Source organism: Solanum verrucosum, unplaced genomic scaffold (genome assembly GCF_900185275.1).
Source record: "Solanum verrucosum unplaced genomic scaffold, falcon-dt-bn FXZP01000217.1, whole genome shotgun sequence".
NCBI classification, from domain to species: Eukaryota; Viridiplantae; Streptophyta; class Magnoliopsida; order Solanales; family Solanaceae; genus Solanum; species Solanum verrucosum.
The window spans coordinates 122,776-194,864 of record NW_026020032.1 but is presented as its reverse complement, the minus strand read 5'-3'; the positions used below and the strand labels follow the sequence as shown (position 1 = coordinate 194,864).

At 30.8% G+C, this 72,089-nt stretch overlaps 6 protein-coding genes and 2 pseudogenes across 6 annotated transcripts; 4 read left to right on the top strand and 4 right to left on the bottom strand.

The window, feature by feature from the left end:
- Positions 1–3,926: 3,926 nt before the first annotated feature.
- Positions 3,927–4,901, top strand: LOC125821514 (zinc-finger homeodomain protein 10-like). The gene has a single exon (XM_049500933.1). The coding sequence runs from the start codon at positions 3,929–3,931 to the stop codon at positions 4,802–4,804; it is 876 nt and encodes a 291-aa protein (XP_049356890.1). The 5' UTR covers positions 3,927–3,928; the 3' UTR covers positions 4,805–4,901.
- Positions 4,902–15,706: 10,805 nt separating this feature from the next.
- On the top strand, positions 15,707–20,174 carry LOC125821498 (uncharacterized). The gene is made up of 5 exons (XM_049500918.1): positions 15,707–15,999; positions 16,087–17,528; positions 18,623–19,036; positions 19,113–19,333; positions 19,474–20,174. The coding sequence occupies exons 1-5, from the start codon at positions 15,860–15,862 to the stop codon at positions 19,723–19,725; spliced, it is 2,469 nt and encodes an 822-aa protein (XP_049356875.1). The 5' UTR covers positions 15,707–15,859; the 3' UTR covers positions 19,726–20,174.
- Positions 20,175–23,110: 2,936 nt separating this feature from the next.
- LOC125821519 (60S ribosomal protein L34-like) lies at positions 23,111–25,838 on the top strand. Its single transcript, XM_049500937.1, has 4 exons — positions 23,111–23,298; positions 23,479–23,558; positions 25,324–25,433; positions 25,518–25,838. Exons 1-4 carry the CDS (start codon positions 23,220–23,222, stop codon positions 25,609–25,611), a joined length of 363 nt encoding a protein of 120 aa, XP_049356894.1. The 5' UTR covers positions 23,111–23,219; the 3' UTR covers positions 25,612–25,838.
- Positions 25,839–28,410: 2,572 nt separating this feature from the next.
- Positions 28,411–30,930, bottom strand: LOC125821507 (putative NAC domain-containing protein 94). The gene is made up of 3 exons (XM_049500927.1): positions 30,747–30,930; positions 29,833–30,137; positions 28,411–29,127 (listed from the first exon to the last, which is right to left on the bottom strand). Exons 1-3 carry the CDS (start codon positions 30,928–30,930, stop codon positions 28,411–28,413), a joined length of 1,206 nt encoding a protein of 401 aa, XP_049356884.1.
- Positions 30,931–40,245: 9,315 nt separating this feature from the next.
- LOC125821513 (uncharacterized) lies at positions 40,246–41,160 on the bottom strand (annotated as a pseudogene).
- Positions 41,161–41,910: 750 nt separating this feature from the next.
- Positions 41,911–43,925, top strand: LOC125821512 (F-box/kelch-repeat protein At3g23880-like). The gene is made up of 4 exons (XM_049500932.1): positions 41,911–42,043; positions 42,347–43,078; positions 43,609–43,711; positions 43,801–43,925. The coding sequence occupies exons 1-4, from the start codon at positions 41,984–41,986 to the stop codon at positions 43,923–43,925; spliced, it is 1,020 nt and encodes a 339-aa protein (XP_049356889.1). The 5' UTR covers positions 41,911–41,983.
- A 5,044-nt stretch (positions 43,926–48,969) lies between these two features.
- LOC125821418 (F-box/kelch-repeat protein At3g23880-like) lies at positions 48,970–51,347 on the bottom strand (annotated as a pseudogene).
- Positions 51,348–52,900: 1,553 nt separating this feature from the next.
- Positions 52,901–64,219, bottom strand: LOC125821496 (probable RNA-dependent RNA polymerase 1). Its single transcript, XM_049500916.1, has 5 exons — positions 64,070–64,219; positions 62,094–62,666; positions 58,534–60,398; positions 57,739–57,889; positions 52,901–53,912 (listed from the first exon to the last, which is right to left on the bottom strand). Exons 2-5 carry the CDS (start codon positions 62,598–62,600, stop codon positions 53,091–53,093), a joined length of 3,345 nt encoding a protein of 1,114 aa, XP_049356873.1. The 5' UTR covers positions 62,601–62,666; positions 64,070–64,219; the 3' UTR covers positions 52,901–53,090.
- Positions 64,220–72,089: the final 7,870 nt, after the last annotated feature.

The window sequence follows — 72,089 nt, the reverse complement described above, 5'->3', positions numbered from 1 at the left end:
AATTAATTGAAACTCGTGCTAAAATACATTATAGATATTTACGCAATACGTAATTATACATAATAATTTCTCTTGCTGATGACTCAAGGATTTAAAATTCTCTCTTATCCAATTAATTAGTAAAAGATTTAATGTTAAATGCGTCTATATATTTGCACCTAATCTTAACTACTTTTTTCCTATCACTATTAACCTTCTTACAACATATTCTCATCATTTAATTAAATAGGATTTTGAATTTTCCTTTTTTGTTCCTTTCATACCTAGATTCGTTCCCAATAAGGGCTAAGCGTTCATCAGAACAAGACAAATAAAAATATTTTATGACATTAATTTATATCACGTTTTATATATAAAATAACTAATTTCATCATTTCTAATCACAGAAACATCTAGCAAAGAAATTCAAAAACTCAAGTAAACAAAAAATATCAATTTTGGAAACAAAAAAAGACAAGAAAACACTACAAGTTGTGGCACACAATTTGCGAAAATGTCTTTGATCTTTGATCTTTGATTTATAAGTCTACAACTTTTTAATAACTAGTTGTTGACAAATTTGGATTCCATTTGATAATCTCTACCATATCGTGAGTTGTCAATTTAATATCCAGCTAATTATTTTTGGCATCAATTAATAGATATTAAGACCACCATAATGATAAATCTTTGCTTGGACTAATTAATGCTGGTCAAGAAAATTATCTAATTAATTAGTCCTCTAGCTATATTGATTAATTTGCATGGCCCCTTGCCTCCAAAAATTGAGGAAATTGTCAAAAGATGGACAATTCAAAATAAAATAAAATTGGTATCCACATGAAAACCTGATTGAATTTGGATTTGTGCCGAAAAGTCCCGAAGTGAGTGTTCCCTAACAAAGGTTATTCTGTATCCAGAGGGACTGAAACTCAAAACTTCTAATTAAGAATGTGGGGTACTTACTACTCCATCAGAACCCTCGTTGGTAAAAAAAAATTAATCCAAAACCATAACATAATTATCAATTGTACATGCAATAAAAGAAGCCACCTACTTGCAGCTCATATTAGGGTCTTAATTAAGCCCTTCATAAAGAACAAATTAATTTGACTTTTCAACCCTTTGACGAAAACTATAATCTATTTGAACAATTTTTAGGAATGTTAAAAATATTTATTTTTAAAAAGTGAGGTGTTTAGTTAAGAAGTAGAAAAAAAAATGCTTTTAAAGAGTAGTAAGGGTTGTTTTTTTAAAGCTGAGGCATGAAAATGTATATTTTTCTCTTAACTTACTTTTTTGAAAAGTTACACTTAAAAATATCTTTTAAAAATTTGATGAATTATTAATTATTCGTACTAAAAGTGTTTTTCAAGTTACTTAGTCAAATACAAATTATTTCTTATAAAAATATTTTTATTATGAATATATTTTCAAAATAAACTGATTTTGACTATATGACCAAGCATGCGAGACTATTACTTAATTATTATCTTCCAAATTCTAGCTTATAACAGAATTTTAGAAGCTCAAAAATACATTTTCGAAACAATCGAAATATATCTGCAAAATTCATGACCAAATGTTTACGATTTTTATTTTTTTTGCTTTTGTATACATTCGTTCATGATTTTTTTAAAAAATTCTTTTTATAAGCAAAAATACTTTTGCATTTACTATACAAAAGAGGTGTGAACTTTTCTCATTTGTTTCAATATTTCAATATGTTTTATGGAGAATGTTTACGCTTGACTTTATTTCTTATAATACAGAATCTTTGATTAGCTTATAGAGATGCTATTTTTATTTTATTTTTAAAAAAAAAAAACTTATGGAGATGCTGAATATTATTCAGAATCCTTGATTATGTATTTAATTGTGTCTTACACTTGAGAGACTATGAGTTCTAATAATTAAATTTGAAAAATCAAATAAAATAGGACATCAATTATTCTTTTTGTGTTGACTAATTTTTACTATTAATCCAGTGATAGATTCAGGACTTTCATTTTGGGAGTTTGAAAAATATAAGTACAAACGCGTGAATAAGTCAACAAAACACAATTTCAAGAAGTAGTAGTATATAGTTTATAGGTACAAAAAGTTAGTTCCGTTATAAAAGATTTTTAGCAATTTGGATCTTCTTTCACGTTTGAATTTTTTTTGGGTTTAAATCTACTCTTTTAGCACGTTTTTTTTAAATAAATAAAAAATGTGAAAGATTGGTCTTGAAACTAAATGAAAAGAAACTAAAAAAATAAAATGTTCACAATGGATTTTTTTTTGGGTTTAAATCTACTCTTTTGGCATGTTTTCTTTTTTTAAAAAAAAACGTAAAAGATTGGTTCTGAAATTAAATGAAGAGAAGCTAAAAAGTAAAAAAAAATTCACAATGAGGTTTGAACCTGGACATGAGGGTTAATTCAAAAAGAGATCTACCACTATGCGACAATTTACTTCTTGTTCACGAAAGAGTTAAAAATTAATATATTTACATAATTACAAAAATTTTACCTTATGGCGAAGGTAAATAGTTAAAAAAGTTCCCCGTAGAATGCAAGCATTGAGGCTTTCATCGAAACAAAGAGAGAGGAGCAGAAAGCCACTTGACTGTAAGGAAAGGAGCATGTATCCTTTTTTTGTAAAGAAAGAGGGCTACTTCACGATCTTGTAACTTTTTATTAAGAGAGTTCGAGTGAACCCTCTGATACCCATGTGGATCCGCCCCTATACTAATCGTACTGATATATTTTAATCTTAATACAAACAAATGAAATCGATATATATATATATATATATATATATATATATATATATATATATATATAATAAACTCTAAAAAGAAATCAAAACAATAATAAAACTCAATAATATACCTCAACCATTAGTGGTGGTCAACTAATCTAATTTCCTTATGCATGAGACACGTGTAAAAACCATGACAGAGATTCACATGATGTTCATCAAAGATGATAAGCTTGAATTTTGACCATGTCTAATCTTTGGGTTAATTAGCCACTTCTCAAAAATAAAACTATTGTGACCAGGACCCTCCCCCTTCCACTTTCATGGTCGAAGCTAGTAAGGATTCAAAAATCTATTCAATGAAAAGTTATTATTATATATATATATATATAATATGTATTAATTTTCTTTTGATTTTCATATTTCATGAAAAAATTGATTTTATTATTGTGGGTATTCCCTTTAATAAAGAGAGAAATATTGAAAATATTGTTAAACTTTAACGTAAATTGTTAGTTTCATTCTTAAACTATTAACAACCTTAAAACATTTTTTATTTGACAAATTGAATTTAAATACACACGTAGTATGTCACATACATAACAAGTGGTTTTAAACGTTTGTAAGAGTGTGAGACTCTTAATAAAAAATCAAAGAAAGTGTTGAAAACATCCTTATATTTGACAAGAATTTAAGGATATTTAAGTTTAGTTAGTCCAGTAAATTTTTTTTACTAAAGTATCAATTGTTCAGAAATAAAATTAACGATTCACGTCAAATTTAAGAATATTTTTTTTTCTTTAATAAAAAATTTCCTCACAACTACCCCTCATGGTGTCTTGCATGTAATTATCACATTCTTATCTTCCTACCTTTTTAAGTTTTCATTAATTTTCCAACCTCCTCCCTTCAATATTTATACTAACCCCTCTTTCCTTCATCCACCTTATGGTACTTGATTCATTTTGCCATAGAAGTTTTTGTCTTATTGTAATGTTTCTATATATTCTTCAATCACCATCATCAATACATAGAAGAGAAAAACTCAACCAACCAAAACAAAATACCAAAACCCCCATTTACAATAAACCTTCAAAATTTTCCAATTCATAATCACCATATCCATTAATTATCATATTTTCTTGCCCTTCTTGTTTATTTGTAGTCATTTTATTTCATAGAACACATATTTAAACAAACAAAAATGGAGTTAACTTGTAGTACTAACCCCACCCCCACCTCCACCAAAACCCCAGATTCAGAAGTTGATACCCCACCTTTAATTAAGCCTTTATCTTTCAGCAACGGCAATAATCACCACAACCATCACCACCAACCGCCGCCGTGCTCGGCAGTGATTTACAAAGAATGTTTGAAGAATCATGCAGCAAGTTTAGGCGGACACGCCGTAGACGGTTGCGGTGAGTTTATGCCTTCGCCGGAATCCACCCCATCAGATCCCATTTCACTAAAATGCGCCGCTTGTGGTTGCCACCGCAACTTCCACCGCCGTGAACCGTCGGATGATTCATCACCGCCGGCCCACTTCATCGATTTCCGCCACCATATTTTCCCCCAAATTAAGCGATTTTCTCCCTCTCCGTCACCGTCTCTGTCCCTTTCTCCGCCGCCGCTGCCGTCACTGTTCCAGCCCCAACCCGTTACTCCTACAGGTTTAAAATCAGAGAACCCAAATGGTAGAAAGCGATTTAGGACCAAATTTACAGCAGAACAGAAAGAGAAAATGCGTTCGTTTTCGGAGAAATTGGGTTGGAAATTGCAGAAATGTGATGAAACTGCTGTTGATGAATTTTGCAATGAAATTGGAGTTGGAAAAAGTGTTCTTAGAGTTTGGATGCACAATAACAAAAACACTATTGGTAAAAAAGATTACCAAATTTCGAATAACAGTAGTAGAGATCATAGCTTCGAGAACAAAAATGGATTCAATATCAATGGCACCGCAAGCAGCAATGAAGAAGAAGATCATCACAAAAGTAATAACAATGATAATAGTACTACTAGTAATTGTGAGCTTCATCTTCATATTTCCACTAATGGGTCTTCTTCTTCATCCTAATTTTAGTCATTTTATAATTTGTTCTCTCTAGCAACAACAATGAAATAATAAGGATATATTAGAAGGTAAATGTAACTCTCTTTTCTAAATTTTATTATTACTAGATATGTTGTTATAATTGATTATTACATTAAGCATTCTTAGTTATGTTTTTTTCTAGTTTCTTAGTTATGTTTTTGTAGTAGAAAAGTTTCTTTTCTAAATTTTCCTGTAAGATCTCTTTTCTAAATTTTATTACTATTGTGTTGGGTGAGGGTTTGATTTTCACGTTGTAATTCTTAATTTCTAGTTTTTCTAAATAAATAAATAAATTTTACTAGTACTAGATATGTTATTATCTTTTGATTATTACATTGAGCATGCTCAGTTATGTTTTTTTTTTTTTGGAATAATAGTACTTTGGATTCTTTTTTCTTAATTTTAGGAATAATAGTACTTTGGATTCTTCAATTATTGATGACTTCTCTATTGGTCAGATAATATATGATTTAAGTATAGTTAATTACTTAATTTTCATTTCATTAACTAGTTTGTCTTTTTAATACATGTAATAAGTAACATTTAGATGATTTTTAGAATTGTGTTTTAAACATATTTAGTTATAGATATTATAAGGAATAAAATAAGAATTCTCTCAATATTAAAGGTGATAAAACAGTAATTTTTTAAATTTATTTTTTGGTTTTAGGCAATTTGTATTTTGTTGTGAAATAAATATGAATAAAAGTAGTGGAGTATATGATTCTTGAAATTATGAGGATACCTTTAGAAATTTTGGATAATGACACATGTAAATACTTTTAATTTGCTTCATATATAGCCCGCCCATACTTTAGTGTCCTAAAATGGATCGTTTAGGTAGTAGTGTTCGTTTTGAATACAATTTTTTGTTATTAAGATGCAAATTAATGTTGTCTGCTAATTTGTCTTTTTATAATTTAAAATATTGCCATTAATTTCTACTTTTGAAGAGGTTATGTACACTTGTCCTTAATGGGAGCTAATGGCAAATAAAATGGGGTGGTTGGGTAGCAAGAATTTGAATCATAGAAGCTTTACTCATGTCCTTAAGGTCCCAAACCCTAATTTTATTTTATTTTTATGTGTGATCTTCGATCAGCTAGCTCGCAGATATCTCAATTAATGCGAGCTATCTCAATTAATTTTATAGGATATTTATTATATTTTTTATGTTTAGCGACCCCCCCCCCCCCCCCAACCCCTCCCATGGGTCCCCTTCTCACTCATGAAACAACTCTAGCATCAGAGTGATCTAATAGTAAAAGAAGAGTTTAGAATTGCCTACTACGACACCACCAATACAAATATAGGATATTTTGTCTATCAAAATTTAGAAATCATCTAATATTTTTATTTTTTTAGAAATTTATAATGGAGAATTCATAACTTTTAGCCACTTTATTATTTTTTATAATAAGTGTCTGTTATCTTCCCCATATAGAGAGTGAATAATTTTATCTTTCAACATTAGATGAAAAGAAATTATAAAGTATTTTTATTTTTTATTTTTGTTAAAATCTAAAATTATATTCACATAATTCATAGTTATTTTATTAAACATTAATCACATATTTTTACTTGTCATGAAACCTAACTCAACCCCTAATTAAGCATTTTTATTAAATTAATACATACATAATACGGTATAGCCTTCTACACAAAATTTTACCACTTAATATATTTTTATTTATTACATTACTTAACTATAATTAATTATTAAACCTTCAATATGAATAAAAACCTATAATTGTATCAACTTTTTATCCTAATCATTGTCTAAATATTTTAACTCCACCAAAAGATTTAGGGCAACCTTCATTTGACTACCAAGTCAATTATAAAGACAAATATATCCTTTTTAGCATTTATATTTTTTTCTTTTGATAAGGGGTATTTCAGTAAGTTTAACTAGTATCATGGAGGAAGAGATGCATTGTCTAATTAATTATATTATATTATATATAAAAAAAACAATAGATTCAGACTCATGAGCAGCTAAATTATAAAATATATTATCATAGTAATCTGACCTTTTAAGGCAAGTTTTTGTTGGATGTTAAAACAAAAGTTTTGGAAGTTGTAGCTTGACACTTTTCCATTTTTGGTTGGATCTTAAGGTGGTAACATTTGTTTATTCTAACTTAATCATACATTTAGAATCACGATAAGTACCTTTTAATCACCTAATGAATATAATAATCCATCGTAATCAATAAAATAACAACAGAGAGAGATGATAAGAGTAGTTTTTTTTTTATATAAAAAAAATTAAGATAAAAAAGTTCAATAATCAGTCCTCTTGATTGTGACAGTGAAAACCTTAATTCTAACCTAATTTAAATAAATAGTACTTAAATAAATAAAACTCCATTTGTCCTTAAATAGTTATCGCTTTAACAAAAAAATTATCTTAGTATTTTAAAAAAGTTTAAGATAAAAATAATAGTAAATGTTTTTAATTATATTCTCTTTTGCCCAATATAAATAAATTATTAGGAGGACATATCCTTAAGAAACATATTTAGACATTAGTCAAAGGACTTTTCAAATATTATCATTTTGATTCTTCTCAAAAGTAAAGATAATCATCATTATTTGAGATATAAAAATAATTGAAAAATCCAGCAAAAAGAATGGTCATTCAAGAAAAAAAGTTATACATTAATCTTAAAGCTTTCAAAAATTCATTCATTTTGGGATAAAAAAAATGTCAAATAATTTTATATCGAATTAGAGAAAGTAAGGAAGAACTACTTCTTAATAAGTGCACAATTTTTAAAAATATCTAAGAAATACGAATAACTTAATATACTATATCTTAAATTCATGAGCGTCAAGTGAGTTAACACAACAACGACCACAACAGGGTTAGAAAGAGCTTTTGAAGGAAATTGGGTATGAATTATCCATGTGAGTCAATTCGGATCATGTCAAAATAATAGATTAATGATATATAATTATATAGTTAGAATTAAATAAAAAAAATTGAGAAGGGGCACAATATTATTAATAGGACTCTTTTTAACCATTACATCGATAATATTGTTCGATAAAAAGAGTTCCCTCACAGAATTTCCGTGAAGTTCTTTTCCTTCACAATCAATAGAAAATTTCTATCCTTCTTCTCTCAATGAGGTTCAAAAAAAGTTATATATAAAAAATAAAAATAATATTTTTAAACACGATGAACATTATGTAATAGGATATAATTTTAGATTGTAATTTTATATAATTAATATAATTTATTTTTATATGTAATTATACTGTTTAGCTAGTGAAACGAACTCAATAATGCTTTTTGTAGTGTAAAAAGTGATGTTTTCTTTATTTTATCATTGCACCAAATAAACAATTCTTGGATAACTTTAGGGATGGCAATGGGACGGGATGGATGTGGGACGGGGCGGGGCGGGTGGGATGTGGGGCGGGTTGAAGTGGGCTTTTTAAAAATTAATGCGGAACGGAGCGGATTGTGGGTATATGTGATTTTATGTGAGTTCAAATTTAATTTTAAGTTTTTACATGTTATAAGAGTGATAGAGAATTATTTATTAAGATAATTTCTGTAAATCTACTAAAATATTCAAGATAGTAAATGAAAATGGTTCAATAAAATATAATACAATTTCTTACATGTTTTCCATCTCTAAAAAATAAAATTTTAAGTCACTATCCTATTAAATTAATACAACTTAATAAAAAAAAGAATTTATTTTTATGAATTTTAATTTTAGTATCAAATTTAACTAGAAAAAGAAAATATTAAAAAAGTTATGCGGGGCAGATTCATTCGGGGTGGGTTTATGTGGAGCGGGTGGGACGGGTTGAAAATGAAAAAAAAGTAATTATACGGGGCAGGACAAATTAAAAATTTTACGAATTAAGCTCTACCCGCACCGCTCGGCATAACTTTTTTTAACGCTGACATACTAAATGTCGTGACATGACATCATCCTATATGAAAGAAATATAATATTAATATTAATCAAGATTCGAACTGATTTTTATTTTAAATAATTAATTAGGTGCACTTATTATTAAAGTTTTGACGAAGGCAATTAAATTGATTGACACATTTTCAACAAAAGATTTGCGGCTACTTTTTTTCAGAATATATAGTACTACATATTTTATCAAGTATAGTCATGGTCTCGTGGATTTCTTTTATATACTAAATCTATGGAGCACTTCTCTCCGGGGCTCTACACAACGTAAATCGGAATATATTCGAGTTTTAATAGAAATATCGGACACCAGGTGAAAAATCAAATAAATAAAATGAAGGACCACAATTTGATAAGATTGCATATCTTTTGGACCACAATATGTAGTATGAGCTGTTAATCAATATAGAAAATGATTCAGAAGGCCTCTTCAATTTTAGTATGGGCTATTCTTTATTGCTTCATCTTTCAATAATGGGCTGCAAAAAGAATAGCAAGTGCAAACAAACTCTTCACAAATAAGGCCCATTACACCCTAACACTCCTAGAAGTTCCAATCTTTTTGCTTCATTTGGTGACTCGAACGTACTATTTTAGAGTTTAAAACGAGAAGTAGTTACCCTCCGAGCAACTCTCTGAAGTCATTACTCAATTGGGGTGAATGAGAGTACACTAAATATACAAAGAATATACACTAGTATATATAATATGTATAAATTAGAGGTCACTCCAATCGAGTTTAGGGGTTCAAAGTAATTTTACAACTTCTTTTTTGGGGTTAGGGGATGGGTACATTAACACATATATATCATTACCAAAAATGATTTGCAGGATTTAAGCTATGTAAAGTAAAAATTGTCCTAGAATAATAATAGATAATAATTACTCTGACTTAATTCCAAATAAGTTAGAGATCGATTATACAAATTCTTACTTCATTTAAAATAAAAAGGATTGTTACTGTATACTGTATAGCATATCACTAAAATAATAGCCGATAAAAATATTATTTTTTTAATATAAGAATTATTAAACATATTTTAAATTAAATCTTCTTGTTCATCATGAAGATCGATTGTCCTTGCGTGGTCACGAGTTTATAATGATATATCATGACTTGTCCCAAGCTGTTACTCTCACCAATGACAGTAATAGCTTCAATGGAAGTTTGTGCAATTTGGTACTTTCTCCGTTTTAATTGATGTGATATGATTTGACTTGAAATAAAATTTAATATATATATTTTTTAAAATTTATGATCTAAAATGAGTCATATATGTCTGTATGAATATAAGTCATCTTATTAAGAATAAAATAAATATTTTAAAATTAAATTATTATTAAATATATAAATATGTCATTTTTTTAGATGGAGAGAATGGTATTTTTTACTAAATAGGTGTCAATTTGATGCAAGCATTAGTTGTGTAGCCTTAATTAACTTCATTCTAACTTCAACTTTCGTGCTTCTCCTTCACCTACCTATTGTGTAGCCTTAATTAACTTCATTCTAACATTTGTTTTGACACTCTAGAGTCTAGACATAGGAGATATAGACATGGAGTAGCTCATAACTAAATTATTGGTCTATTTACAATTAGATTAGAAGTATTTGATAGATGATTTGAAGATGAGTTATACATGTATTAAGTCTTGCATATCATGTTTAATAATCAATTAGACTGTAAGTTATTTATGTACGTATATATATAATAATGCATAAATCCTCTCATAATTAATTCATGTATGATTAATACATACATAACTCTAACTAGTTATCAGGCGACCTTCATCAACCAAAAGAAAGAAAGAAAGAAAAAAGGGTGTAAAATGTAAATGGTGTATGGGGACACTGCTATGGCTAGGGGTGGCAAATTTAATTTGGACGAGTTAATAACTCGCTCATTTCAACCCATATAAGATGAAGGGTTAAGAGTTAAAAAAAATAAAAATTGAATTTTATATTTTTAAATTAAAAATATATTAAATGTGTCAAAATGTTCTTTAAATTAGACCAATTTGATACGTTAAGATTACTGGATTAAAGAAATTTTTCGTATACTTGACATATTATTTATTAACTTTTATGACAAATTAAAATTAGACAAATAAATTAAAACGACGGATGTATTAGTTTTGTTTGGTAATTGAACATCAACATATGGAAATACTTGTTGTTTCTATTCATGCCTTTTTTGGTTATAAATTATAATTCATGCATATCACAAGCATGCTAACGGTTGTTTATTTGTGACAAAGATGGGTCACGGGGGCGGTTATTGCACCACTCAATGGCATGACTCATGTTTCATTTGGTTTCGTATTTGATGTTCGATATTATTTTTGAATTGAATTAATTTAAACTTGATTATTCATAGTTATGTTGAAAAATTCATCTTAGAGGTGAACAACTAATTTAGACCCGCGTAAAAAAGTCCCATATGAAGGACAGGGGTAGAGTCAGAGTATTGATTATGTGTTCAATGATTCTAGTAGTTTTGGTTCAACTTTGTATTTATGTAGAAACTATATTGAAATATATATATATACATATAGTATTAATTTAGAATTCAATAATTTTAAAAAATCAGAATTCAAAACTCATAAATTTTAAATTCTGACTCTGCTTTTATTAGAGGATAAACGTTTAAATCAGTCTCACACCGAAAAGTTCCACCTTGAGGGTGTAAAATACTTCCCGCTAAAGATAATTTCATTTTTGGAACTCAAATTTGAGATCTCTAATTAAGAATATAAAGTATTTATTCCCACTCACGCATAAAATTAAGTTAAAATATTAGATATCCCCCATCAAAATCTTAAATTAATTAGTCTGATACTAAATAATATACTTTTAATCACTGTGGTTTAATTGAGTTTTCCTTCTCACATGTTAACTTGTATAAGGAATTTATTCGGTAATGTCACAAATAGCAAATATATTAAAAAGGAAAAAAAATAAACTGATGTCTCAGTAAGGTACTGTTTGGTTGACATGAAAGAAAGAGAAGTGTGTAAAATTGGTAAACCAAAATTGTAAGATGTTTTACCATAGTTTTCTATATAAGTCCAGCAATAGATAGAATCTTGAAAGAAAGAAAAAAATTATATTCATATTTGAAAAAAAAAAGAACTCCATATAATTTAAGATCAACTCAAAGAGTTCTGGTGGAATAGATAAGATTTCTGCATCTTTAATAAGAGGTCTAGATTTCACATTTTTTGAGTATAGAAAAGATTAGATTAAGAAATATTTCTCCTTTAATGGACCTTACGCAACACGAATTCAAATTAATCAAATGTCTGACATGAAATCATAATATATGGTTCACAAAAGAACTTCGATTGAATTATTTCTCTCCACTTATTATCAATGGATTAGGACTTTTTCCAATAAAAATTATATGGAGGAGTTAGTGTTGAACTAACAAATTAAACTAAGTCATTTTTATGTTTTAGTAAACACAACGACCCAAATTAATGTGAATAGCCAAACAAATTGGTTCAGTTGCACCAAATACTCATATTGGTTATTAAGTGGATGTCATAATTTCAAAAAAAAATAATTATTATTTTTTGAATTTTTTTGTGGAGTTGGAATCTAATTCTACCTTATCTGGAGAAATTCAATCCATTGATTTTATGACTTTTGATATTTTATGCCAAAATCTTTTTGCCAAATTCTATAGCCTTTTTCTACCTGTTTTTGTTTGGCAAAATTAGTTGTCAATTAATAAGCATGTAAAAACAGAAAAGGATCGTAATATATTCCTCATTAATTTATCGACTCATAAAAGTCTTCACTTTCACAGTTATTTTTTGTTCGAAATATTTCAAATTATTACATTTGATGCTAAATATATACTATAATTTAGATGTGAAAGGAAAATATATAGTCCATATAGCTAATTCATTTCCAAGATTTAATTCTTATTAAGTTACCCTCTAATTTTTCTATATGTAGTCCCCCTATTATATTTATATTATATCAACATATATAAATGACTTACCCCTAATCTCAACATAAGTGACTTACCTTTTATTGGATCTTAGTGAAATTTAATGTATAAATTATAGGAACCACATATTATATGTACTAAATAATATCCTATCCTTTCTAGTTTTCTATTTACCAAAAATCCCTTAAAAATGATGTTTGCGGGATATATAGCGTTGTGCACGGGATACATTAGGTTTGATGCATTCCACATAGCGGGATACATAGCGTTGTGCACGGGATACATTAGGTTTGATACATTCCACATAGAGGGATACATAGCGCTGTGCACAGGATACATGCGGGATACATAGCGTTGTGCACGGAATACATAGCGTTTGATACATTCCACATAGCGGGATACATAGGTAAATAAGAGATTTTTGAAATTTTTGAAATAAGTAGGGATAAATGGATATTAAGGTAAGTAAAGGAGTGTAGTTAAGTAATTTGTATAAATTATAGGAACCACATATTATAAGTACTAAATAACATTCTATCCCTTCTAGTTTTCTATTTACCAAAAATTCCTTAAAAATGATGTTTGCGGGATACATAGTGTTGTGCACGGGATACATTAGGTTTGATGCATTCCACATAGCGGAATACATAGCGTTGTGCACGGGATACATTAGGTTTGATACATTCCACATAGCGGGATACATAGCGTTGTGCACGGGATACATAGCGTTTGATACATTCCACATAGCGGGATACATAGCGTTGTGCACGGGATACATAGCGTTTGATACATTCCACATAGCGGGATACATAGATAAATAAGGGATTTTTGGAATTTTGAAAATAAGTAGGGATAAATGGATATTAAGATAAGTAAAAGAGTGTAGTTAAGTAATTTGTCCAAATTTAATTGGATACATATATGATATAACCTCAACCATTATTAGAAAAAAAGTAAAGAGAAAAAACTTTGGATTCTTGCAATTTCAACCTCTAATTTACTTATTTAGTAACTATATTCACGTGAATTTTCTTACTAGAAAATTAATGCAAACAATATATTACATTTAATTTATTGTTTCTAGTCCTTTTTTCCCTTTTAGTACTAAAAAATGAGTCTTCACGTCTTTTGACTAGGTCCAAAGCACAAAAAGGCAAAAAGAATTGCCACCCAAAAGAAGTGTAATGCAACGTTCCAAAAAGCAAACAATCAAACACGACTTTATGACCAAATGAGACGCAAACAAATAGTTGAATTAATGACGGATTCAAAATTTAAATTTTATTGAATTTTTTTAAATGTTCAATGTACATAATGAATTCATATATACTATTTAATGTAAGTTTATATTAAGTTTTACATATAAATTTGTGTTTCACATGAAAAATACTAAATTTAGACAACTTCAGTATCGTATTGAAGTTCTTCTATTTTTAATTAGATATCTTAAATTAATTATTTTTTTCAACTAAGGAACTTATTGGCAAAAACATTTTTATCCTTTTAGTAAGTCTACTTGCCATGCCATGAATTAGTTATGTTATTTTCATAGTATGCCTATTTGACGCAATTTGACTTAGTTATTCTCATAGTAAGTTAAATTTAATGCGTTCTAAACTAATCGAGTCAATAATTTTGAAAATTGAATACATGTTAGATTTGAAGAAGGAAAAAAAGAAAAAAAAATGTCACAACTCACAACTTTCTTCATTGTTAACTAAATTTGACTCTTTCTGCTTCACCTAAGAAATGCATAATATACAAACATGGCACCTACATGACACTCTACATGACAATTTTGTATCCTACGTGTATTATACAATGTAGAATATGTATGTTTACTTGTTCAATTTTATACAAATTTAAGTACATACTTGTCCATACTCAAAATTGAAAGGCATAGTTATTCGTTGAAACCAAGTTTAGGATTATGCCGTGTGAAATATTAAGTGAAAACAAACCGAAAAAAGAAAGACCCACCAAAACCATCCAAAATCTTTAACCGATGCAAACTTCTCAAGAAGAATCTAAATTACATACATAGTGTAATCAGACCGGAACTAAAGTATCATACGTGGTTCGGACAAATTTAATAATTTTATATTTATATATTTGTATAAAAAAATATTTAATATCTAACAGCAATTACTAAGACGCGCTATAAGTTTAATGACAAGTTCAGAATTAGTAAATTTAAAATTTTAATTTTATGTCAGTCTGAAATTTTTTAATATCATCAAATCGTCTAAAGAATATTTATAAATAATTTTTGAAAAAAAATATGATATTTATAATATCAATATCAAAGTAAATTAGTTGTACCTCTTATAATAGGCAGAATAGGTTCTATTGTGTATATATAACTTATGGTGTGTTTGGTAAGTTGAATTATTATTTTTTTATCGTTATGCAAATAAGTAGAAAAATATTATTTTAAGAGTACTTATATATATTTAGCAAAATATTATGTAGATGAGATAAGTGGAGAGTGTGGTGCGGGAGTGGATGATCAAGAGGTGGGAATTGGAGACGTTTTGATGAGTAATGAGAAAATAATGAACTTGTAACATTATCTGTAATACTTGTTTTTCATATTATCATTAGAAAAGTCATTTTTTCTGAGATGTTTGACTAATTAAAAATAAAAATATGTGTTCTCGGTACCAAACACACCCTCAAAGGATCGTTTAATGAAAAAATGGAATAAGTAAATATATCTCATGAATCACTTTCTATCTGAGATAGTAATATGAGACAAAGTAATCTCAAAATTAATTATCATCTTAAATCAAATATAAAATAAAATTAATACCAAATATTTCCTCCAATTTACTATCCTTATCTCACTTATCAAACGAAGACCTGAAAAATATCAATGTCCCATTTAGCACACCTCAGCATACAAATTTGTATTTCATTTATATACACTTTTGAACTTTCACTCTCATGACTTCTCTTCTCAATTTCTCCCTCAATCTTTGCCAACATGTTAGGCTTCCCAAAAAATTAAAAAACCAATTCTTGATTTAACAGATGCTTAGGATTTAGTGGTCTCTTCACTTTCTCCTATGAAAATTTAAGATTACTATATTTGTCTTCTCTTTATCTTTAATTGTATACATGGGAAAATCATGGGTTTTTGCTCAAAAGCCACTTTAATAAAAATGTTTTTGAATCAATTTATGTACACAAGAATGACTTGGTTTTTCACTTCACTTTGGGGTTTCTTCTGTTGGTTTGTTTTCAAGATTTACTTTTTCTTGGAGAACAGGTATGGTTATATGAAGCTTTTTTTTTTTTTTTGAGAAATTTTAGGTTTTTATTTGCTTAAAGTTTGTATCTTTTTTTATTTTTGTAGGAGGGTTGTTGATGAAAATGATGAAATGGACTGTAAAAATCAGAAAAGATTAGATTTTGATGAGAAGGGTGTGGAAAAAGAGAGTTCTTTTTTGGTTCAGAGTAAGTATGAGTTTATATCTGGGAAAGATTCTTTTGGTTTTATGGAGAAACCAGAAGTTAAAAGTTTTTCAGTTGAAGAAATGTTTGTGAATGTTTATGAAGGAGATGAAGAAGAAAAAGAGATTGATAAGAGTTCTGATGATAAATTGTTTTATTTCTCTTTTTTCAAAAATGGAAGTGTTTATCAAGAAAAATCAGAGTTTTTTGGTGAAAAAAATGTTAATGATCAAGAAAAGTTGGAATTTTTTGATGAAAAGGGGGAGGAACATGTTGATAATCATTGTTTTGAAGAGATTTTGAAGAAAAATGATGAATTTTCTAGTGATGAGGAAACACAGGATTCAGAAGATATATGTTATGAAATTCAATTGCTTCCTGAGAATGAGTCTTTAATTCGAAATTCGATTCGAGGGTCTGAGGGTATTGGAGATGAATTATGTTCTGATAGGCATCTTAATGGATTCTTGAAGAGTGATCAGTTTATGGGAGGTGATAGAGAAGAAAATGATGATATGGGGTTTATTGAATTGGAAACTTCTTTGCATAGTTCAAGTTCTTCTATTGGTAAAGGTGATTTTGCTGCTAAAAATATTGATGGAGTTGAAGTAACAGATGTGAAGTGTGAGGAAATGAAGTTAATGAATGATTTTCAAGAATCTGTAGACCATAATTCGAGTCGAAAATCATGGGATATAAATGTTTTTGCTTCTCAAAATGTTGACAGAGTTGAGGAAACAGATGTGAATTGTGAGGAAATGAAGTTAATGGATGATATTCTAGAATCACCAGATCATAATTCGAGTCGAAACTCATTGGATATGGATGGTCTTGCTTCTCAAAATGTTGACAGAGTTGAAGAAACAAATGTGAACTATGAGGACATGAAGATAGTGGATGATTTTCAAGAATCTCCAAATCATAATTCGAGTCGAAAATCATGGGATACAGATGGTTTTGCTTCTCAAAATGTTGACAGAATTGAGGAAACAGATGTGAACTATGAGGATATGAATGATTTTCAAGATTCTCCAGATCATAATTCGAGTCGAAAATTATGGGATACTGATTCAGATTCGGATGACGATGATGATATCTTATTAGAACATCAGAATTTAGTCAGGCAAATGAAAATGGAAATGAAAAATTCAAGAATTACAGGTCTGCCTACTATATCAGAAGATTATGAATCTCCTAAGGTAGTAGAAGATTTGAAGCCATTGAAAATTGATGAAAAGATTGGATACAAATATTGTATCGAAGAAATTCAGAAATTTTACAAGAGCTATGCTGAAAAAATGAGAAAATTGGACATCTTGAATTACCAGACATTGAATGCTATCAGTAAGTCTCTAAAACCATCACTACATTCGATTATCTTTACCATATTTTCTATAGTTTCTGTTTTGATATGCGTTTCCTCGAGTCGAGTGTCTATCGGAAACAACCTCTCTACATAGTCTACGTATACGTTATCCCCCTTCCATCTTTAATTGTTACATTTTGGTTTGGTGTATAACAATTATGTGTCTTGTGTTCTGTCCATTTCAGTACTACTAAATAATCTTGTAATGTCATTTTTAGCTAACTCAATAAATAAATTCATTAATGATGATTCTGAACCACCAAATTTATGTTTATGAAGATTGAACTTAATATCATATGTTTATTGTCTTGTCTACTAAGTACTAATTTATAATATTTTTGACCATTTGATCCTTTGAAAAGACCAGTGTGACATAATCACCACTTCTTGAAAGTAGCCATTATCAATGCCTAAAGGGGTGCTTTTGTTGTCCCTTTTCCAATTATGTCATGCAATTATCAATGGCTTTTAATGCCACTCAACAGACCTTTTTTTGGTCCTTCCACTTGGTTCCAATTTTCTTGGCCTAATCAAATTGCTGTTTTAGGGAGAATAGCATAACCCCACAACCACTTTCATCTTGGACTTTATATGGAAGAAAAAATTACACAAAATTAAGAATTGTCAAAACAAGAAACAATAAAAAGAAGGGTAAATGGACCGAAATACAACTACTTTTCCATCCGTAATAAAATCGTCGAATTTGCCCTTGAACTTTGCGAATGGTCTAAGTTTGTCCTTTAGTTGTTGTCGTTAGTCCATATCACTACAACAGAAGAGACATTTAGTTGCAATAGATTTTTCTTTTAGCAACAATATTTTAATGTCGCAAAAACATTTAGTGGCTATTGAGTTAATGTCATTCCATCCAGAGTTGCTTTAGCCTTTAGCGGCATTTATATAAAGTTTTGATTATAAATACCCATATTTATCATTGCCGCTAAATAACAGAGGGCGAAATTGTTCCATTTCGCATAGTCTAGGAGTGAATTCACTGGCCTTGAATTAGCTTCTTGAAGTGTTCTTTTCGAGTCGTAGACCAGTGATTCTAATGTGATACTCTTTAATATAGGTTTTCTTCAGCTTAAGGATTCGGAAATGTTTATTTCAAGCAAAAAAACATCGATTTCAATAACCAAAGCCTTTGCTTTACCAAGCTTCTTGGCAAACAAACAGAGGAAGATCTTTGCTGATCCTGCACAAAAATCCATTAGTGAAATGAATATAGACTTGGAAATTGTATATGTTGGGCAAATTTGCCTATCATGGGAAATTCTCTATTGGCAATATGGTAAAGCTAAGGACTTGCTTGAACATGATCCACACGAGTATCACACATACAACCAAGTTGCCGGAGAATATCAGCAATTTCAAGTACTATTACAAAGATTTGTCGAGGATGAGCCATTTCAAGGACCACGAGTCCAAAACTATGTCAGGAAGAGGTGCATTCTCCGTAGCTTTCTTCAAGTCCCGAGCATAAGAGGTATGCATTTTTTCATTGAGTCGTTATTAAAATACCTTGACTCACTGTAACGAGGAATACTTTGACTGTCTAGCAGATGATCGTTTTAAGGGAAAGAAGGGCGGACGAGAAGAGGAAAAAGATGTCATTTCCATTGTGAAATTGGGGGAAGTTATTAAGGAGACAATGCAAGTTTTCTGGGAGTTTCTTCGTGCTGATAAACGTGAAGCTAATTTGGCCTTAAAGGGTGTTCAAAGAACTCAAATGGACAATGCAGAAATCGAGCTTTTTATGAATGTTAAATTAGACCTTCAAAAGGTTAGTCTATCTTTATTCATAGATACGCCACTCCTTTCACAACAACCACAACATGTTGATGAAGTTCATAGCTAATTCCAGTTTTTTCGTAGCGATTTTAGTTTCTAAACTTTGTGAATCACTTGATATTCTCTATGCAGAAGGAGAGGAAGTTGAAAGATGTACAGAGAAGTGGCAATTGCATAGTGAAGAAGTTCCAAAAACAACAAGAACGACGATTGAGTCATTCATTATTCGCGTCACTCGTGGAGCTAAAATTGGTATCAAGAGTGCTAAGTTTACCAAGATTAAGGAGAGATCATTTGGTTTGGTGCCAGAGGAAACTAAGCAATATCAATGTTGCAGGGAGGAAAGTTAGCATGGAACAATCTTTTTCACTTTTTCCATGCTAAGGATTATTGATTAGTATATGTTTAGTTTTTCATAATGTTAATGAAGATCTTCTAGGGACTATAGTTCTAGGGCTATGTTGCTCGGACTCTTCAAAAATGTCAACGGATGCGTGTCAGATTCTCCAGAAGTAGTGTACTTTTGGAGAACCTGACACAGGTACGACATCAAAAGTGAAGAGTCCGCACAACTTAGGTTGTAGGCTATGTTAGTACCCCACCCCCCACCCCTCCAAAAAAAACGTATACCTTTGCTTCCCCTTGAAAAAAGATACCTAGAGGAGGAGAAAATGTAGCCTGAATAGTAAGGAAAGAATTAATGGTTTATCATGTTTTTGAATAGTAGTAAAATAGATTTATAAAGTAGTTGACTTGAAAAGAATCAAATGTTGAAAAACATTTTTAGGTATTGAAATTGATTTTATGAATGATGGTCGTATGTTTGAATAAAAGGGTTCAAAATGATAATAAATAGTTAGAGATTATAAAAGATATTAGTGATAAAAACGTAACAAATTTGATTAAATCAAATGTGAATCATGAACTGATGATAACCAACTACAACTTATAAGCACTTCCAATATTTGTCATCATCAACTTACGATTATAAGCACTTTTAATATTTGTCAAACACCTTAAACGAGTAAAATATACTTGAACAAAAACAGCCGATACCTAAATTGTGCATAAAATATGTCTTCCTATGTGAATATTATCCCCCTCAATCATCGGTATGAAATTGAATTTGGGAGTCATTATCACAATTCACAAACCAACAAGTATATATATTTTGACTAATTTGCATGAAGAAGTTAAACCAACGACAAAATCATAAGCTAAGCTTTCGTCACATATTATCTCATGTGTAACAAAATTTTGGCTAATAGTATGTCTCCACTTGATGACATCATTTATTTTGAAATATAAATATCTCGCGAAAATATGACAACTAATATAGAATTGTGAAAATAACATTTATTATTGAAAAGAATTAAAAAAATGTAGTAATATAGTCTAATTTTTTAAAAATTATTTTTTTGGAATTTTCGTTCCTTCTAATAATTTTTTTTTTGAAAATTGTTCCTTCTTTTTTTATTTTCAATAAAGGATCGGTGGATGGATGAGGGAGAATTCTAAGCCCCAAAACTTCACGATGAAGGACACTACCATATTTTCCACTTCCACCGTCCACTTTTTGAAGCACCATAAAATTTTCGGTCTATCGATTATTGATTGCTATCGATTTAATTGTTAATATTTGATTTAAAGAAATAATTGAAAAACTTATTTAGAAATAAGGTGACAAACCAAATGAATCTTGCACATAATTTGACAGATTACATCTTGCTTAAAAGAAAACACACTTACATTGTAGAATAACTAAAAATTCGAGACAGTCAGAAATAAAAATATGAAACTAAACTCTAAGTCAATGACTTTATATATCAAATGGTATAAATATAATTATTTAATTTACTATCGAATTATCGATTAACTCGTTAAAAAACATCAAACAGTTATGAACCGATAACAAAAAAAAATCAAAATTGTTACTGAAACCGCTAAATCAATTTATCGATAAATCACTAACTTTTTTTGATTCAGATTATCGATTTCGATTCGATTTTGAACAACTCTAGTTTGATCGGAGGAATTAAATGAGTTATTTCGATATAAAATTTATTCTATATTTGAAAAAAATTACTTAAAATTATTATTCAATTACAAATATATTTATTTGATATTAAATTAAAGTGGGATGTATAATTTTGATTAATATAATATAAAAAAATTATTTCAATATAAAATTTATTCTATAATTGAAAAAAATTACTTAAAATTATTATTCAATTACAAATATATTTATTTGATATTAAATTAAAGTGGGATGTATAATTTTGATTAATATAATATAAAAATTATAATTTTAAATAATTGGAATATGAACTAAGCGACCTTTATAATATATGACGAAAAGAGTAAATAAGTATCATAAACTAATAGATATTCCTCCTTTTTAAATTAGAAGTTTTGGATTTAATATCTAGAAAATTAAAATTTGGTACGTTATACTTTACTTCTCAAAATGAACCTTTCGGCATGAGATAAAATTAAACGAACTTTAAAATATATAAAAATCGGAGGTAAAATAATAAAATAAGGGGGAAAGGTCAAGAGAATATCACTTATTAAAATGATCACTTTTTAAAATATTTGGGTCATAGGATATTCTTATCATCTTGACATATAAGTTATTTATAAAAAAATAATATTTGGTCCATTTTTTATTCGTTAATTATTTAATTATTCTCATCTACTAAAAAGAGTAAAGTTTAGCTTACTTCTGAAGGCTAGCTCCCAACTCCTAAGTCACATTTTATACATATTGCAAAAAGATAAACTAAAAAGGAGAACTCAGTCAACAATTTTTAAAAAAAAAATGTTATACAAAAAACAATTCAATGTTCATAGTCTAATGTGATTTCTATTGGATTGTGTCATTTTCTGATTATTTTTTTTTACCTAATCTTAGATAAGAAAACAAAGTCAATTTTCTATGTAAAATGTTTGATGTATGAGTTCAACTGTAAAATAAATTTATATTTCGAATTTGACTATAGAATATGACCTTGTATACCATTATTATTCAACCACATTGTATATATATATAGGACGAATTAGTATTCTTTACAATACAACTAACAATTAAAAAATCTTTTCTGAATATATTTTACTAATTTTATATTAATTTATTGAATATTTTTACCGCGTTCTAACTATAATTTTCAAGGAGTATCCCTTGACTCAATATCAATTGGTGTGTATATCTTACACAAGTAATATTCAGCCCATCTTTGCTATTGTAACTAGGGGCTCCTAACCCCATCAACATCTTTGGAATTTGAATAGAGCTCTTAAGTGGTGCGTTTGTGGAACTCTACTTTTAAACTATGTCAAGTTGCACAAGACCCGTCATTTAGACGTAGATTTAATACATAAAACTCTCTTTAAATTTTTATTATTTTGTAAATTTCTTATTTATATTATCTTATATGTAATTTTTTTTATCATTAGGATTATACCTTATGACTAAATTTATTATTATGAATTTAAAAAGTTCTTTAAACTATTATTTTTATCTCATTCAAATGCTACTAAAATACTTAATAATTATTTCACCTTAAAAACACCTAAGATAAACCAATCTAAACACGCTCTAAATTGCGGAAGTCTATTTGCACGTTGGGTTAGAATATGAGTATTCTCAACCAAAGCCCATATCCATCTCAATCACAATAGGCCTACTTATAAGCCCATTAACATATTAGTGGGCTTATTATTAGTTTAAGAAGCAATTTTATGATCCAATATCAGCCGTAGGATCTAGGGCATCTTTCCCCTTATATAAACCCTACATATATTTTTCCCTTTCATTTAGCCCCTTCTTCTTCAGCCTCCAAAAACCAGAGAGTAGAGTAACAGAGCCGCCGTCAAAAATGGTGCAACGGCTTACTTACCGTAAACGGCATAGCTATGCAACCAAGTCGAACCAACATAGGGTTGTCAAAACCCCAGGTATAGTTTTATTTTTTATCGCATTTCTTGTTTTTATCTGTGGAATTAGTTTAGGTGCGTGAAAGATGAGGAAAAGGAAATATATATGTATTTTTTTTGCTTATGGGATTTGGGTGTTTAGATATTGAAGAAAGTTTTGTGCTTTTTGTTTTTGGGTGTTGGAAAATTGAATTTGAATAGGTGGGAAGCTGATTTACCAGACTACAAAGAAGAGGGCTAATGGACCTAAGTGCCCTGTAACTGGAAAGAGAATTCAAGGGGTATGTTTTTTTTATTGTTCTTTTGTTTTTGATTTTGTGTGAGCACTGTTTTGGATGAATGGCATTGGTAGATTTCGATTGGTTTGTATCTAAGTACTGTTCTTTCTGGGAATGTGTTTGTGTCTGATGATAGAGTTGAGCTTTAGGTGGAAATCCTGTTATCTAGTATGAGTATTAGATTTATCTTGGATGTTTTGATTCTAAACCATCCTTGAGCTGAGTTTTTATCAGAAAGAGCCTCTCTACTTTACCAATGTAGGGGTAAGGTCTGTGTACTCGCTACCCAACCCATAACCCACTCTTGGGATTGAGATTGCACTGGGTGTGTTGGTTTTGTTGTGTTGATTCTACGCCAAAGTTTGCTGATGTGTACAGGATATGTTAGTTTGGAGTGGATTATTATGAGGTATGATAACTGTGAGATTTAGAGAAAACATATAATATTGGAATGACATGGACCTGAATATGGAGTAATTATTACAGAAGACTGATTCAACCTGACTTATTTGGGGTTAACTTGTAGTTGGTTGATCCATTTATCTATGTTCTATTTGATTTCTTATTTACTAGAGAATTGACTAAAGACTCAGTTTTCAGCTCTCTAGAAATGTATGGAAGTGATAATGCCTCGTAACTTTGCTGTGGAATTCAGGATAGTATTGGTTATTGTGATTTACAAGGATAACCTAACCGTAATTTAAACATCAATACAAAGGGAGCATTTTTCTTGTACTATTTTTAGCATCTTTTGGTAAAAAATCCAATGTTAGGTTGTGTTGGGAGAAAGTGATTCATAGGTGGTGTGGAAGATGCTTTGCATTTGTAATTGTCAATCTATTTTTGGGTCATATGTGACTTTACATCTTTGCGATCTCATATTAACCTTTCCCGTGTCTTGTTTGTAAGTTCTTTGGGATTATATGTCAGCTATTCCCCCAACAATAGCATGTAATTTGCTGATAGGTTATCTTTGTGACTCCTGATAACATGATGTAACTATATACATCTAAATTAACATGCAGTTTTTTCAATATAGAGAAATGGATCAAGTTATCCCTCTATTGTGCAAAATATACTCATTTTACCCAATCCTTTATGTTTTGTGCCATTCATACGCTTGCTGTTGAGCTCTAGCATAGACCAAGTGCATTCCACTCTTGAAAATACTTGGGTATAAAGGCTGAAATTTTCACATCTATACTTGCTGTTGTTTAAAAATACCATCTATTATACTGAAGTCCTAACCCATTAGGCTGCAAATGTGAGACAATTTGCTTACCACTAGTGTAAGATAACCTCATCAAACTGGGCCTGATCACCAATGTTGTACAAAAAAGTGTATGAATACAAGTATAACAAAGGGTAAACCTTTTAGGATGTTTTGTGTAGCATCATTGTGTTTTAGGTCAACTTCCCATAATAAAATGTAATATGCTTAAATGCATCTCAATTTTTTTTTCATGTGCTTCTAGAATATCAGCGGTGTAACATTTTCTAATGGTTTGAGACAGATTACTTCCTCATCAGCTAACACATGTTCTCTGTAGCTATCAGTGCATCTCAAATAAATTTAATGTACCTAGAATATCATCGGTGTAACATTATCAAATGGTTTGAGGCAGATTACTTCGTCATCATGTAACACATGTTCTCTGTAGCTATCAGCAATTTATATTTTAAACATGAATGCAGACGTGACTGCTTTTGATTATATAGTTGTTTTAGGAGTCATCATTTCAATGGCTTAAGACTTCTCTTTTTGCAGATTCCACACTTGAGACCTGCTGAGTACAAGAGGTCCAGGTTACCTAGAAACAGGAGGACTGTGAACCGTGCTTATGGTGGTGTGTTGTCAGGCAGTGCTGTACGTGAAAGGTATATTTTTGGTGCACTATAGTGTTCTCAAACTGATAAAATAAATTAGAGTTGTTACAACTCACTAGATGTTGTCTTGTACAGGATCATCAGAGCCTTTTTGGTTGAAGAACAAAAGATTGTGAAGAAGGTTTTGAAGATCCAGAAAGCCAAGGAAAAGCTAGCATCCAAGAACTAAGCCTTTAATCCTCGATGATGTCGTGAGAGGAGTTTCTGATACTGCAGGCTACTAGGAAATCACGACTGTATTTTGATTTTTGGTCTTGAGATGTATGTTGCTGGTTTTCGTTAAAATACGATATTGGAGGTCTTTCTTCAGTTTGTCGAAATATCTGTTCTCGTAGGTATCTCTATTTTCTTGTTCTGGATATTTAAACTTCTTATGGATATTTGCACTTCAATTCAGCTAGGCTATTCGTTCCAGTTTTGAATCTCAAATCAGTATACATGAATATGAGTTTGTTTTGATGCATTTTCAATCTCTATGAATCAATGTTTTACATCTGTTAGTACTGTGGTTTTCTAGTCAGTATCAGCAGGAAGCCCTGTGTTTCGAAATCAACTTTTAGCAAACCAGTGTACAATATCTGGGTTTGTACTATTTTTTTTCATGCAACATGCATTGCTGTTGTTATAGTCATAATAACCATGATAAGTTAGACCTGAGCAATGAACTATTTCCATTTAATGATAGAGTTACGAAGGTATTAGTAATTCAAGGATATAGGGAATTTATATACATTATTTTTATTGGTAGTGATATCATGTTCCGATTTTATCATACCAAGCACATAAAGATAGACACTAAATAATAAAAGGTAAAGAAGATATAGTTTAGTCTAAAAGTTGCTTAAGACTTTCTAAAACTTGGTGCACCTGTGTTGGAACCCCAAAAATCCAATATGCCTCCAATGATATTTTTGAACCGATTGAGCAACATAAAGTTTAGTAGGTAATTAAATTTCTGGTCATAATAGTTTGTCTATAATTTAACTTTGGCTTTCTCATAGGGCTTTGTACTTGGCAACTATAATTTTTTTGTTATTGGAAGTTTACTCACTTCAGGAACAACGTAGGTGATTAAAGTTGCAAAATTTTCGCCTGTGACTTGACAAGATCGTTTATAAATATTTTTCACTTAAATTATGGCCTTGACAAATGACAACTAAGGTAATGTGATATGTAATGTCTACTATATAATCAAAATTAAAGGCTAATCAAATGAAGTTACGTGATCAAATGACGTGGCAACCCGATCAAGACAATGACAGATCAAATTAAGTTCGGCCCAACATTATCTCTGATGGGGTTTGTCCTTAATTGGAACGGACTAAGGCCCACTAGTAGTAACTCGAATATCTCATGGCTCAACTCATAAATTAAAGTTCAAAAAATCACATAAATAACGTATGGATTCAACAATTTGACATGAGGATGAATGAAATTCAAGCCCAATTCTTTTGTTTCTATTTTTTATTTTCCTGTTTGATACTGCATTGAAGCTCGACCATATCTGGATTGTTCGTTGCAGGAGGACCCATTTTGGAGGCAGTGCTCCCAACAAAATCTTTTCCATACACAAAATTCAAACTCGAGATCTGATTAAAAGTGGAGGAACCCAACATCACAACAACCATGTGATTAAGCTCAAGTGGTTGTTTGTTCACAAGTCAATCTCTAAGGGTTAATCCATAGATCTTGAGTCAAAGTTCAGCTAATCCTTTGAAATTGAGTGTAACATTTTTAGTATGGTAAATACTTATTCGCATCGGGTATGTATATATACCTAACGTAATAATGAAGGGACAAAAGTAGAGTTGTGGCTATGTATAATAGAGTAGAGAGATTTGATTTAATAATCAATTCAAATATTAATTTATTATGTCACTATTTTTATAAGAAAATCATAAAAAATAATATAGAAAAATCTGTAAATGAAATCAAGAAATCTTTTATATGATCATTTTCTCAAACCGACACCAATCTTGGTGCTTACCATATAAAATAAATAAAAATAGAAGTTATAAAAAAAAGTGCATTTAATCAATGACTAAGAGTTTACCCTTAGGATACATCTATATATATATATATATATATATATATATATAGTAATATCAGCTTGCTTGTAAAGCTAGCAATGAATCACAATATAGTGTTTTTATTAGGGTTAAAATATGTCATGTCATAGCAATATATTGGTGACAAACAACAAAAAGAGAAAGAAAACAAAAGAACAATAAAGACGAACAAAATGAAAGGCTCTATAAAGCACATGAAACAATATTGACTCGTATATAATGGGTGTTAAAATGAGCGGCTCGGATTGAATTTGAGCAGATTAAAATAAGTTGAGTTAATAAATAAGCGAGTCTATTTGAGCTGAAATGAGTTGGACCAAAAAGCAGGTCATAACCCAATCCATTCATGAGTTTTATTAAGTTTTAATTTCTTTATTTTTCTTTTTAATATGTTTAAGTACCTAATAAACTATTTTGTCTTTATTATAACTATATATAGCATATCAAATTTTTTAAAAAAATCTTTTCACAAAATATTTTGCCCAATGTTTCCATGAGTCAATTTGGGCTATATATATCAGCCCAATTTTTAGATGAACTGAAATGGATTGAGCTAAAATGAGCTACGCTAATAAATAAACGAGTGAATAGCAACAAGTAGGACAAATCATGTTTTCATAAGCTAATTTACAACTCCTCGTATAAAACATGAAAATTAATGTCCTTCGATATAATCTAGGCCAAAACCTTTAGAGGAAATGATTTGATTAGTCATGAATCAATTGAAAAACCTACATTAGAGAGTTTTTACAACACTAATCCAAAACTAAAACTAAGAACAAACTAAAAAGTATCCAAAAACAAAAACAAAAATCCAAAAGAAAGAAAACAAAAAGCTAACTTGTTGAAACTAAAAAACACAACATGACTAAAAATTAGTAGTAGCTCATATGTTACTTTCAAGTGTAACATTTGTTAGTAGAATAACTTGTAGACATTTCACTACTAGGACAAGGTGAAGAAGAATCCCAAAGCAAATTTGTCTTCCATGCATCAGCAGCCATATTCAATGGAAAATTATTCATCAATGGAATTACTCCAATATTATTAGACCTAACAACATTTCCCCATTGTAATTCCTCCATATGTTCCATGTTGTTGATTATAACATTATTAGCTTCCTTCAATGTTGTTGTAGTTGTATCATCATGAACACCACCACCACCACCTTCAATATTCTCCGGTAACGCGATAGAATAATCTCCAAATATAGAAGATGACATGTTTAGAAGCAAAGAAGAAGCATCAATATTGTTCATATTGTCAACACATGATGAAGAAAATGTGTAACTTGTGATAGGGTCATTATTGTGGTTTGACATTGAGTTGAGGGTTTTGTAAAGAGGAAGATCTAATGTGGTGAAGCTACTAGACATATTATTGTTGGGTGAGTTTTGTAATAAATCATTAAATTGGATAGGTGAAGTACTACTTGTTTTGTGTATAAATGATGACATTTCATTTGAATTATTAGTAAAATGGCTACTTGTTAGAAAATCATGAGATGTAGTGTTATTTTGAGGTAGTACTTGTGGTGGTGATACCCAAGAATGAGAAAGAGCTCTATGTGCATTGGAGTTTGCTTTCTTGAAAATCCTGCATATTGCCCATGAGTCCTAAAATATTTAACAAACAAAAATTACATTAGTAAAAACTTCAACTTCTATACACTAATAATAATAAAATAATATATAAAAATTATATTATCAAGTCAACTAAAAAATAATTATGGGAAGATCCACAAAATAAGCAAGATTATTAACTTGAAAAATAAGGCTGATTATCTACTATAACATGTTAATTACATAATGTAAATAAATTAATTTTATTGTCAAGATATATAAGTTAAATCCATTAATTAGAAAAGAGTATGTCATAGAGTTTAAGTAGGAGTAATATATATCATCAATGTAAACAATTTTTACACTATTAGATCATTTTTACCTGTTACAACAGATAACATATCTTATTTTCAAGATCTCATATCTCATACTTTAATAAGACTTGAATATAAATATTAATCTTTTTAATGACTTGATAGTGTATAAAAATTACACCACCAATATATAAAACTTAATCTCTTTATAACAAAAGAAATCATTAACTTATTTTTGAACCGAGTGTTTATCGAAAACAACCTCTCTATCCCTATCCCAGCCCCATGTAGGTGGGAGCCTGAGAGGTATATTTACATACATCCCACTTTCTCCAGATCTCACTCATGAGACTATATATTAAATATGTTGTTATTATCGTTACCTATTACAACATGTTAAAATACACTGATAGCGTAAAAAAATGATTAGTTTAGAGAAGCTTACATTAGGTGGAATATGTTTGTCCAAGAATCTCTTTGGTGCAGTGGAGTCAGTAATAGAAGGCAATCTAAACTCATGCATCATCCAATCAGTTTTAATCCCTTTTGCAGCTCTTCCTTTGTAGAAAACAAGTGATTTTTTCAAGCCAATACATTTTGATCCTTCAGATGAATAAATTGGCCTATCAGTACCTGTAGCTTTCCAAAAACCAGCTCCAGTTACTCTATTTGGTCTTGCACTATTTCTGTATTTTCTATCCCTTGGACAATAAAAATACCATTCTTTTTCTCCCACTGCTGCCAACTCTGCTAAGGAAAAAAATAAAACAAAAGAGTAGTTAGCTATGTTTCATCTTTTAAGGACATGATGAAAAAAGAGAAAATATTCAAAAAAAAATTAGTTACGATTTTTTCTATTATCAGGTTATCTTTTAGGAGTTTGCTATAGTGCACCAAAAAGTTTATATTGCCAGTATATTTAAGTTAAACTTATTTAGAAAATAATTACAAATAACTGATTCCATGAGAAATGAAACTAGCTAGTCACTCCTTGAAAAGTCAAACATGTTATCTGTTATAACATGTTAAATTACACTAATTAGTGTGTATGATTGAAATCCAAAAACAAGTAGCAAGGATAAAACATGAAAGTATAAAAACCCAATGAAATCTTGATGCAAAAGCTATAACATATATATGAACAAGCTTGGTATTATTATTTTGTTTGAAAGTTATGATGGGATGGTTAGGTCCCTCCACCCTTAAGTAGAGTTTGAGTCCTAAATATGAAAAGAATTTATGCAATGGACCTTGCAATACGTGACCCAAATATAGTCAGGCTCTAATATGAATACTGAACACCAGGTGGAAAACAAAAAGAAAGAAGCATGAAGATGGATATATGATATGTTTTCTTACTTGGTAGATCCCATGGATCATATTTATAGATATCAAGTTGCTTGATAAGTTCAATGGATATTGGTTTTTGTTGAACTTTCCTCCTTAGATAAAACCCTACTAACTCTTCATCAGTTGGATGAAACCTAAACCCTGGAAGCATCACTTCATCCATATTTTTCTCTTTATCATTTCTTTCTTCCATTAAAACCCTAAAAGATCACAAAAATATAGAACAGACCCTAATACCTACCTACCTTACACAACCTTTTTTCCTAAACAAAAACAAAACTTGTTTAAGTAAAACTAACTATTGATGAAACCCTAATATTATTGTTGTTGTTGAAGAAGAAGAGTTTATAAGTTGAAGAGAGAAAATGTGTTAAGTTTGAGAATTAAGAAAGTGATTATATGGTTCCTAAAGAGGGGTCTTCCTCCTAAAGATCAGCCGACTTTTCTGCTGACTTTAATAGCTCTATCTCTACTTGTTTGCCTCTTCTTTGGCAAGTACCAATTTTGGCTTTACTCTCGTATTATGTATAGTGATAGTATAAAGAATTTTTATATCGTTAGTGTGATACACAAAAATAAGTAAATCTATGTACTAATCTTGATATGCTATGCTATTATAATATTAAAGTACTAACTTGTTGGTGTGAGTTCAATTTCTCACCTGTAATCTCTTCCTATTTTTCCTTTCCCTATCCTCAATATCCTTTTTTTTTAAAAAAAAATATTATATTTGACTTATATGCATAGATATTGTAAAATCTCTTCGTACTATCTGGGCTTGTTTAGTTGATTACAAGTTATTTTGAGATTAGTTATCATAGGTTACAATTTCGGTATAAGTTATTTTTGCGATTTTATCTCAACCAAACAAGGAATAAACTCCCTCTTAAAATAAATCTGCGGATTAGTTATTCCTTATCTCTTGTACCAAACGAGCCGTTATGGTATTATAATAATTGTACATAGTAGGTAGTGGTGGAGTCATATGCAATTTTTTTCTTCAAAAAATTATACTGCATAAATAGAATAGATTTTTTTAATTTTTTTTTGTAATATAAATTTTGAATCCCCTTAACACACAAGAAGTATATGTTCAAATCTCATGCGTAGCATTTTTTTTTAGAATTTCTGGATTCGCCATTGATGTCACAAGAGATCAAACTTATTTTTTTTTCTCATGTTGCTAATCTTGTTTTTATGGACAATTAATACTTTTAATCATACCTTTTATTAGGTGAAACTAAAAAAGAAAAAAAAGGAAAAATAATGTCAATTAGAATTAATCACCTACCAAGGATCAACTCTTAAGGTAAAGAAAAAAAATGAATTCCCAGCGATGACTCTTATTTCTCACTTCAATGTCTTGTTGTACCAATTTGTATTTTGTTTATTTCAAATTTAAGAATCTCAAGAAACTCACTAAATTGACCCTTATGGGGATATGATATTATTAAGTGTTGTTTCATGACTATACAATATATATTGATCTTTAATATGTCAAGATATATAAATAATTAATGTGTGTATATCAAGACAAATTAAACTTCCAAGTAGTTATATATTTTATCAATTGCTAATTTGAATAACTATTTTGAAAACAATAGAGTCACAGACCAAAGGCACATTTCCCAAGACAAAAGCACAAAATTATATTCAAGATGTAAAATTCCCTATGTGAATAGCCTCAGACTTATGATTATTTATTTTTAAAAAAAAATATAATTTTAGAAAACTATATAGTTATCTCAGGATCCAAAAAAATCTATTTCCTTCTATTCCATTCTTTCATGCAGCTTCTATTCCACTGACTTGTCAGATTAAATACAGTTTCTGCTAAAGTAAGTAATTGACTACATTATACTAAAAGATACTCTTCCAGCTAAGGTAATTAAGGGATGCTTATTATCTTAATTATGAAAATTTGAGGGGTATTTTAGAGATAATAAGTCCTAAAATTAAAATTAGTGTTAAGCTTATACCCTAGTTGACCATTTTGGGGTCCACAAATAAATTCAAAAGGATTTTTAGTCACAAAGATTTTGACTTTCTTGTCATAACATTTTTCAAGCCCTAAGGCCTAAGACAATCTCAAATTAAATGAGTAGCTGTAGTTTCATAGTATATAGTTTGAAGATAATTATTATTAGTAGCTATAATTTGCTTATTTATCACACATTACTTACTTTTTAGAGTAGTTGTATCAGTTCGTTAATAGATCATATCAGTTCGATAATAACATATATTTATTCGCCATATATTAGTAATATAATTTTTTGAAAAAATCACTTTCACCAATTATTACCAGCTTGTATGACTTGTATTTATTCATTCGCAAAATTTTAATTGATATTGTCTTATTGATTTATTTTAAATTATATTAATTTATTTAAAATACTTCATGATTTTTATTGTTATTTGGTTATTTATCATGCCAATATTTTTGCTAAGTTTCTACTATTTGATGTATAATGGGATCCTCCAATAAGTATATTGAAATTATGTGATACTAATCAATGTAATATAATATCATCATCTATACCTAACAAATTGATACATTATATTCATATCATTCTTATTGAGGTTATAACTCATGATAGGAAAGAAAAACGATTTATGTATGGAGTTAAATATGCAACATTTACGGATAAAAGTGTTTAGTTATTGGAGAAATATAAATATTAATGTCGAATCGAAATCAACTACGACATAGATAAAACACTAAATCAAACTTTCTTTAATGTCAAAATAATAGCTGTGAATAGTCACGATATTATATACTTAATTTTTTTTATCGGATATCTCCTAAGGGACCAATATTATACAATATACTTAATTAACTATGGAAAGAAACAGAAAGGTGAAATCAATTATTTCTGTATTAGTATGTGTGAAGTTATAAATTAGGGGAAGTCTGGAAATAATATACTCATAAGCCTATGAGAAAATTAAATAAGCAAAAATGAGATTTCTTACACGTAAAAATAAAGAATATCTCTTATGATTACTTATAACTTAAATAGACAAAATGACTTTTTTGTTTTTTGCTTCAGATCTCTTACCTATAAAAATAAAAAATTCTAGTAAAAAGAACACAAAACTAAAATAAAAATGTAAAGGGGTACAAAATTTAAAATATTGTGCCTTATAAAATGAAGAAAAAAAGTTGTTAAAATAAGTAGTAAAGGTGTACGAATCCCAAACTGCTCTGTTACCTAAATACCCACTCCACTTTTGTTTTTCTCTAAATGAGGAGACAAAAAGAATTAGAAAGACTAAAAGAAAAGGAAAAAAGAAGAAAAATAAAAATTGTGATAATATGTTGCTTATAGTTTTGGGTCAAAATTGCTCTTTGTACTTGCTTTCAAATATAACGGAGAAAATGTTCATATTTGTTTTTGTACTTTGAAGATTTAGTTTGATCTTGTCCCTACGATATTGTGAATTTTGAGTCAAAATTATAACAATGAGAATATAAATAAGTCGAATTTTTAACGGAATGCAAAGTTATCAGACCATTCCAAGTAGATCATAACTAAATTTGACTTATTTACGTACACTTCCAAAATGATAAATAAAAATAAAAATAAAAATCGTGGTAATGAAAAATATATAATTAGAAAATAAAAAAAGAGAATAAATACTTTCACTTCTTTGCTCACCTTTTTTTTTTAACCGTTCAAAGAAAAAATTCTTGTTCATTTATCTATTTGACCAAGCTATTAGAAAGTTAAAAATGCTTATTTGTTGATTTTTAGAAGTTATTTTTTTAAAAAGTTTTTCTCTCGAAATATTTTTGAAATCTCTGTCGGAAATAAATTACTACTTTAATATTGATAAAAGCGTTTTTACTCTTCCAAATATACTTTTAAAAAAATATTTCTAACATTTTTTTTCCTGAAAAACTTGGCCAAAAAGACTTATTATTGCTTGTTCAAGTGTTAAGTACATCAAATTGATGTAGTTTATTGTAGTTAAATAATTTAATAAAGTAAATTCATTAAATAACTATGGTTAACTAACGTTATTGTATATTCATACATATATCACATACATATATTTATTGATTTAATATAAACATCTGATACAAATAAATATTTATCATAGTAGAGTTTGCCTGCCCAATTTTTTTTTTCACTCTTCTTGTTTTGTGGTTGTCACGTGCATGATCATTTATGTTAAGGGTTTGTGTTTACCATACAGTAATTATTTATTACCTTGATTTTTGGTAGCTAAAAATTCAACTACCTAAGTTTAAGTTAATATATTTAATTAAGACCGCACGGGTCAATTTCCTTCGATTTTCTGACTTTATTGAAAACCAAGCCATGGATTTCCTCAATTTATCTTGCTTATTGAAAAGCAATTATGTAACTCTACCTATAATAATAATGATGTGACTATTTGAAACTTTGAAACTTCTTGCCAAATTAGTAGTATTAACCCTTTCTAGTTAGACTTTTTCAATTTTAATGGTAGGAGTAAGGTTTGCGTACAAATTGTTAAATGAATTTTGAATTTAACTCACATCTCAAAAACTATCTCAAAAAAAGAATTATTGTCCAAGCTATATAAGGAGTTTTTGAATCTCGTCCCGAATGTGAGACATTCTCATATCCCATCATCCCCGGACGTTGTTCGATCGAATTGGAGTGTGCCAAGAGTATATTTACAACTCAATGCATGGTGTAAGAGCTTTATGTTGAATTCAATGTGTCTTGACTTTGATACGATGTCAAATGAATTTTAGACCTAACTCACACACTAAAAATTAACTCAAAGAAAAGAAGATTGTCCAAGTCATATAAAGAGTACTAAGATGTCGTCCCAATATGATATGGGTCATTCTCATCACACCACACCCTCTATAAATCTCACTTGAGGGATCATACTGAGTATGATGTTTTATTGTAATTTCTTCTACTTCATTTGCCAACCATGTCTAGACAAAGGTGAATTCAATGTATTAGATTCATTTGAAGTCAGTACTTTCAATGCGGAGTATAAATTTATATGTACAAATTTACAAAAATTACAGTAAATACTAAATATGAGCCCATAACTTCGAAAATATAATGGGGGTATATATGGCACACCCCTTAAAGAAAAATATTTAAGAACATAAATAAAATACTACTTTCTACTATTATCCTTTTGATTATTCTCAAACTATTTTCTTAAAAAAATGTAAAGTTAAAGGATAAACATGGAAACGGGTTCCAACAATTTTCTTGAACTTTGACGAATTCACTTATTTTGGACCAATGGCGTTGCCACATATAGCCTAGGATGACCAATCATACACTCTTCATCGAAAAATTATACTATGTATATAGAAAATTGTACCAAATATATTCAAAAAATATTTTTCATACATATATATTAAATCTTGGACACCTTTATCAAATTTTTTGATTTCACCACTGTTTTGAACTATAAAAAAAACTCCAACAATTATCTTAATGGAAAAATCCTTTTGGCCAGAAAATTGGCTAGAATTTGGCCAGAATGGTAAATTAACATATTTCACACTATGATATTTTACCTTTTTGAATATTTTTACCCTTTTAACTTTAATACCTTTTAATTAAAAAATGGAAAAAAGATCCGTTTATTTTAAAATAAAAAGCATATTATAGACTTTTTAAATTTCTGGCCAAATTCTCTGGTCATTTAGCATTACCCATCTTAATTAGTTTTATCAACATAGTACCAAGTATTTATGGGACAAATCTTTTTGGCCAGAATTTGGCCAGAATGATATTTTATCTATGTTATTTTACCTTTTAAAATATTTTTACCCTTTTAACTTTAATACCTTTTAACTAAAAAATAAAAAAAAGATCGGTTTATTTTAAAATAAAAAAAATATTTTAGTTTTTTTATTTTTTTAACCAAATTTTCTGACCATTTAGCAGTTTCCTTACTTAATTTTAAAAGGCGGAAGTTTGAGTGAGTCAAAATGGCACACTTTGGGGACTTCAAATTTAGTGAAAATCCAGAAATCTAACCCCTCGTTTGTCCCTTCTTTGACCTTGGGCTTCCCTTCCCAAACGTGCAATCAAACTTTAAAAATATTTGTTTCTAATAATTCAAACTACTCAAGCCCCCTCTATATATGTGAATTCTTAACCTCTTCACATTAATACTTGAGACTTTTTTTTTATATATATTTTTAAAATAATAATTTGTGTGTACTTTTTTTTTTAGCAATTAATGAGTATGCATTTGATATATGAAGTGTATTAAGTGGACTTAACTCTACTTTCATTAGTTTATACTTTGATTCTATACATACAAATAGATAGGATTGTCAAATGAATGAGTTGAGCTATATTTGAGAATGTCAAAATGAGTTGACATAATAACTGAGCAGATCATTAACCTACTTAAATACTTGGACTAAAGTAGATTGTGCTAAAATAAGCTAAATCATAATCCAACCCATATTCAATTCTTAGTAAGTTACAAATTCAAAGTTAGTTTTCTTTAATTTATTTGAGTACCTAATAAAATTCTCCTTTGTATAGTGACCATAAAAAAACATAACAAATAAAAAAAATTTAAAAAAATTTAGATAAAATTTCTCACGGATCAATTTGGATTTGAACTGCATGTCGGCTTTTGAAATGTGCTACACTAAACAGGTCAAAATGAACCCAATTAAGCGGGTTATTAAACCATTCAAACATAAACAGATCGGACTAATTATGATTTGGGCTAATTTCTATTCTATGCAATAAAATAATTAGTTTACAATAAATATAACCATAATTTATTTACATAAAAAATAGCCAAAAATCAAAGAAAGTATACATTGACCATACAATATAGCTTGCCAAAAGTCATAGAAAGTACACACTACTATACAATATAGTTTACCTATAAGCTATACATTATGATACACTCAAAAAACTGAAAAATAACATAACTATACATGAAGTATACACTAACTATACGAGTATACACCGACTATTCAATTTCGATCAACTCATAATCACCTCTAAACAGTCTCAAGTTTTAAATATGAAATTCTCTCGATTTTTCCGAATCTTTTGATAGGATAACATATATTTGGTCACAATACTAATAAAAAGGAGAAATGCTTACTACTCCTCCGAGCAAATAAGATATGTATGGATTCATGCATATATTCAACTTCTTGTCATATATTTTGAAGACGAAAAAAAAGTCCATAGGGAGGTCGTTTCGCCTTCAATCTTAAATATGAAGAATATGTTCTCATAAAATCTAGTTTAATCGGATCTAGCTACTGACAAAAAGGTATAAAGAAAAAGTGTGACAAGGATATAAACTTACCAAAATCTTTTAGGATGATTGATGGTGAAAATCTTTGTCCATGATACTCAGGGGCGGCTAAATGGATTGACTATCATAAATTTCATTAAAAAAAATTAAAATTTAAGACCCTCCGTTCAATTTTTGCTTTAGGTCACTGATATGTATGAGTCACCCCTTGATGATACTTTATCTCCATAATTTTTCATTATCCACACGTTAGAATTATTTCCTTCAAGAAATTAGGACAAAGCGCGGAAAGATCACTTCCCACCACTCCTAGTGTCATAGGATAACTCCTTCTCCATAACTCGGAAGTTCCAACCTTCTCCATGTCTCGTATGCTAAATCAAGAGAAATGACGTTACACATATTGAACGTATCAACATCAACAGATAAAGCCCAATAAAGTTTTTAGACAAGCAGGGGAAGAAGCCACAAGGAAACCTTTGCTCATTTCTTAAACCTCCAATATACAGTTTTGAGTACACAAGTTTTCTCTAAAGTATACAAATTAGTCGAGATTAGTTATATGAATCCTCGAAATCCATTTAGCTTTGGTTATATGAATCCTCAATCTAGAAACATTCAATATTTTAGATTAGACGAAAAACCATTATATCAAACACTGGATCTAACGTAAGTACATCAATACATAATTAGCATTTTGAATCCAAATGACAAATTCGATAATTTATCTGGAACGTAACTGAAATTTACCCTACTATCAAAAGAAGAAAATGATCACATTCCGTAATTCAGTCAAAGTTACTATCCAATTCTAACTTGATCTTTACGACTCGATCCTACAGGGACAAAGATGAAATTTTGGTACCTACCTTCTTGCCAGGATTGTAAATGCAGTAAACAGAAGGAATCATCAGTCTGATACTAAACATAACAGACATGATGGAGAAAACGAAACAGAACATGGTACAACGAAAGATCATTAATGTATCGATCACAATAAAATAAAAAACAGACATACAAAGGCTTCTATCTAAACAAAAGCAGGAACAACTATGCCTCAAGATGCATGCAAGTTGGACCTCGCACCACTATTATGTATCGTTGTGCTGGTTCACAATTCTGAGGAAAATTGAACAATACTAGTAAACTATATATTTTGTATATCATGCAACCTAGAGGAGAGGGAGGAATACTACACCTCAGCAGCCTTACCACGACACATCAGGGGTCACCTCACGGTGGACACAGCTGATATTCAAGCTTACAGAACCAAAAGATCAATGACTCTAATAGCAGACACCACAGTTGGATCAGTAATTCTGCGTAAACTCAATCTGGCCAAGTTAATCGTCTAATTCTAATTTACCAGAATGATGTAGGAAGATGACTTGCTACATTAATATTGGATTATGCAGAAAAGGTGCTATAACAAGTAACTGATAAAAAATTCTCTACTTAAGGTGAAATAAAAAAGGATTATGAATTTAATCTAGATTGATTCGAGGAGACAATTCAAAGTAAATTATTTCTAGGATAGATAGTGTAAGATTAGATACAGAGGCAAGAACTGATGTAATGCTTGTCCATCATCTTTTTAAAGATCGATTCATTGGTATAGTCTAAGCTGCCAGTCTGCCACTGATGAATGCTTGTCCTAATAATCAAATACAACATTGCGGCCAGAATAAAGAAATTTGATGCTCAGAACCTATAAAGTATAAACTATTCAGAAAGTAGTGAATCAAATCAGAAGTTTAGGAATTTGTTTTTCAATTAATTTGAGCTAACAAAGTCTTGTTGTAGGTTGTACGACTGTGGCAGGTTGATAGCTAGTGTAAAATTGTCATGGCAAGTCTTCTTACTTATTAATTAATTTGTTGGGATGTTGGGGTCGAATAGAAAGGAATAGTTGCGGAAGATTCATATAACCGTACTCAACTTTATTAGGACCAAGGTATAGTTGATTGATATGTCTACCATATCACAAATAAGTAAAAGGTTGTGTTCCATAGTTAACATTATCAATAGTCTAGGAGTGATAGTAAAGGAGTGTGCCAAGTCAAACATGGACAAATAACGGTACACAGAGAGAGTAGTAATTAAACTGTAAAATAGAGATGAAAATCCAATTAAACTAATTAAAGAATTTAATCGAAAGTATTTAAATAACACCTAAAAACCTATTAAATGGATAAATCCTAAATAAAATAAGCTAAATGACCAAAAAAAAAAAAAGAGAATGAAAAAATCTGCTTCAGGCTTGATGATGACTGCAATAGTTCCTCACTTTGCGTAGGAAAAATGGTACCCTCTTGGAGTGCGTGAACTCTTTGTAAAAGCAATCATCTGAAATTGTAGAAAGTACTTGGCAGCATTGTGTGGATAATGAAATTCTACGCTTGAAAACGGAAGTGATCAAATTGAATGCACAACCGTCCACCTTGATGCAAGAAGTGGTTGAAGCCGGGGCCGGACCCCAAGAGGGAGCCATGTGCGATGGAGAAACAACATCATCAACCGGGGATGGGGATGGAACCACATGAGTTGGTGAAGCCACATTATCAACTGGAGATGGAGATGGAGCCGCATGAGTTGGTGAAGCCGCATCATCAACGGGAGATGGAGATGGAGAAGCATGAGTTGGTGAAGCCGCATTATCAACTGGAGATGGAGATGGAGCCGCATTATCAACAGCATGACTACAATAGTTTCTCACTTTTCCAAGGAAAAATGGTACCCTCTTTGAGTGCGTGTACTCTCTGTAAAAGCAATCATCTGAAATTGTTAAAAGTCCTTGGCAGCATTGAGTGGATAATGAAATTCTACGCTTGAAAACGGAAGTGATCAAATCTAATGCACAACCGTCCACCTTGGTGCAAGAAGTGGATGGAGCCGGGGTCGTGTGTGGTGGCGAAACCACATCATCAACTGGGGATGGAGCCATATGCGTTGGTGAAGCCGCATTATCAATTGGAGATGGAGTTGGTAGTGATGGTATTTTTGGGTGAGTACGCCACCACCATCGGGGCCACAATCCAATTGAAGAAGTACCAAACGATTCTGTTTTGGGTTTGGTTGCAGTGACAGTAGCAATGCCTATGCAACCCAACAACAGAAACAAACATAACAATGTGGCACTTGTCGATGATGACGACATGTTTCAGAAGAAAGAATGAGTAATTAATTAGCTGAGAATTACAGGCGATACTTCCAAATCCTTTAAACTTGTATGAATAATACGGAGCAAAAGGAGTCGATATAAATAGGCAAAGAATCTAGGCGGTACTTCCCAATCCCTTTATACTTCAAATATCTAATTCTATCCAAATTTGGATTTCTGTTTATGTACAAACGCCAAAAACAATTTAAGGGATACTTAATCCCAATCCATTTATACTTCAAATATCTACTTCTATCCAAATCAGGATTTCTATATATGTCACGTCCAGTAGTCCAATTTTAATAAAAAATTATAGTTCAAGAATGTGTTGCAATCAAACTATGACGACTTCTCCTCAATCAAGATAACCGCCAAAAACATTTTTTTTTTAAAAATAACAACATTGAAAATATTTAGACAATTACCCTTCAAAAGTTAAGTGACCTTGAATGCCCATACTATAAAATATCACATTTCACCTAGCATTTGTCCTGAAGTACAAAGACTTCCATATCATTATAATAATTATTTATGATATAAAATCCAGAAAACAATTAGAAAAAAGTGAAAGATGTTGTTATCACAGACCATTTCCCTCCAAAAACATTGATCTCTTTGCCACGTAGCTTGGGGATCTCAGCCATGTCTAATAGGATATCATAAAGATAAGATCCATCAGCCGTTTCGCTTTCTCTATAAGTTTCTATTTTTGTTTCATGACCTTACAACATCATAAGTCTACGCAAACCTTACCCCTACCTCGACTATTTCTGTTATTATACTAACAAAAAATACACACAAAAGCTGCACCATAAGACTTATGGCTGAATCGATAATCTCTGTTCTTCCTCATGAAATCATCATAGAGATCCTCTTAAAGGTGCCACCAAAGTCTCTGTTGAAGTTCACGTGTGTTTCAAAATTATGGCTTGAACTAATCTGCAGCGCGAAGTTTATAAAAAACCATTTGGAATTAACAGCTAATGACAAAGAATACAAACACCACAGGATTATTTTTCAAGAATCCGCATGCAATTTTAAGTTATGTTGTCTCCGTTCCATGCTTAACAAAGAACGAAGCACTGAGCTATTTGACATTGGTTCTCCCATGGAAAACCCCTCTAGTTATACTTGGATTGTCGGCTCTGTCAATGGATTGATTTGTCTATATAGTAAGATAGAGGAGACAGTTCTATGGAACCCCGCTGTAAAGAAGTCTAAGAAATTGCCTACACTTGGAGCTAAATTGAGGAACGGTTGCTCTTACTATCTCAAATATGGTTTTGGATATGACGAAACACGTGATGATTACAAAGTGGTAGTTATTCAATGTATTTATGAGGATAGTGGTTCGTGTGATACTGTAGTCAACATATACAGTTTGAAGTCTGATTCTTGGAGAACAATTAATAAGTTTCTAGGCAATTTTCTAGTAAATTCTCCGGGTAAATTTGTCGATGGTAAGCTTTATTGGGCTTTATCAGCTGATGTTGATACGTTCAATATGTGCAACATCATTTCTCTTGATTTAGCAGACGAGACGTGGAGAAGGTTGGAGCTTCTGGATAGTTATGGAAAAGGTTGTTATCCATTGGCATTGGGAGTGGTGGGAAGTCATCTTTCTGTGCTTTGTCTTAATTGTATTGGAGGAAATAATTCCGATGTGTGGATTATGAAAGATTGTGGAGTTGAAGTATCATGGACAAAGATTTTTACTGTCGATCATCCTAAAGACCTTGGGGAGTTTGTATTCTTTACATCCATTTTCTCCGTACCTTGTTACAAGTCGAATAAGGATGAAATTTTACTTTTACTTCCCCCCATTATCATGACATATAACGGTTCAACCAGACAAGTAGAGGTTATTGCTGATCAATTTGAGGAATGTGCTGCCTTTCGGGATTGGATTTATCAGGTGATTCACACCTTTCTACTCAAGTTCTTTTCATGCTATAATTTCATTTTTACTCCGATTTCTACAATAATTCAAATCATAATCCCAATTGAAATCACAACAGACATTCTCTTAAGGCTTCCCACAAAGTCTATTGAAATGTATGTCTGTTTCGAAATCATGGTATCAACTAATCTCTAGCCCTCATTTCTTGAACACTCATCTCAAATTAAACACACATAAATAGAAATTACAAATTTTGTTCACTCCCTCACCTCTTTAGCAAACAACAACTCACTCAAAAGCTACTTCACATGGATCCACCCACTTTATCAGCTTTCTTTATGGGTTCTGTCAATGGGTTGATTTGTCTTTGCAATCATGAAAGGGAGACGTATATATAAAACCCCACCATTAGCAAGTCAAAGAAATTACTTAATTCGCCCATGGGTATCTTTTTCAATACCAAATATGGTTTTGGATACGATGACTCAAGTGATGATTATAAAGCTTTGTTTATTGATCATTGTTGTGATTCTTATAATGATGAGGTGTCCAACATGAGGATTGTCGTCAATATTTACAGCTTGAGGACTGATTCTTGGACAACACTTCATGACCAGCTTCATGGCATCTTTATAATAAATCATTCGGGTAAATTTGTCAATGGGAAGCTTTATTGGATTGCATTTATATGGGTATTGGTAATTACGATGTGTACAATATCATTTCTTTTGATGTAGCAGACGAGACATGGGGATGCTTGGAGCTTTCCGTTAGTGGAGAAGATAATTCTAATATCAAACTGGGAGTAGTAGGAAGTGCTTTCTGTGCTCTATTCTTGCCATCTAGGTACTACTACTTCTGATGTTTGGATATAACATCATGGTAAGAAATCTATATAGAAAGCCTTGTTGATCCCCTATTGATATCATGAAACCTCACAATCATTTGGCCGATAACTTGTAAGAGTTCTTCTTTATTTAGCATCTTCCGTCAGCTAGGTCAGATTAGAGCAAGAATTTTTGAGAATATTTTCCCCATATTCGGAGATAGGGAATGAAACGACCCCTCCATCTATTTACTGTCATCCAAGAATAAAAATGTTGTTGCACATCTTTTTTGTCAAATGTAGGACAAGACGTTGAATATGTATAAATCCATACATCACAATTCATATTTGCTTGTATACCTTGAAGTTCTTGTAAGAAATTCTCCTTTTTATTTCCACTAATTCATAAAACCAAAGGTTATGATCTCCTACAGATAAAATTTGTTGTCTTAATCAGTGTTTTAGCTAAAGAAACAGACTTGGATTGGATCCTTGTATAAAAATCTCCATTACAATATAGTTTTATACTAAAATTTATGAATTAACGTGCAATGTACGTTTCAAGAGACTAGTTTTCTTATAAATACAAGCATTGTGTCTCTGTTGGTATTACTAGAATATGAATCGATATACAATTATTCTCTGTTCTACTCTGCTACTGCCTCACTTTACAGAAAAGCATCCTTCCGCCTTTCACTGCTCTGCTACCAACATTTGTGATTGTTACCTCGTATACAAAAACATGTTTTTGTTTTTTTCTTTTCGAGATTGGATTCAGACCGTTCTACTCAAATTCTTCTCATGGTATGATTTTTTCTTCACTCCAACTTCTACAACTACTGATTCCGTAATCACAAATGAAATCATAACATATCCTCTTAAGGCTTCTCCCAAAGTCTCTCCTGAAATGTATGTCAGTTTTGAAATCATGGCATCGACTTATATCTAGCCCTGATTTTGTGAATGCACATCTCATATTAAACACACATCATAGAGTTCTATTTCCAGGCATCAATGGGAATTTCAACTTTAGTTCTCTCCTCCCTCCCCTGTTTAATAAACAACAAGTCACTGCTCACATGGATCCTCTCACTTAATCAACTTTCTTTGTGGGTTCTGCCAGTGATTTGTCTTTGCGATCACAAAGGGAAAGAATACATATATATATATAGGGAAAATTAGCAATTAAGTCACAATACCTAACATAATTAGTCAAAATAACAACACATTAAAATATTTATTTAAAATGTCAGAATGACAATATTTTAGAAAATAATATGTATTCAGATTTTAGTATTTAAAATTAATTTTATTTATGAAAACAGTCGTATATTGGACCAAATTCTAAATCAATAACCGTTTTAAAAAAAATAATTAAATCATTACCCATTAACCTTCCTTCTTCACCTTTCACTTTTCTACCCCCGTCTTTCACGTTTCTATCCCTTTTTTGACGTTTTCAGATTCTCTTTCTTCAAGGTGCTGACAAATTGTTCAGCAAAATATATATTTTAATTCAAGAAATTTTCTCGATTGTTAAACGAAATCTCTTTATTAATTCAAGAGATTTCTTGATTGGCAAGGTAATTTCCATTATTCATTTAGATTTATTTTGATTTGCTGTTTAATCACCGATTATGGTGTATAATACAACTTATTATATGTATTATGTATTCACCGAAAAGGTATTTCAATAACATTTTTAATTTACAACTAATTTGTATTTATTTTTTGAATACAACTTATTATATGTATTATGTATTCACCAAAACAGTATTTTCAATAACAACTTAATTTACAACTAATTTGTATTTATATATTATATATATTTCAAAACTGTATTTTTTTTTTTGCGTATTTGAACTATAATGCCAAAATATTTGTATTCATTATTAATCTATACCAATAGTTTTTGTATTTTAAATTGTACATATTCTAAGTGTTCAAACAAGTTAATTTCCAAAACAGAGGGCATTAGAAATTGAAAAACAATTCCACTCTATAAGATATCAATTACAAGCACAACTAACTAAACAATAAATACAACTTATTATATGTATTATGTATTCACCAAAATTGTATTTTCAATAACAACTTAATTTACAATTAATTTGTATTTATATATTATATAGATTTCAAAGTTGTATTTTTTTGTGTAATTGAACTATAATGTCAAAAGAGTTGTATTCATTATTAATCTGTACCAACGTTTTTTTATATCTGATTATGTAAACCTTAGTTTATGTCGAACTATCGTGAATTCCGTTGAACTGTATACTTTGTAGTAGTGAATTTTCTAAACCTTAATTTCAAACATATGTCGAATACAAAGCGAAGAAGATTGGATGAGATCAGTGTAATGATTTGTAAGGAAAAATATTGTTTTCAAAAACTGGAATTTTTAAGCAACAGAGGAAAAAAAACGTTCGGCCAAATAGTGGCGACCTATGCTCCTTCAATATGTAACTGATTTTAAATTTAAATTGTTTTTAATTTTTCTTAAATATTTTGTCTCATGATTTCTATTGTTTAATATTTGTATTCTTTCATATTAATCAAAATAAAAAAAAATACATAAATCAGAACTTAACAAACTAAAATATTGACATTTTAAATAAATAGTGAAACTATTGCTAAGGGATCCCATAAGAAGCTAAAATATTGCTATTTTGAAAAATTTCCCATATATATATATGGGACCTCGCTATTAGAAAGTTAAAGAATTACTTAATTCGTCGCGGAGTTCCTCTTTCTATATATATATATACTAGTTTCACGGCACGTGTGTATCATATATATAGTAGATGAATGTGTAAAATAGAATTAATATTACTAAATTAAATCTTTTTAATAAATTATAATTTAAAGAACATAGAACAAGTGCTTTTAAATGATTAATGCAAATTGTTATAGAGTTACTTGTATTTTGAGATCAAAGTGACAAGATATTATTGAAACATTTCAAAATACATTCAAAGTTTAAATATGGGGAGAAAGTGACATTTCTTTAGTAGTATTATTATTTACTTCACTCAATTTCGTAAACAAATCTAACCAACAATTTTTTTTAAAAATATCAATACAAAAAATGTCATAAATAGTTTTTCCTCTTGAGGTTATGAACATAAATGATGACACCATTTAAGTATAATTTTTCTCTTAAATATTCATACTTCAAATTTAATATGTGCATGACAGTAATAAGGATTACCATAAATATTTTAATATTTTATCTTTATACGTAATCTATCTTTTACCAATTAATATTTGAGTAATACTATCATAGAGAGGTAATTCTACAAAAAAAAGGTACTTTATTGTTATAACGAATGATGGTTAAATTGAGGTTTGAGTGTATGTCAAATATTTAGCTTGAAAAAAATCTTTGTTTTAGATATACATATATATATTTCAGTAGAATAATTTAATTTTAATATATGAACAGCATCACCTTTGGTGAAAAATATTCATTTCTTTAAGTTTCTATCTTATCTTTGTAGAATTATATTGTAGTCTTCTCCTTTTTCCTGTCGCATATATATCATATAGTTGTTGTCTAATGAAACTAACTAGTATCTTATAGAAGTTATATCATGATATAAAATATTAAACTTTTTCAATAATAAAAATTAATAGATGAATAAATTTAAAGTATTGTTTATAGAATCTTTAATTTGATTTAAGATTATTTTATGATCAATCACTGTTTTCTTATCTATTTTTATATAGCTAACAATGAGTGTATCTTGTGACATAAAATTTTCTCAAATTAAAATGAACACAAAATAATAGGAAAAAAATATATATGGAACATACATAGCCAATGAAGAAGGAAGACGAAAATATATGTTCATTCTATATTCACTGTAGAGTTCCGTTTGATTAAAATTTCATGTCACCAACACTTTAGTTTCTTCATTCATTTTTACTTACATATCTATTAAAAAATTATTATTATCATATTATAAGTAAAAGTGAAAAGCTATTTTTGAAATAGTGGATTTAACAGCAAAACTAATGATTCAATGGACTACGTTGATGCCCGTTGTTTTAGCAAAATCAGAAAGAAACTGCTTCATTTGAGGGTAAAAAATCAAAAAATAGAAAATCAAAGAAGAAATATCTTACCCAGATCGTGTGACTTTATTCATATTTGTTTGTTATTATTGTCTTTCCCACAACATTTTGTCACTGTTAACTCATGGAAATCGTAAGAAAAAATACGAGTATGAATTTATGAATGATTTGCTACAATTTATTCATCAACTCTTTCTTATGTGGTACCTTGAATTTGGTTGAATTTTGAACTTAATCAACTGTTACAAATAACCCTGAGATTTTTTAAGAAGAAGAAGAGTAGAAAACTTTAAAAAATTATAGTTAAAAGTGAGAGGACACCCTCTATTTATAGCTAACAAATAGTAGTATTAATAGGTGTTAATTGTTCCTTATCAGAAAAGTTACAACCTTTCGAAAAAGTGACTGCATATCGGAAAAATCACAACCTTTTGCAAAAGTCACAACTCGCCAGAAAAGGCACAACCCTTTGAAAAAGTCAAAATCATTTGAAAAAATCCCAACCCTTTAATATGAAAGGATATCTACATTTAATATAATACAAATAATTAAATAATATAAATTGAATTTTTTTAATTGGGGGTATTATAGTAATTTAACATTCAATTTAGGAGTTCATGCTTTTAAGGTAGTATATATATATATATATGATGACTCACTTGATTATTACAAAGATCTGTTTATTGACTATTATGATGATGAGTCCAACCTTTTTTTTTCTGTCCAACATGAGTAATGTGATCAACATTTATAGTTTGAGGACAGATTCTTGGAAAACACTCCATGACCAGCTTTAGGGCATCTTTCTAATAAATTTTCTAGGTAAACATGTCAATGGGAAGCTTCTTTGGATTGCATCAACTAGTTTTTTGTAATTTCAATGTGCGCAAGATCATTTCTTTTGATGTAGCAAACGAGACACGGAGTAGCTTGGAGCTTCCCATTTGTGGAGAAGTCATTTCTAATTTCAAATTGGGAGTTGTGGGAAGTGACCTTTCCCTGATTAATACTTGTCATCTAGGTGATGCAACTTCTGATGTCTGGATTTTGGACAATCTTTCAAAATCTAGATATAAGTAGTATCACCTAGACAACAAGTATAAATCACAGGAAGGCCACTTTCGACAACTCCAATTTCGAAATTAGAATTGACTTCTCCACAAAATGGGCAACTCCAAGCTTCCCCATGTTTCATTTGCTACATAAAAGAAATGATGATGCACACATTGTGATTATGAAGACTAGTAGATGCAATCTAATAAATCTTCTCGTTGACAAATTTGCCCTAAAGATTTACTAGATAGATGCCCTGAAGTTGGTCATGATTCGTTGTCCACGAATTGGTCCTCAAACTCTAAATGTTGACCACAATCTTCATGTTGGATACATTATCATGGTAAGAATTACCACAATAATCGATAGATAGAGCTTTATAACTGTCATCTGAGTTGTCGTATCCAAAACCATATTTGGAATAGAAAGAAGTACCCCAAGTGGAATTAAGTAGTTCCTTTGACTTCCTAATGGTGAGTTCCATATATATGTCTCCCCTGAGTGATTGCACAGGCAAATCAAGTCATTGGCAGAACCTACATCGAAAGTTGATAATGTTGGAGGATCTATGTGAATAGTAACATGTTGTTTGTTAAACAGAGGAGGGAGTGAACAAAACTTGAAATTTCCATTGGTGCCTGGAAATAGAACTCTATGATGAGTATTTAATTTGAGATGTGTGTTCACCAAATGAGGGATAGAGATTTGTTGATGTCATGATTTTGAAACGAGCGTACATTTCAAGTGAGACTTGGTGGGAAACCTTAAGTGAATATCTCTAAGGATTTCTTTTGGGATTATGGAATCATTTGTTGTAGAAATTGGAGTGAAGAAGAAACCATTCCCCGAGAAGAATTTTAGTAGAATGACTTGAATCCAATTCTGAAAAGCAAAAAAAATATCACTGACTTTTTTTGTCAAGTGGGAAAGTAACAGAGCAGATAGTGAATTGACAAAGCAGAAGGAGGCGGTGGAGTAGGGTTGAAATACAGGGACATAATGAAGAGGAATGCTACGTCATCCATCCAGAGTTATACCCAAAAAATTAGTCAAAAGAGAAGGGAAAAGAGAAGGGGAGAAAGGGAGAAAATAAGGAGAGGGAGTAGACACATCAATCTCCCAAGATAGTGGAACAACAAAAGAATAAATATCAGGGGAAATTCAAAAAGAAGAAGAACAAGAAGAGAGGGGGGAGTCGCAAGGAGAGCAACAAAAAAGGGAGGGAAGCCAATACAAAAAAATGGATAGAGAACATGTTTTAAGGGCAAAAACAACTTGACAAGGGGGAGTAGGTCGAAAAATAAAAAGGGGGAAGCAGTAAGGAGAGAGAGAACATTGCTAGCCCGAGTGAATTGAATTCTATAGAAAAGAACAAGGTAATGGGGGAGAAAATAACATGAAGGGGAAGAGAAATCAGTTTCCAAATATGGGAAAGAGATGGTTACCGGATCAATAACATCCTAATTTAGAGGATATCATAGCCGAAGAGAAACAAAGGAGGAGAGAGAGGGAGGAGGAAGAAATTGAAGAAAATATAGACAAAGCGGCAAGGTATAGAAGATTATTGCCAAAGTGGATCGGGCTTTAGGAGAGTGGAGCCAAGTCAATTGTCACTTCCTTTGCAAGTGAATACAAGATTAGATAGTGGCATAATTTTTAGCAGCTATCAGTGGAGTGCAAAAGTATTTTGAACGCAGATAAGTCAAATATTACAATAATAACTATCAAGGCAAGAAAGATCAAATTTCAAGAGCTATAGACATGAGCATACATTACTTCAGAATCATTTTCAACAACAGACCTCACGATTATGATATTTACAGAAAATGATTTGTCATTATAGGGCTTACATAGGTGTGGCCATTAAGCTACCTAGTTTAGACTACAACAACTTACATAAAATTTCATCAGCAAAAAGTGATGGTCTTGGGATCGGATGGGGAGTTAGAGATCCGAGGTTGGGAAGGAACTCCACAATGAAAGAGGTCAAGAGCAAGTTGATGTCTCCACTTATACTTCAACTAGATAAAGGAAATCAAAGAGGAAGAAATGGGGAAAAAAAGGTAGAGAAAGAAGAAGGCCACAGAGTTGCGAGCTCAACCACAAGACTATACGCCTCTATCAAAAGTCAAAATCACTTCTGGGATCCAATGTTCCACCAGATTATATATCTCCAAGAGAAAAAGAGGAAGTTAGAAAACAGATAGAGAAGGAAAGAGCAAGCTAAAAAAATCATACCTCTGCGAGCTGAGAAGGAGGGTTAACATGGCAAACAAGAGGAACGTGTTGATGATCTACGACAAAAAGAAGAGGAAGGTTGGATACCATATAGCTCCTAACGGCAACAAGGGGAGAAAGAAAAGGAACTCAAATTTGAAAACCCTATCTTCTAGGGTTTTGATATAGAAGCTGGTAGTCCCATTTCATGGACTAGGCTAAAAAAATCATTGTTTTGGGCTGATCTAATTTTTGAATTGGTCTTGTTTTGTACAAATTTATTTGAAATGAATAAAAGGAACTACAAACTCCAATATTTAATTAAAAAAATAAATATTTAACAATATACATGTTTCAAAAGAATTTGTTTGAATTATTAATTGCTCAAAAATGTACAAAGATGAGTTTTCATCGGAGATAGATCCAAATTTTGAAATAAGTCGATATAGTCTACTACACCTTTCACCAATTTTGTGTGAGTGTGTGTATATAGCAAAACCACCAAAATTCTGGTTTTTTAAGAGTTAATGACATACTTAACACGGAAGCAAGCATTTCACAAACAACGAATACGTTGGAAATGCTTCTTCAAAGAAGAGGGAGAAAAATACTTACCCAAAAAAGTATTTTCCTGGAGAAAAGGCCCAAAATAGTCCCTCATCTTTGGGTTAAGACTCAAAGTCATCCTTGAGTTTTCACATGGGGCATTAATAGTTCCTCATGTTTGCAATATTAGTGCACTTCTGGTCCTCCTTCAAAATTTTGCCTATTTTTTAACATTGATTTTATTCATAATTTATGTATGGAATGTTTAATCGTCATTTTATATATTTAGTAGAAATAATGTGAGAGATTGTGAGAAGAAAAACACCTTGTTTTGTTTAGTAGAAATTGTATTGCTGGTAAAATCGAGAGGTTCATCACGACGATTTCGTGCAATAGTACAATTTTTTCTTTCCTTGCAATGTCATATGTTTAAATGTTCTTAGTTTAGCTGCAGTAATTTTTATACCGAACAGAACAATGTGTTCTTCTTCTCACCTTCTCTCACATAGAGTTATTATTTCTACTAAATATATAAAAAAAATAGAGGATGGGACATTTTTATGAACAAAATTAATGTTAAAAAATAGGCAAAAGTTTAGGAGAGGACCAAAAGTACACCAATATTGCAAACATGAGGAACTATTAGTGCTGCATGTGAAAAACTCAAGTATGACTTTAAATCTTAATCCAAAGATAAGGGACTATTTGGGGCCTTCTCTCTATTTTGCTTCTGACCTTCCTTCAGGTAATCTTCTCCTCGTACGTTTAGGGTCTATTTTGCTTCTGACCCAAAGATCTTTGATAGAATTAAGAAGGGTCACAGCAAATCCTGTTGGCACAAACATGAATGTCTCCCTAGTATTTTAACTATTGAAGTTCAATATTTGCAAATAACTCGAGTATTTATATATGCTGAAATATTATTTATGACTAGGGATAACAAAGGGACGGGGACAAGTTAAAACAAATTGCTGAAATTTCACCATTGATGTCGTTGCTGCCATCTGAGCTAGCAAAATTATTAGACTAACTTTGTGATTCATCAGTCAAAATTTACTAACACAGGAACTACTGCTCAGTGCTAAAAAGCATAATATGAACTATGCTGAGAAGAGAGATAAAACTCAAATCACATACATATTAGTACTTAGCTGTACAGATGTTTCTAAGAGTACTGCATATATGTTACAGGTTCATGCAGTTTTGAATACAAAAGGTTGTTAACAACGCATAGCAGTTTTCTTATGATCACACCCTATTACATTATATATATATATATATATATCAGCTTAACGCTTGACTGAAATCTCATTTCAACACTAATTTGTGACTCAGCTGAGCCCTGAGAGATGACAAATTGAGAACTGGCCTGTTACGTGCTTTCTCCTTCTTAATCTGGATTAGCTGGTCATAAACACACCAGGGAAAGCTAATGAAATGATCTCTTTTCAACCCCTGATTGTAGCAACCCCAATATGTAGGATGATATGTAACGTGGTACCAAGCCGAAGCCTTTGGTAACATATCATCTATATCATTACGCCTCTTGAACCAGGTCCTTGCTTCCTTCCTCAAGGCCCTCACAGCAACACTAATGGCCTCAGCATCTTTTCTGCGGTCAAAAGTTTTTGATGCCTTCATGATGCCACCACTAAGTATTTCAGCCTCCGTTTTTATGCCATAGTAGTCCATTAAATTACCCAGCTTGTTGTCATATTCAGTTTTGTAGTCAAAAGCTTCGTCAATGTAATCTTCAAATCCATCAACTTCCAAATCAGCATCATATGATCTCCTTGCAACATCCCTTGTGAAGATCGCAATAGAGCTAGCCTGAGGTGCTTTGTCCTTCACTTTCCTGAAAAGCTTTCCAATAACTCTTTCTGAGATATAGGTTGTCTTGTCTGGCTTATCCATGAAGTCTGGGTATTCTTTAGGGCGCAACTGAGATGGTATTTCAGCAGGAACACCAGTCTTTGGAAAGTCCACTGCAATTGAAAAGAGCTCAGCAAGTTTTTTGCATGGATCACTCATGGCCATATCAGGTTCTCTGTCTGCAAATACGACATGGGCATTTGCTATGATTCCCAAACTGTCATTCACAATATAGTTGGTGAAGTACTCTTCAACTTCCTGCAGTAGGCAGACAGGTGAAAAGGAGTTCCTCAGTACTTGCACTGTTGTTGCACATACTGGCCAATCCCCCCTCCCCCACAACAAACAAAAAATAATAAAGAGTTCCTCAGTACTTGTATTGCATTACACATCTTATAAGTATGATTTCAAGAGTTCATTCCCTACTACAAATTCAAGAGTGTAAGTGCTCTTTCATCAGAGATGTAACTCCTATGGCACATATTGATATGCAAATCGGCGATTTGAAGTAAAAAAACCAAGAATGAGCACACTTCCACTAACTTTAGGGACTCTCAGGATTGATCCCCCTCATGAACGAGACAATAATAAACTTAGAAGATGAATCTCACATGTACAGTTGATAAGGTAAATAAGAAAGTGGAAAGAAGAAACTATTTCAGGTTTGACACAACAGAAATTTTTTATTTATGGCTTTGGTCACTTACAAGTTGTTTATCTTCAGGGTTTATTTTCCTTCATTAATTTTTTTATGGGTAGAGAATTTTATTGATGTAAAAAACAAAGAAAACAGCATAAAGGCAATGCTGTTAGCTGTACATCCAAAATAAGGAAATTGGACAATAATGAAAATATAGTGAAAATAAACAATTAAGGCATTCAGCTCTTACTGCAATACTCGTGTTGATCTCTTCCTTTTTTGTCTCATTAATAGAAAGATCTTAGAGAAGGAGAAAGAAGGGGGTGAAAGAATGAAGTCTGGTCAGCAGTTCTGGTTTTATGTGCCTATCCAGTCACGAAGCTGTGCAGAAGGAGATCTCAGCAATAGAAAAGTACAGTAACCAGTCTGTAGTTGATGCACCTAACACTCATACACTAAACTAGATTCGACTGAATCAAAGTCTTGGAGAAGGTAATCTCAGCAATAGAATAAGTGGGACTAATATGAAGCGTTGATAAAAAAAAAAAGATTAAAAGGAAAAAAAAATATCAAGACCATGCCAATTCTCCGTAAGAAAGGTTGAACATAGTGATGCATCAGAAGCATGATAATTTTGGAAGTAAAACTAGTTGTTCGAAACTAAGGGTACACTACAAAAGGAACCCCAATTACCAACAAAAAAATTTGTTGGTAAATTGATCAAATTGGTTGGCAAATTGAGTTACCAACCAAATCCCAACTTATATTAATCCGTTGCTAAAAGGCTTGTCGGTAAATATTACCAACCGATTTTAATTTGTTGGTAAACTTACCAACCAAAAATCAATTGGTAAACACCCAAAGATGTTACAAAATTTTGAAATATGGCCCTGAAATTTTCGTTGGTAAATTCACCAACTAATTTTTGGTTAGTATATCGTTAGTACCTTAACTAACGAATTGAAAAGGAGTTAGTAAATTTTTTTCTTTATTATTCGATTCCGTTGGTAATACAATTTTTTTCTTTATTATTTGATTCTGTTTTATAGTAACAAATGTTGATAGTAAACTTTTCAAGATACATTGGTAATTGGTTTTCAATTTTAGTAATAGAAAATTTATGTTGGTAATTTACCAATAAATTTTAAATACATTTTTTTCTTTTTTTTTGGTTTCCCATCCGGTGTCCAGTACCCACATTGGAGCCCGTCTAAATCCGGATTCACGCCGGGAAAGTCCCCTGGTTTTCCATCCGGTGTCCAGTACCCACATTGGAGCCCGACTAAATCCGGATTCACGCCGCAAAGTCCCACATTGGGGGATAAAACGCCCCCTAACAAAGGAGACTCTGTACCCAAGGGGAATCGAACCCGAGACCTCTTAGTTAAGGATGAATGAGTACTTACCACTCCACCACAACCCTTGTTGGTAATAAATTTTAAACACGTTAGTATGATTATTTGTTTTTCTAATAAATTTACTAATTGATTGTTAGTTTGTTGGTAATATATCATTCAAGTTCAATGTTACGTTACTAATTGATTGACAATATGTTCAAAATATTATTAACTAAATGATTATTCAATAGTAAAATATTTATTAATTTATTGCATTTAAAAATCTAAGAGCACGAATATAAATCCAAAAATATTAATATCAATTTTATAAATCATATTTGAATGAAACAATGCAAAATCTATGATAACAAGTTAAATTAATCTCAATATGATACATATCATTATATCATGATGTGTTTCTAAATGTATGTAGTGTACAAGTTGACAGTGTTAAGCAAAGTCAAATTTTGGCCAAAAGTTAAAAGTTAAAACGCCTAACGGTACAAACTGAATATGAAAACCTCAAAATCCAAACCAACCATCCTATTAGACGAAAAATGACCTTCCAGAGCTAACCGCGCTGACGAAATTCAAATTTGAGCATGTTTTCCAAAAAAATTGACCTAATTCAAATTTTAGCCAAAAGTTAAAACGCTTAACGACGCAAACTGAAAATAGAAGTCTCAAAACCCGAACCAACCATCCTATGAGACCAAAACTGAACTTATATGGCTAATCGCAGTGACAAAATTTCAATTCGAGCATGATTACCAAAAATATTGACTAAAGTGAAATTTTGGCCAAAACTTAAAAGTTAAAATGCCTTAACGGCACAAACTAAAAACGGAAGCCTCAAAACCCGAACCCTCTATCTTATTACATAAAAAATGACCTTCCGCATCTAACTGCACTGACGAAATTCTTATTTGAGCATGTTTATCAAATATTGTGACCGAAGTTAAATTTTGGCCAAAATTTATAATTTAAAACACCTAACGGCACACACTAAAAATGAATGCCTCAAAACCCGAACCAACCATCCTAATAGATAGAAAATGACCTTTGGAGTTAATTGCGTTGATGGAATTCTCATCTGAGCATGTTCACAAAAATATTGACCAAAGTCAAATTTTGGCCTAAACATAAGATTTAAAACACCTAACGGCACAAACAAAAAACGGAAGCCTCAAAACTTGAACCAACCTTCCTGTTAGATAAAAAATGACTTTTCGAAACTAATGACACTGACAAAGTTCTAATCTGAGCACGTTTACATAAAATATTGACCAAAGTCAAGTTTTGTTTAAAATTTAAAAGTTAAAACGCCTAACGACACAAACTGAATATGAAAGCCTCAACACTAGACGTTGATTTACCAAAAAATTTAACTTCAATTGGTAAATTTACCAACTATTCAAATATAAGTTAGTAATTAATAATTTACCGATAAATTTTATCACAATTGGTAATAGTTACTATTTAACTAAACATTCATATGTAATATTACCAACTAATAATTAATATGTTGGTAAATTTTACCAATGGATTAATGATCGGTTGGTATATTACCAACTATTATAATGATGTTAGTAATTTACTAACTACAATCTTTATTCGTCGGCAAAATTTCCAACTAATTGGATATTGGTTGGCAAGTTTACCAACAAATTACATTTCATTACTAATTTACCAATACATTTATATTTGGTTAGTAAATTTAGCAACACAATCTTGCCGTTGGTAAATGTTTGGTTAGTAATTCATTGGTAATATGTTAATAAATTATATAAACAATTTTTTTGTCATATTTACCAACCGATATATACTTCGTTGGTAATATTACCAACAAAAGGTGTGCGTTAGTAATATTTCAGTTGGTAATCCATTGATAGAATGTTGCTAAATTTGGCGCCATTTTTTCCCGCCGTATTTACCAACTAAAATACTTAGTTAGTAAGATTTTGGTTGGTAATCTGTTAGAATTTCGTTGTTAAGTTTTAAAATATAATTCGGTTAGAAATATGTTGGTAATTTGTTAGTAGAATACTAACCAACTTAAGTTGTTAGTAAAATTTGTTGGCAATTTGGGGTTTTTTTGTAGTGGTACCTCAATTGTGACATCATGATCCAACTGTATGCTGGGTGCTGGAGGATATTCCATCGGCTGGACTTGCCTTGGCGGAATCATGTCTTGATCCCAGCAAACAAAGTAGATATCTCCATCCAAATCACTCCCAGAACATTCATTCGGATGAGGTCTGTCATCAAAGCTTTAACACTTAAGTAACAATGCCATGAAAAAGAAATAAAGATAGAAACAGTTAACAAGGATGGAAGCTAGTTTTACACTTTTACTAGAAAGAACAATTAATAAAGTTCACACTTGAAAATTCTTCCATGAACAAAAATTGAGAATATTCCAGATAGATGAAGTACTGCTGAATTATACAACAACAACATACTCAGTAAGATACCACAAAGTGGGGTCTGAGGAGGGTAAAGTGTACGCAGACTTTACCTCTACCTCAGAGGTAGGGAGGCAGTTGAAATACATACCTAGTCTGGAGCATTTATACAAAGTTTCGAGTTGAAATAATTGTGTAGCCAGTAGGAAAATGATTTCCACCAATAAGTTTGTGTAGAATATGGGAAGGAAGAAAAGACTTCTTCGTATTTCAATATGCCTTTACATCTCATGAGAAGGGGATATTATACAAGTGAATCCTAACTAACTAAGACAGTCAATTACTCCCTCTGGTGCTTTTTGCTTCCCGAGAATCAATTTGACTATCTTTGAAACTAATTTGGATTAGAGCATTAGTAAGACCAGGCAAGAAATGGTAAAGCCTTCTATAAGATTACACGTAAGTAAACAGTTAATAGGTTTCCAACGTAAATTTACCTTTTTCCTTTCTGGGGGAATACAACACAATCTACCATGTGGTGCAGCGCTGGAACATCTACAGCCCTTAAAACACGAATATCACCAGGATGCAAGCATGGATTTTTTGCAACAACCACATTTCCCTTGAGAATGAAATTACAGTTGGTGGATCTGCTGTTATTAAATGGATGTAAATCCTCAGAAAATTCTCTATGTCCAGCACCAGTAAACTGAACAAACACCTGACCATATTCCAAGGTTCTGGATTCATCCAAACATCCCATCATTGCTCTTCCATTTGGAATAAATATTCTTGATCTAGTCCGCAAATCGAGCAACTTCGATGCGCGGAAGGTTTGCAGCATCATTGAAAGAAAGGGCTCAGCATCAGGCATATAACCACAATTTAGCATTGCCTTGAGAATATTAGTGTTCTCTCCAGGAGACATCAATTCCAAAGCCTCCTGTGCCTTCAAAGAATCATGCAAGATAGCATCAAGCTGATCTACAGCTTCCTTTTGCTTCTGTTCGAGAACATCATCTTTCACTCCAAGTGTAGACAAGAGAGTAACCAGTTGACGATTAAGATAACAAGGCTGATATTTGCTCCACCCAAGGACATCTAACTTATTATTGTCTGATTCATATTTCGACATGCTCTTTCTCAAAGACAACTTCATTGATGAATATGGATCAACAGCCACAACACCTTTATATCCACCATAACGAATCTGAAAAGCAGATGGTGTATATTGAAGGCCACATTTTGAGGCAACTCTACGAGCAAAGTCAGCAGATATTTTACCAATTCCATCAGAAAAGACATAGCTGGTTCCATGAACCTTTACGTCAGGAATAACTTCAATCTCATGCCTAAGAACACTCAAAGTCTCTTTGGAGGAACCAAAAGATTGACCAAGTCTCGCAGCATATTTTGCCACATTCTTGATCTGCGAAAAATCACCCATCCAAGTTCTTATATCATTTGCAGTAAGGCCAGGTCTTGATGCAAACATCCACACTGAATTATCCCGCAACTGGCTCGATGAAAATGCAAGAAATTCAAATTTTTTATCACCAATTACAAAGCCTTTCCGCAGAGTTGATAGGATCCTCTCATAGATGTTTGTCCTGATACCATTTCCAGTACTTGCTTTTGGTAATAAGTCTGTAGAATACAGTTTCTCCCACTCCTCATCAACAAAAGAAACACGAAGAAAGTTATCTATGTCTTCAGAATAATTGCGGAGAACCCGATTGGAAACATTAACCTCTGGACCACAAAAATAAACTTTGCATGGTGTTACTAGGACCCTTCTTACATACACCAACCCATCATCTAAAGTGATGGACGGAGATTTTGGAGGTTGTCTACCCTTGAGATACCCATCATACTGCTCAGTGAGCCACCTCACTGGATCATAACAGCACTCCTTCAAATAGTACAGTTTCTCTAAGGCTTGCTCAATGCATGCAACATTCCTCCTTTGAGGATCAACTAATCGGAAAAAGTAGACATCTAATGCTGGCCCAGGAATGCATCCATGCTGTACCAAAGAACTAATTTTGAACAATATCTTGTAGGGAATTGCAATTCCTTCCGGAGGCTGGACATTGGGAACCAGAGCCGATTTTTGAGAGACGAAAAAGGTGAAACCAGTCTGTAAAGTAATATTGTTTTCACGTTCTGTATAGTGAAAAAAATTTTCCTGGAAATTTGGAAGATGAACACCCCTACGGAACTGCAAACATAAGCTAGAAGACAGCCCTATCCAAGATGGAGCGAAATCTGTCGTCCTCACCCACTGATCATCAGGAGTTTCCTTAAAGAAGCTATAACAGGAGTTTTCAAGTCTCTTATAGATCCGAGGAGCACCAAATAACTAAATCATAGAAATAGAATGAATAAGTCAATACTGAATCTTATCATAAATCAGCAAAGTAGACTACTGATCTAACCAGAATTCAATTATATGAAGCGATATATTAACTGATGCAACCATTCTCATGAGGAAATTCTGCAAACACAGTAGAAAAGTTGCTTTCACGTTCTTTAACTTAAAAGATCACGAGCAGACAAGTCACAAGTATTGAAAAAATTGAAAATTGTGGACATATATTTGTTAACTTATATAATATGCAAGTTAGAAGCTTGGTTTATTTAATTAACCAGTGGTACCAAGCCTGTGTAGAGCACAGGCCCAAGTTTAACATCTTTACTAACACATTTTTTTTAATAGAGTTTTAGTATGCCTTTTATACGGTTATGAGCAGTGACTGCTCTCATTTATGATTCATCAATCAATATAAGGTTACAGCATTCTGTGTCTTGATGCAGCTAAAACTATGTGGCAATTCCTCAGTGCAACTAAGTTACGAGTACTGCAAACTAAAGAGGATAAAACAGTCAGCACATCAAAAATTTTAGATAAGAAGCTACAGTAAACCATCTGTATCCACCAATGAGAAAGGACAACGAATACAGAAGTACAGAAAACACCCTCCCAAGCTAAACAGATAAAATAAAAGCACATGATTTTGTCTGAATGCACAGCCTATTATAATTCTCCCATTTGGAATCTATTGCGGCTGTTGTGAAGTGCAATACAAAAATAGCGAACTCAAAGGGAAAATTCCAAAATTATACGTTTGGTCGGTAGACAGGACGACAAGAAGCTCCTCTGACTCTCCCTTATTAATAGTAGTAATAGTAATTTCTAAATTATTTTTTTTGACACTAGTAACATTAGTAATAGTAATTTCTAAATTTATAATAGGAGCGCATATTAACAGAAAATCAACACAATTTAATTACTTTACCCAAAAAAAAGAAGATAGAAAATCAACATTTTATACTTTGATGGAAACATGTGCACAAAAAAAATGAAAGACATGTTCTTCAAGAATTCTGGATGTTGACAGTACCATTTCATGGTATTCTACTATATAAAAAAAGTTCTAGCGCAAATATTCATGAAAGAGGTTAAGAATTTCGAACACTCATCTTTAAGGATGTTAACAGATATCTTTATAAAAAGAAAAGGATGTCGACAGATCAAAAGATAGGCTGAGAATATGGCAATCTGGCATGTTAGTTAGGATTTTGGACAGGATGCTAGGTTATCCACATAGCAGTGCTTATAAACGCACAAGCATCCAACCTTAAAAGACTTCAAGCAGAACAATATTGAGGAGGGCCTAACCGCTATTAATGCTTATGAACTTGTACTTTGTATTTTCTAAAGCTTCTTTACTTCATGATCAGTAGCAAATAAGTTTCCAGTTTAATGTCGGTTCAAGCCTTCATGCATGTTCAGTTTCTAGAAATGGAATTTATTGTCAAAATTCTCATAAATAGGATTTCAACCCCTTCCATATGGTTCATAAGTCAACAAATAAATATATGTTAGCAGAAATGATTTTGCTTCAAAAGAAGTGGATCAACAAGCGGTAAGAGACCCAATACATGAAAATTGTGTACCATTCAACCAATAATCAAATAATCACAATATTCACAAAGACCGAGCACAGGGAGAAGGATGAAAACAATAGCTAAAGGTTTGGAATAATTGAAAAACCTGTATGAGGAGAAACTGAGCATTTTGACCATATGGACGATGGAGCACAACCTGCCATATATTTTCATATGAAAGCTGAAGTTTATAATCAGCTGAACCACTAGATAAAAAGAAAAAAAATTTCTTCAATCCAATGCCAAATTTAATTGAAACTTCTGTACTTCCCAACACTGCAAACTTGTCATCTGATATCTGACATCCGAAATTCAAAGTTATGCCATCCATGTGATCCACATACGCCCGCAGATGGACAATATCAGTTTTCATTTCCCAAGCCTTCAAATAAGAAGAGCCAAAATACAGCCTCTTACTAGCCAAATTGATGATTTTGTCAGCACTAATGTTGTCGACAAATTGAACTTTGGCAAATGCTCTAGATCCTCCTTTGGACTGTTTAACCTCCAATGCACATACAGTTCCATATCCTGTATGTTTTTCTAAGAATGACTTGACCACTTCTGCAGACAGAAGATAAGGGAATCCGTAAACCTGAATTGTCTTTCCCATGTAGCCAAATTCCAAGTGCAGTTCGACTTTCAAATGCTAATCACCAACTGGAATACCTCCTGAAGTCTACATACATGTGTAACACAAATAAGAATACTTGTAAAGAAACAAAGATAACAAGATTAAGGTAAAAGTGTTACTATACTAGGTAAAAGAAGAGCCAAAAGTTACTAGGTAAAAGAGAATCCTAAATGCTATGCATTTCAAATTTAGCTGCATCCTTCTATTTCACACTGAACCCAAAAGCAAGAGCATTGAACTATTGATCTTTTGTGTTCTTGCCATACCTTCACTAGAGGACAACCCAGAGCTTCATACCCATCGAACATGTAAGCAACTAAACTGCTCCATAAGAAGGATATCTAAAAGCAAACTCAGCCTAATGTGCTGAAAACTAAACTCCACAAAGTTATGCAAAACTAGGACTACCAATAAAAAGAAATAAGCAACCTACTAGACACCTATTTGATACATTTTCCAGACTTGTGAGACATGAAAAATGTAGGTTTTTTGACTACTAAATACAGCAAGATGTTAATGTAGTTGTGAAGTGTTTAGCGAATGAGCCACTACATTTACTATGCCTGTTGATGTGTAATCTATAGGTCACAGGACAACACAGAAGAGAAGAAAACGAATCAAAAGGGAAATCAACCTTATTGATGTACATATTTGAGATTTTTGGCCTATAAAGATACGACACTCAGGCCTAACTCAACCCCAAAAGATTTAACTCATAAGGAAAAGATTGTCCAAGTCCATACAAACCGACCACCAATCCATTCCCCAACCGATGTGGGACCCACTCTAACACCCCTTCACGCCCAAGCCAACAGGAGCATTCACCGGGAGCCCAAACAGGATGAACCTAACTCTAATACCAGGTAAGATATGACCATCAACCCATTCCTAACCAATGTGGGACCCACTCTAACACCCCGTACATGTCCAAGCCCAACAAGAGCTTACACGGACCCCAAATAGTCTGATACCATGAAAAGATACAACACTTGAACCTAACTCAACCCCAATTTAAGTCAATCATCTAGCTAAATGGGGTTTTTTGACCTTCTCCAGTCTAGCAAACTACTACTACCTCAAGCCATATCTAGTGGTTTTACACTCTCTTTTATACAGCTTTTTGCAAAGATGACAAAGTCTGTTCTTTTTTCTTCTTTAAAGCTAACTTTTCCTTCTGCTTCTTCTTAGCCAATGATCAACAAACAGCATACTAGAAACATTAGTTAAAACATTCTTTCCATCAAGAATCTTACAGAAATTTCACCACCCATGATCATATATATATATTCAGTCAGACTCACAAAACCATGAAAAAGATTCAAACTTTAAACAACAACAAAACACACAAACCAAGAAAACAGTTACCCAACAGCCCCAAACACATAAACAACACAAAATAAACTGAATCAAAGCAAAATTTAACATGGGTCTTTGAAAGAGAGACTTACTATGCAAAAATAAAACTACCCAGTAGTAGTGCCAGAAACTGAAGCACAATCAAATTTATTTACACAACACACGAAGACTTGAGGGGAGGGGGGGAGTGATGAGTCAATCCCTAGTGAACTAAGTAAAGAATATTTCTTTATCACTCTAATTGGTTGCTTTTGCTTTCAAAGTTTTTTACAAGTATAAAATTGAACAGGGTACAATAATTCTTGGCTTTTTTTTCGTACAATGATTCAATTGAAAAAAAATTGGGATTTGTTTGAAAAAATTTATTTGACTGCTGTACAATATGGGATCCATACTTTATCCATTTCATTTACTTTCATCTTCTTACTTTTCTCATTCATTTTAAACTTTCTCTTCTACAAAAAAAATTCCTCCTTTGTAGTCTGTACGTTTTTTAAAGATTTGACCACAATGTTTTGTTATTTTATCATTATATCATTTATTTAAGGAAAACTTAAAGTGAATGTGATGAGAAAAAAAAAATTGTTTTTCAATAAGATTAAAGAAATTGAAGATAGTGAAATTAAAAATAAAAAATCATAAAATTTTGTGTTTTAATTTTAGAATAATAATTTAATTTTTGTGTTCGTTTATAAAAGATCAAACATTGATTTTTTAGGATAAATTTTTTCATCCTATTATTTTATTAATAAATGGTCCGTAATGATTTATATATATATATCCTTCTTTAAAATTAAAAAAAAATATTAGAAATATTTTTTTTGTTCTCTTTGTTAGTATTCATGTGTTTCTCTTTATAATAATCAAACTCTTTGCATTTACTTTATAGTTTAATTTATTTTATTTTTTTGATAATGCCGAGAGTACTTTTTCATGTTTAAAATAACTCGTGATTTAATTGATTATTTTTATTTAAATCAATTATGAACAAGACATCCTAATATATCGTCGTTAAATCTTTAATTTTTGTAAGAAAATAGTAAAATCGTTGGAAATAATTTATCATATTTCTTAGAAATGATTAAATTCTTAGATAATGCATAATATTTTTTTTTTTTGAAGGATCATATATATACCTTACCAAAATTTTATTTTATTGTATATTTTCGAGAAGTCCACAAAAACCAAATAGCAAGAAAAAATTTTAAAAATTAAAGTGATGAAAAATCGACTTAATTAATTTGACTTGACTATAACATTTGAAAAATCAAATTAATTAAATTTATTTTCGTTTGATAAAAAATGATCCAAACTAAATCACGACCAAAGCAATCAAGTTTTGAAGTTTGATGAATAAATATATTTAATAAGAAAAATAATAAAATTTTATGAAGAAACGAAAAGAAAAATAAAAAGGAGAAGAAGATACGGAATAGGAAAAAGAGAGAAATGAAGCTTTAGCACATTTTCTATAAGTGGGACCCAAACTCCACTTGGCAAAACCTGAGAGGATCTCATACAAAGTATTGTCTGCCATGTAATATGTATACGAGTAAAATTTTTTGATTTGTTTGAATGTTTGCTGATGTATTGAGACTTACGTAAGACAACCAATCAATTAAGTCATCTAACACTACAGTCCCCATCATATTTTTTCTTTTTCTTTTTTCCAAAAAAATATTTTAAAATATTAATATTCTTGAAGATGAAATTCATGTTCTTAGGATAGAAAGTTAACGGAGGTTCAAATTAACTTTTACGCACCTCAATTAATTTCATGAGATATCTACCACTTGCTACTAACAATAGATATCAAATAATTTTGTCTACCAAAATTAGAACATATGACAAAAATCCCTTTAGTGTTTGGTATCAGTAACTCTAGTATTATCATATTCTTTCATTTTACTATTGTTGTTTGGCTTGTTGTTTTTAGTATCTTAATTTATCAATATTATTTCTGGTTGCTATTGTTTATATAAATATCTGTTACATGGTCTCTTCAAGTATTTTATTTTTTGATTGGTTTTGGTATGTTTTATTTGAATCGATAATTTATTTGTAACAATATTTCTATATTCACAACATAAAATTAGATTGCATCCACATCTCCTCTCGTAAAATTACATTTGCATAAATTGTTGCTATTGAGTTGTATGTTTGAAAAACAATTTTAATATCAAAACAAAAAACATGTCTAAATATAATTTCAACTTTCAGATATATTATTTTTTCAAATAGTACAAACTTTCTTTTTCAAATAGTATAACTTTTTAGTATGGCCAAATGTCTAATATGGGACGCGTTTTAATGAATCATTATATTGCTTCTTTTTAAATTCTTTTTGTTTCTGTTTATTATGTTTTGGGGCAATATACATATAAGACAAATATTTTTAAATTTGATAGGAGATAATATCATACATAAATTAAATTATTATTTAATTTTTAATACTAGTATTTTTATTTCTTTTGTAAAAAATGTCATGATTCAATAAGAAAAGTTCATTATTAAGGAGATGTGTAAATTCAAGTAATGATTTTACAACAACAAAAAATAATTCAAAATAAATAAACACATAATAGCATATTATAAAAGATATATGATAAAAAATGGTATAAAAACAGGAAAAAGATAAATAACAATCTATATATACACAAATACACTTTACCTAAATGGATGATTGGTATTTATTCTTTTTCTATATTTGTGCCATTTTCCATATCTTTTAGACTTCTACAATTTATGTTAGTTGTTATATTATGACAAAAATAAAACTCAAAAATCATTTTCTTATTAAAGTATTCTTTTGGATTTCTTATAATTCAATCATACTAATTAACAAAGCTCAGCAAAGACTGTTAACCATTAAATCAATTTCCTTAATCAGGATTAGCTATATTTTCATCATTAATAAGGAATATCAAATGTTGAAATAGAATAACTAAAAGAATTTGTTATAAAGAATAAGAAAATACTTACCAGTTGTGTGTGTAATTTGCAAGCAATATATTATTTGAAAAACCCTCCAAATACACAAATAATATCATCAATTTTTCTGCCAAAGACTTTGAAGGAAGTCAATTTTTATCATGCCTTTTTTGAAGGAAAAAAAAACTTTATCACATGCTTGCCAAAGTAAAATTAGAACATTATTTATATAGTACTCTCCTATGGATTCTTAAGCTCCAATGCATTTATTAATTTAATCAATTATTAGTCTACATTTAATTATTCAATGCTAACTCTTCAAATTTCTTACTCCCTCAGTTCCATTTTACTTGTCAAATTTTAATTTGAAGTATCTATTAAGAAAATATTAATTGGTATAGTGAGTTTTTCATTTTACCTCAATTAATTGTTAGGATCTCAAATATATTTACTACTATACATTTTTCAAAGATATTAACTCAATGTTAATTAATTGAGGATATAATAGGAAAAAATATATTGTTCTTTCTTGATTGATCAAAAATGACAACTAAAAATGAACATCAAATTAGGAAATATTTGACAAGTAAATAAGGATGGAGGAAATATAATTAAAGAAGCAAAGAGATACAGATTGATAGAAGGGTATTATGGTCACTTAATTTTATAGGGTTATTTTTGTCTTTCACTTTAGCTTTGAAAGTTCCGTTCTTATAATATAGTTAATAAATATTAGTATATAATGATATATATATAATATGATATTATTTGACGTTCCTGGCAATGAAATATATTGCAGGAGGCCCAAATTACCTCGTTTGAAAAATAGATTACTAGCAAAAAAAAAAAAACAGAACAAAGTAAACAAAAAGAATTATACTCATAATCTTAATAAATAATTTTTTAATTTTTTTTGTGATTGCATTAATTTACAAATTAAACAGTTACCTTTATATTTTGTACATTTAAAGGGGAGTGATTAGTTTTTGACTGTTATTTAAATATTGATGGTTCATCTACTAATTAAGAACATTCTAAGTTTTTTTATTACTAATTATGTTAAAAAATACTGAAGATTAAATTGTTAAATATACCCATTAGTCATAACTATATAAATTAAAGTTCTCTAAGTTTTTCAAACCTCTTCACATCCTTTTTTGCACATACATCCTATCATTATTTTTTCTACTAATTTCTTCTTCTTTAGGTTTCTGCTTTATTTATTATAAAAATGAGATTAATGATGATTGGTATTTTTTACTTTTTCCTACTTTCTTCTCATTAATGTTCGTTGCTATCATTATTAAAAATTTAAAAGATAAAAGTTGCATTCAGTTGCTTTCAATAATATATAGTCTCTGTTCTAGTTTATATGATTTTTTTTTTATTTCATCATAAAAAGAATGACACATTTTTATATTAAGTAATAATTTAACTAAAATGTCTATTTTACCTTAATGAATTGATTTATAATCACACTAATATCTATCGTTTATTTTAGATCACAAGTTTTAAAAGTTTTTCTTTTTTTCTTAAATTTTGTGTCAAGTTAAACTAACTCGTATTAAATGAGACAGAAGGAGTATAAATTAGAATAACGGAACAGTCCCACCAATTAAGGCAATTTGAATGGATGCCTATGTAATTGGTAGATTCCTAGTAGAGCAGGCTTTGATTATTATTATTTTTTAATGTTTTATTCTTCTACTAAAGATGCTTTAGTTTTTTTTTTTTCTTTAGACTTTCTTATTTAAGTATTGATATATTCTCAAGTCACTTTTCAATACCATATGTTGTTAGTATTGTGAAAAATAAAAAAAAGTAAGAGTTGTTATAAAATAAAAGCAGAATATTAAAATCAAATGGTAAAAAGTGAAAACAAAAAAAAAAAGAGGAAGAACAAAGAACAATAAAAACTTTTTTTTTCAATATTTTGGTATGTCATTTCATATATAGTGTAGGCCTTGTATAGGCATTTAGTAACTTGGAGAGCAAAGCTTGCTACAGTGCATATGGGCCATGTGGGCCATGGACATACATTACATAATTTATTTACAAACACTCTCTCTTGGATGTCCATGAAAGGAAAATCTAGTAAAAGAACAATTATACATGATTGTTCGTAATATTTTCACAACGCTCTTTGGGAGTTCATTAATAAATAGTGTGCCTCGTTAAAACATTACTAGGAAAAATCCAATGAGAAAAATCTTAGTGAAGGAAAAAGAGTACACATATCTTGTAAGTTGTAATACGCATTGATAATTGTCTCATTAAAAACCTTACTAGGAAAATCCAGTGGGACAAAACCTCGGCTAAGGGAAAAAGAGTGCAGCGCGTATTATACTCCCCTGGATTAAAACAACACTTAGCAAATCGAAGATGACACATTCCAATTTTATATCTCAACTTCTCAAAGGTTGAAGTTGATTATGCCTTGGTGAATACGAAGTGTAAAACATCGGCTACACCATTCTTTTAAAGATCATGAATAAAAAGAAGAAAAACTTTGATTAAATATATTTTGCTCAGTCTTCTTTGATGTATCCTCCTCTTAGTTGAGCATACGAGGCATTGTCTTCATATAATGTTGTTGGAATATCTCTTTTCGAAGGACAATCACACATTCTCTGGGTATGTTTATTGATCTCAACCAAATATATTTTTGAAAAACACTCAATCCGTGATCTTGTCGACGTAGACAAATTGCTCGTTCAATTTGTTAGCAGCAACAATCGAGCACTGACAAACACTTTTAGTAAAATTGACCGTCTTGTGGAATGAAAGTATTTCCAAATGAAAATATATAACTTTCATGAGGTCACACTTCATATTTCCTGCAATTTTACGATCAATAAATCTTGACACAGTTGATCAGAATAAATAATTTATATTGATATTTGATTCACTCTAATATCTCCACCAATAAGAGTGATGTTATATTTTGCATGCATAGTAATAAAAACATTTACCATGAATAATTATAGATGGATACATAAGTGCACCAATTGCACTATGACATGGTACTTTCTAACCATTTTAATGAGATAAAAAAATTAATCTTTATAATATGCGATCTTACAACTATTAGGGTACTATTCAATGGAATCGCTTTATAACCTTTTAAAACCTTCAAGGATTTTCATATAATATTTTCTGTCTAGCTAGACATGATAATCATTCATCATGTGTATTCAAGTTTTTCATATATTGTTAGACGGAAAGAACCTCATTGCATCCACCTTGGGGAGTATACATCTCCATACAATAATGTCAGGACTTGTGCGAAAAATCTTTATTTTTCAATGTACAATCCGTACTTTATATTTTACGATTTTGCTTATCGCACAATAATTCATTTGTACCCCATTGACATTATAGCTTGGTATATGGACAAAATAAGTCCAAAATCAACTAAGTGAATAGAAAAATACTTGGATTGTATTTTCTTTTGGCCAATCATTTAACTATCAACTCTCGACAGATTTAATTTCAAGATCCTCATCACCATTTATAATTTTGAGCGCTACATTATATTCAAGATATCGTCGACGGTTATTTGATATCGATTCTAATGTGACATAACTTACCAAGCTCACTTTATTTTTCATCATTTACAGGTACCTGAACATTTGTCAAGGTTTTATAAAGTGTTATGTCATGGTGCTCTTTCTAAAGCACTTGCCTCATTATTATGACCATCTTGATCATTTGCTCCTTTTCTTCTTCAAGAAGTTTTATCTTTCGAATCGATTAATTTATCACGCTTCAGGCGTGCCATAAAGTATGTCCTTCAAGGACTTTTCAATGGAGCATTCATAACTGGATTATAACATAGGGTCATCGAATGCGTCGGACAATTGACTTAAATTATCTCTTCAACAAGTATCATATAATTCATTATGTATAACTTATTTTCCAGTTGTTTATCTCCCCCTAATGTTAGAGAATCTAACATTCACCCAACCTTATTTGGGGACTCATCTTTGTGCATTGCGTAATGGTGGAGCAACGGAATAATATACCGCACATTTAAATTTTTAGATGAGAATTATTTGGTTCCTGACCTTGAACCAATTGTGATAGGAGAATCTTGTTGGTTTGATACGTACAAGTGTTGCTACACTTTAAATAACACATCTTATACCAAATTTCTTTTGAGAGTTTTATTCTCATAACCAATGGTTTAGCTATAATTGGAGGCATATAATTTATGCTTAAACCACTTGGATATATACCAACATTATCAATATAGTTTTATAATTTGAAATGTGCTCTTGATTTATCAATTCGAGCAAACAACCTTTGCAAAAATCAAATTGCAAGTTGATAGTAAAGCACATGCGACCATAACATAGATGCATCTATATAATAGTAAATGGTCCACATGGCAGGTGAACGGGCTCATATTCACCTTTTTATACATTTCAAAATTTCTAGAGATACAATCTCAACATTTGTTGGTGCAATGATAATTTTATCATGCGAACAAACAACACAAGAGAATTCTTGAAGAATTTATTATTTCTTCCATATATAAAACCACATGATTTCTCATTTATTTTCGTATCATATTTGAACCGGGATGGTCATCAACCGACCATGCCAACTGATATTTATTTCACTAAACTTTTAGTTTATTTTGCATGTGATTCCATCATCATGCACATACTTAGTTACCACAAACAATATGCAAATATGGGTAATCTTTCACGTAAATATTTATAACGGCCACTTTGATTGTAGTAGTATGAAGATCTTAAATTTTTTCATATTTTGTAGTCTCAATATTTTTTTTCTTTGACTATTTCTTTGAAACTTAAGAAGTTTCTTTCGAGACTTACTACAATTTCAATATCATGAACAATTTATTTCTTTGGGTAGTAGCACATTAGCTCACCAAAGCTCACAATTAACATTGGATACTACAACATATTTCACAACATTGTTTGTGTGGTAAACATCTCTTTCAAGAAGAAATTTATATCATTATTGTCATGGTCAAAATTATTACAAGCAAAACTTGTTTCTTGATTTACTTTTGTGATTAGTATCTCCTTCCTTTTTATTTAATATATGGCATGCAGAGATACATAATTAATGACAATTTTATGTCCAATTATTTTCTTCTTATACCCTTTCGGTAGTTCATAATAAAACATACCATAACATTTGTGATGT

Coding starts and splice junctions, on each gene's coding strand:
- LOC125821519 (XM_049500937.1), top strand. CDS start 23,220: ATGGTGCAACGGCTTACTTACCGTAAACGGCATAGCTATGCAACCAAG. Junction 23,299..23,478: donor TAGGGTTGTCAAAACCCCAG/GTATAGTTTTAT, acceptor GAATTTGAATAG/GTGGGAAGCTGATTTACCAG. Junction 25,434..25,517: donor GGCAGTGCTGTACGTGAAAG/GTATATTTTTGG, acceptor TGTCTTGTACAG/GATCATCAGAGCCTTTTTGG.
- LOC125821498 (XM_049500918.1), top strand. CDS start 15,860: ATGGGTTTTTGCTCAAAAGCCACTTTAATAAAAATGTTTTTGAATCAA. Junction 16,000..16,086: donor TACTTTTTCTTGGAGAACAG/GTATGGTTATAT, acceptor TTATTTTTGTAG/GAGGGTTGTTGATGAAAATG. Junction 19,037..19,112: donor TCAAGTCCCGAGCATAAGAG/GTATGCATTTTT, acceptor ACTGTCTAGCAG/ATGATCGTTTTAAGGGAAAG.
- LOC125821512 (XM_049500932.1), top strand. CDS start 41,984: ATGGCTGAATCGATAATCTCTGTTCTTCCTCATGAAATCATCATAGAG. Junction 42,044..42,346: donor TCATAGAGATCCTCTTAAAG/GTGCCACCAAAG, acceptor AGTAAGATAGAG/GAGACAGTTCTATGGAACCC. Junction 43,079..43,608: donor TTCGGGATTGGATTTATCAG/GTGATTCACACC, acceptor TATAATGATGAG/GTGTCCAACATGAGGATTGT.
- LOC125821507 (XM_049500927.1), bottom strand. CDS start 30,930: ATGGAAGAAAGAAATGATAAAGAGAAAAATATGGATGAAGTGATGCTT. Junction 30,138..30,746: donor TGATCCATGGGATCTACCAA/GTAAGAAAACAT, acceptor TTTTTTCCTTAG/CAGAGTTGGCAGCAGTGGGA. Junction 29,128..29,832: donor ACAAACATATTCCACCTAAT/GTAAGCTTCTCT, acceptor TAAATATTTTAG/GACTCATGGGCAATATGCAG.
- LOC125821514 (XM_049500933.1), top strand. CDS start 3,929: ATGGAGTTAACTTGTAGTACTAACCCCACCCCCACCTCCACCAAAACC.
- LOC125821496 (XM_049500916.1), bottom strand. CDS start 62,600: ATGGGAAAGACAATTCAGGTTTACGGATTCCCTTATCTTCTGTCTGCA. Junction 57,890..58,533: donor TTCCCCCAGAAAGGAAAAAG/GTAAATTTACGT, acceptor CTTTGATGACAG/ACCTCATCCGAATGAATGTT. Junction 53,913..57,738: donor ATCATGATGTCACAATTGAG/GTACCACTACAA, acceptor TGCCTACTGCAG/GAAGTTGAAGAGTACTTCAC.